Here is a 72,089-nt window from a genome sequence, read left to right on the forward strand (position 1 = left end):
GAGCTCCAAATTAAATGTGGAAAATGCAGCCTGGTTTTTCCTCATGACTTATAGTGAAATGCGACAGGAGAGAGACAAGCTGAGAACTGAATTCTTGCATACAAAGAAACCAGAAGTTGATGTTCTGGAAAATCCCAGGATGGGAGACCCCAGAGAATAGTGCCCCACATGAGGTCTTGGCCAAATATGAAACCAGTCAGCCATTTCAGAGAAAGCCAGGATTGGACATGGAGTTATCCAGGAAGGATTTGTGGAAATTCCTTATTTGTGATGGACATGATCCAAGGCTACGTAGAAAGCCAACAAGAGTGCCGTGGGACCCGTATAAACAGAGACATTGCCATTCTGGACTGGGGGGTTCAGAGAATAGACATGTTGCAGGAAAAATAAATTTAGAGGCAAAACCACGGAGACTGAGGTCTGAAGTCAGGAAGCCTCAGGCCAGGAGGGCAAACCCACCCAAGCCCGTGGAGAGAGTGAGTTTGCCCCAAAGGCAGAGGATGGACCTTCCACCTCTTTGCAGTGGAAAAGTCATGCCGCCTCAGGCCTTGGAGAGAGTGAAGCACATTCCTTGGGGTTTGGGGAGAGCCTGGCTGCCACTACATGGAGGGGTTGAGTGTGTGCTCTGGAGAATGCAAACAACCTGAGTGTGGTCCCAATGCTTGGAGAGGGTAGAGTCGATATAAGGGTGGTCTCCCCAATGTCCCCCAAGGTTGCATTTAGAGAGGCAGGCCTCTGCATAGGACCTTGGAAAGGGTGGGACTGCTGCTTTCCGAAGCCCCAAAGATAAATGACTCTCAGACTTTGAAATCTTATGAAATTTGCCCTGTGAATTTTCCAAACTGTATGGGTCTGGTGACCCCTGTGCTCCTTTCTCCCTATGGAAATGTGTATATGTGTCCTATGACTTCCTTTTTTCTATGCTGGCAACAAATAACTTGTTCTGAGTTTCACAAGTCCAGAAGCAAGGGATAATTTTGCCTTATAACAGACCATGCTGTAACTAACTTTGATAGGAGTCTGTGCTGTTTGAAACCTTGTATTGCTACTAAAATGGTTTAAGGTTTTCTGATATTGTGATAGAATTAATTTATTTTGTGTATGGAAAAAATATGCCTTTTTTAGGGTCTAGAGGGTGGAATGTGCCAGTTTGAAAAGATGTATGCACCCTAGAAAAGCCATGTTTTAATCCTAATCCCATTTTATAAATCCAGCTACTTCTTCTAATCCCTATTCAGTACTGTATGTTTGAATCTGTAATTTGATCATCTCCCTGGAGATGTGACTCCATCTAGAGTGGTTATTAAACTGGGTTAGGTGGAGACATGTCTCCACTCATTTGGGTGGGTCTTGTTTAGTTTACTGGAATCCTATAAAAGAGGAAACATTTTGGAGAATGTGAGAGATTCAGAGAGAGCAGAGAATGCTGCGGCACATGAAGCAAAGAGTCCACCAGCCAGCGACCTCTGGAGATGAAAAAAGAAAATGTCTCCTGGGGAGCTTCATGAAACCAGAAGCCAGGAGGGAAAGTTAGCAGATGACGCTGTGTTCTACATGTGCCCTTCCAGCTGAGAGAGAAACCCTGACTGTGTTCGTCATGTGCCTTCTCACTTGAGAGAGAAACCCTGAACTTCATCAACCTTCTTGAACCAAGGTATCTTTTCCTGGATGCCTTAGATTGGACATTTCTGAAGGCTTGTTTTCATTGGGACATTTTCTCAGCCTTAGAACTGTAAACTAGCAATTTATTAAATTCTCCTTTTAAAAAGTCATTCTGTTTCTGGTATATTGCATTCCAGCAGTTAGCAAATGTTCATAAGGCAAGAAAAAGAAATAAAAACCAGAGAATCTAAAGAGAAAAAATAAAGCTGTTCAAATGGCGTGGATTTTCTAAGTAAAAATCTGAAGGAACCTAGAAAAAGAAAAGGACCATCTTCAACTCCCAGAATTAATAAGAGTTTTAAGCAAGTTTGTAGAATACAAGATCAATGCAAACATTCATTCACTTTTCTGCATACTAACAATGAACATGTAGAAGATAAAAACACAATATACTTTACAATCATTCCAAAGAAAGTGAATACCTAGGTTTATACATAACAAGTTACATGATTTATATGCTGAACATTCCAAAATGAAAATGAAATAAATCAAGAAAAAACCTAAGTACATGGAGAGAAATACAAATTTCTTGGGTTGTAAGACTCAACATGTTAAAGATTTCTGTTCTACCCAAACTTTAATGCAATTCCTATCAAAACTTTAACAGTTTTGGAGAAATAGACAAAGATTTAAAAATTTATATGGAAAGTCATAGGCCCTTAAATAGCTTTAAAGTATTTTGAGAAAGAATGAAAGTTGGGAGGAAGCGTCCTTCCCATTATTAAGGTTAATAGATATAGCAATCAATAAAATTTGGCATTGGTAGAAAGATAGACAAATAGATCACTAGAACAGAATGGAAAACCTAAAAGTAGATCCCACAATTGTGTCCAACCGATTTTCTACAAAGTTGCAAAAACAATTCAATGAAAGAAATAGTCTTTTCCTAAATGGTCCTGGAACAGTTGCACATCCATAGGAAAAAAAAAGTGAAGCTTGAAATAACCCTCACGTCTTACACAAAAATTGATTTAAAATTGATCATGGACTTTGATAAAAACATAAAAATATAAACTTTTATAAAAATTCATAAGAGAAAACGTTTAGAATATAGGGCTTGGGAAAGGCAATAAGCCTTGATATCAAAAAACACAATCCATAAAAGGAAAGATTAATAAATTGTACCTCATCAAAATTAAAGGTTTTGCTCATAAAAAGATCCTGCTAAAATTATGACAAGACAAGCTACAAACTGGGAGAAAATATCTGCAAGCCATTATTTACAAATTGCTATTATGTAGAATATATAAAAATTTTCTAAATTTAACAGTTAAGAAACAATCCACTTAGAAAGTGGACAAATGATATGAACAGACTATCACTGAAGAAGGTATAAGCATGGCAAAAAAAAGCATATGAAAAGTTGTTCAACATCATTAGTCATTAAAGAAAGAAAATTAAAATCTTAATGAGCTATTACCACACACCTTTCAGTTGGCTAAAATAAAAAAGACAGGCCAGAATACAGAGAAACTGGGTGATACATTACTGGTAGAAATGTAGAATGTTACAGCTAGTCTGGAAAACAGTTTGGCAATTTCTTATAACATGAGATATGTAATTGCCATAGTACCCAATAATTTCACCATTTGGTGAAAACTGAAAACTATGGTCATATAAACTTTATATCAGAAAAATGAAAACTTGTGATCATGTAAAATCCTGTACATGAATATTCATAGGAGCTTTATTAGTAATAGCCAGAAATTGGAAAAATCCACATGTCCTTCAACCATCATATGGTTAAACAAACTGAGGTGCATCCATACCAAAGAATACCAGTCAGCAATAAAAAGGAAGAACCGCCAGACAATTATGCTGAGTGAAAATGGCCAATTCCAAAAGATTCCATACTGTGTGATTCTATGTATATAGCATTCTTGAAATGACAATATTGTAGAAACGGGGTACATAATAACAGTTACCAGGAGTCAGGGACAAGAGATTAGAGAGTATGGTAGGTGTGACTATTAAAGGGATGAGGGATCCTTGTGGTGGTGAAATGTTCAGCATCTTGACCGTATCAATGGCAAATCTTGGTTTTGCAATTTTGCTATAGTTTTGCAAGATGATACCATTTCTGGAAACTAGGTACAGGGGGCATGGACCTTTTTGCATCATTTCTTAGAATTGCATGTGACGCTACAATTATCTCAAAATTAAAATTTTAATTAAAAAAACCATGAAGCATTGAAAGTTATATGAACACAAAAAAATGCTAGTGATTACCATGCAACTCTTTCCCAGTTCCCTTTAAACAACTAAAAAGAAATGCAGATTCAGTGATAAACAAAAATCCCAGAAAAACAAACCTTCTTGGTTTGTATTGGAGGCATCTAGTGTTTTACTTCCAGAACCTAGCACAGTTTATCTTTCAGCTCTTGAGACTGTTGAAGTGTGTGTGTTAATGCACTTTACCTCACACTCCTCATCTTACACTGTCGCATTTATTTGGTCTCTTCCCACTAAGCAGTTGCTCAAGTGTTTGTTGTCAGCCTTCCTTCCTACACATCTTCTTATAGATGACCAGGCAGCTGTGGAGGTCATCACAAGTCTATTGATGATTGCTTGCAGTTGAGAATACTGTCAGGGACCACCATCAATGGAATAAGGATGACTCACACAAATTTCCTTCTCATTACCAGTGTCTCATCTCCTTGGGTGATGTTTGCTAAGGGGTTCTATTCCTCTTTATGTCAAGTTCATAAGTAGGCGACTCATATCTCTTTGCCCTCTCTTTGGCACTTTTATGTTTCCTAATTTCTCTGTAATTATCTCCCCCTACCTTGACATGCTAGTTTCAGATCAGTATTTACAAAGTAGACTGTGTTTCTTAAACATATTTCTCTGGATTGGAGCCTATGTGCCTTCTTGTCACTTCAAATTTATTCAGGGACTGGGGTACATTTTGATTCCTCTATTGTCCTCTCAAGGAGAGCATCTCCTTGTGTATATAAAAGTATAACAAACTCCTTCTGATAATCCAGGTAGATCACCCGTCTCCCCTTACATTGATAATGCTTTTTGCCTAACAGGGTTGGATTATGAAGGATTTGTCTAAACCATCATGGAGGAAATAAGACTGTAAAATCAATTTCTTCTACAGTGACTGCCTCCTCTTATCTGTACTCTGATAAGTGGACTCCAATAGAATTCCCAGATATGTGCTTTCCCAGATCTGAAGAAGATACTCACGTTTATTTCTCCTTTTGGAGATAGAGTTCCTCATCTAAGACTAGCAAGGTTTTATTTTTTTAACCATATAAAAATGTTTATTTTTATTCGTTTAGGGAATCACCATGATTTTGACAGTTGTTGGTGACTCATAGACTTTGCCACAGATGATTCAATACTATGTATAGACTTCATCCACCTCCCCTATTGTAGCAATTAGAAGACCATTACTTCAGTGATGGGCCTGCTTATTGGGGGCTAAGTTTGCTTCCATTAAGTTTTGGTGAATGACCCTGTGAAAATGCTATAACTTTTTTTGTAATATTATAAAGGTGTGAAAGGTGATGTCCAGTTTCTCAGAACAAGTCATTTACTATAAACATTAATTTGGAATCTGGACGATATGCTAATTTCACGATCATATAGCCAACCACTGGATAACATTATCTAATTCACAATGAGCATTCTAATGCACTATCTTGCCATTAAAAATAATGGTAAATGTGAAATTGAAAATATCTGTCATGATGTTGATGGAGGCTATGAGTTCTTTGACTCTGGTAGTAAATATTGACAAGGGTCAACCCTAAAGAAGAGTGAGGGCAAATCTGGGCACTTTCAGGGACCCATGTAACAAACATGGGGCTGACCTGTATACTTATGTGGTGAACTGATACTATGCCTTCATTTCCTAGACAGACATTCTAGTAATACCTTCTTAATGGGCTACTAGTAACTTTAACAACTGGTCTTGGGGTTGTACCTTGACTTTTGCACATTTTCTTAAAATAGGCTGTGACCTATATTCCTTTCAAATAAGGAATTAATTTCAAATGGAACAAAGTCACCTAGAAAGGCAGTCACCCGACTTTCTTTCCCCAGAATGCCAGGAATCTCTCCTAAACCTTGGTTTACTTTCATGATATCCTGACTTGCTACTTACTGCCTAGTAGTACTGCCATACAACCATCCAGTTCTGGGGACACTGGCTCCAGCCTTAGTGGAGTTCATTCCGCTTATTCCAGAGCATATGCCTCTTCAATTCTTGTGCAAATCTGTGTCATCATAGGTTAGTTTACGTATATATTTGTGGCTTTCCTTTTTTTTGTTTTCAAATTCCTTCAGTGTTTTTCCACTCTGTCTCATTAGACCATAAGTGCTTTTGTAATTCTCTACAGCTCCATGTATAGTCAACTCTTGATTATCTGAGCTAATGGAGGGAAGCATTAGCATGGTTGATATCAGAGGACAAATAAATTTCCCAGGGGTTGGCATCAATTCTATGAGAGCATCTGAGTCCCGGAGGCAGGCAAACCAAAATTGAAGCGAAACAGAAAGCTGAGAAGCATTTTGAATGAAAGAGTGAGATGTCACATTCTCACAGGGCCGTGAACTACTGCTGCAGCTGCCACTGAAATTTCATTCTACCCTGGCCAGGATGCTGAGAGATTCTCAAGAGAAGGGCTCCAAGTATCTGTGAGCATGGATCCTCTTCCACTGGCCCTATCCCTTTTGGCATCAGTGCTTGGCTTCACACAACATCAGACCAGGACAATGGAAATGCAGTATTTGGACAAAAGAGGGAGAAACAGGGATTTTTTTGGCAGGGAAATCAGCAAAATAGAGGCATTCTGAAGCAGGAGAAGAGAAACAGTGTTAGTGAAGGGCCTTGCGTTATGGTAGGGTATGTTAAGGAGATAAAAGTTTCTCAGGTCCCTTCAACCTCAGCTTCCAGCTCATGCCTTAAACATAGCAGGTGCTTAATCAGTATGAGAGGAAGGTGCATAGGCAAGGAAGCAGAGAGAGGAAAAAAAAGGTTCATAAGTGAGAGAAATTTCCCAAATTGTCAGGAAGATACTGTTCACAAAATCTAATTTCTGTGTAATTGAACATTCTGATGGCATGCCATGGATATTTTACAAATAATTATAAGAAAACTATCTTGGAATCCTGTTATAGATGCTTTCAATTTTTTTTAATTATTATTATTGAGGAACAAACTAAGCAAATTAAATCCAGTTGCATGGCAGTGGGACCAAGAGAATTAACATCTTTTGAGCACCTACTAAGTAAGCACTTTACCTATTTTATCTTGTTTACTACTAGAAAAGTCCTAGGAAGTGATTGTTAATATCTCCATGTGGCACATGAGACAGCAGAGAGTCATATAGCTAAGTATCTTTTCCAAAGTTATTCATCGAGCAAAAATCAAAATGGGCTTCAAATCAGTTATTTTCTCTTAAAATCCCTGTTCTTTATTCTACGTTGTGCTACTTCCCAATAATAATAGTAGCTAAAAATGCATTGAATGCTTACCATATGAAGACACTAAATTGATATAACTGCTAGTCTTCCCACTAACCTGGACAGGGGGTATTGATTGTTACTCCATTTCATAGATGAGGTCAGAACTAGAGAAGCTTAGAATACTAGCTAGGGGCATTGGTAGAGATGAGATTTGAACTGTCTGTTTTTGACCTAAGCCCAGCATCTTTCCATTATATTCTGCTTTCTTTTTCAAATTATCATATTCTTAGATTGAGGTTACATGTTCTCTAATACAATCATCCCTAAAATTTTGCATATGTGTGTTCTCCTATCATAATTTTTAGGAGCAATGTATTTCAATGCAAAATCCACTCTGTATTTCTGTACATACATGTGCACACATGCATACACATATACATGCCCACACATATTTGTCATTTCACAAGGTATCGCAATCCTATTCCCAGAAAGTTAACTGGGTTCAGATAATGCTCATAAAACAAGGCAAAGCTCAGGAAAATATCAGCCATGACTAGTACTAACAAACCATTTCTTTGCATTAAAGAGTGCTAAATAGAAGTCTGTTTTAGAATTTGCTTGTGGTTCTTTCCCCAGTGTGTCTGCCTTAGTTTTAAGGTAAAACAGCATAGTCCTTAATGTCTGAAAAGACACAAGGGACTTTTGTCCCATTGATCTAATATTTTGTGAAAAAGTAGGAGAATTTGATTTTTTTATCATATCAAAAGTCTATTTTGTATTTACTTCTAGACACTATTGCATTTCCTTCTTATTCTTATCCTCACCAGCAGAAGAAAGGGCAAAGCAGGGGAGATGTTGCCATCCCAACAAGCCAGGGGGTCTCTAATGTCTCCTGGGGCAGCAGAAGGAAGGAGACTGCCCCCTCCAGGAAGGAAATAGCTACAGCCCTAGGGTCATATGGAAGCTTGTGAGTTCAGAGCCCTTTTTTTCCAGGCTGGGGTATCCAGCTACATTCCACATTTCACCTGGTTCCTCCTATCTCATCCTTCCCAACTGTCCTTGGGATTATAAAACTGAGAGCTCCTAGGAAAGACTTAGCTGCGAATCCAGTGATAGGAGGGGGAGTTGGAAGGATATTTTCTTGTAGCAGGTAGAGATAAGAGCTTCTTGCAGGAACTCTTTCCCCCCTGGGTTCTCTTGGCACAGCCAATTGAGGGACCTGGGGGAGAGACTGGGAATCCTTAGTCTTCCCTCAGGGTCTGGGTTGCAGTCCATGATGCTGACTAAGATGCCTTCTCACCATTGCTCCTTAGAGAATAGGAGGCACCTTGTGTAAGGAATAACCCATAGGGGCCATTGTGACCGGTAAAGATACACCAAGGAAAATCTCCAACAAAAGCTCAGACTCTGCCCGATGGGCCATGCAACAACGATCCTACCATAGCTCCATCCTTCTATGGACTTCAGGATTACTATTACCTAAGTCAACTTAATTATGCCTTGATTTGATTATCTGTCAAATACTTAAGAAATGTGTGTAAGTACTCAATCTTTTGGAAATATATTGGTTTCATATTTTGGTAATGATCAAACTGCCAGGAGTCCCCTAAGTTTCCAGGTCTGAATCCTCTTGACTGTCTCTGAATATAGAGGCTGGTTTTCTGACCTTCATTCAAGGTCATCAGGTTTTCTTTGTGCTTTTATATCCTTTTAAAATTTTCTGCTTTCTTTTTGATTTTACTCCTTTTCAATTTATTTATGTGACAACCTCAATCATCCAGTTATCAATTCAGTAAAATCTGTCTTGCAGAATGTCCATTTTATCATTCAAGCCTGAAATCTGTTCTGCAATCCTTTTATTTCCCTCCTGAATTGCTTTCAAAGCCCTCTAGGGAGCTGGCCTGCAAAAATAGAGAATTCTCACATTGTTTCGATGAAAGGTGCTATATAACCACACAGCAGGATTATTGTTCCCTTTTCTCTTTCATTTTGGTTGCCCTGACTGATCTGCTCTGCATTGCAAGCCCAGTGGCCTTTTTTCATCTTAATTTTATTCACTGCTGCAGTTACATTCTTCCAGGGACATCAGATAGGTGTTAAGTAAAAGGCAGGCATGGGTGTCACCAGGAAAGCCTAGGCACCTCCCTTCCCTTGTTACAGATTTCCAACATTTTGTTGGACCACTCAGCTGAGCGCAGCTGCCACTGTCATGATCCCTTCCTGACTAGGCTCAATTTCCCATGGTGTTTTTGCTTTGTGTATAGAACTGACCTAACTCAATCAAGGGAAACTGCAAGATTAAATTAATTTAACTTGTTCATCTAGGTGTTTAATGTAATATTTTGACAGATCTGCATAAACTGAACTTCCTAAATTGTGCATAAGGGAATAGAATTGATGGATTCAAATTCATTTCTGTTGGTGAAATGCGGAGATTTGTAATCCATCAGCTATTCTCCCTAATGCACCATCTAGACAGCTCACGCTGCCTCTGGTCGGCATTAAGTGCAAAAACCTCTGTTTAAATAATAATAGCAGCATAAAAAAAATTAGCCAAACACAGTTTTAAATGAAGGTTTGAAATGAAGTCAATATATTTAAAAACAAAATGAAACAAGGAATAAAAGAAGACATTGAAAATTGCACCATTTTTAACTGTGAATGGGGAATTTAATGTGGCTTACAGAAAAACATTCACTATTAAAACACAAAGCAACAAAAATCCCAATGAGGAAAGTCTGTGGTTGTGGGGGTGACATAGAATGATATGAACAGATGTTGACTCTGTACATATAATTCTGCGTCTGGGTGAATGTGTGCATGTAGCATTTTTTTTTTCTAGAGGATTTCCTAGAGTTATTAACTGATATTGTATGCAGAATGTTGAAACTTGAAATAGTTAATAAGAAATGATAGACCAATGGAATGCCTGCAAAATACTTCCAAGGTAGTAATGGGAGGGGGGTCCTCATAAGTAGAACGTTTGTTTGTCAAGGTATAGCATAATGTTGAATAAATATATGATGACTGATTCATAAAAAATAAGTATCTAGCAACATGCAAAAGTATATGAAACATGGCAAAAATATTTGTTTCTAGGTTTCAAATCATGCATTTTGTTCATGCTGCAGAGGGGAATGAAGCTGCTTATTTAGAGAATTCTGGGTTGAGAAACTTTATATCTATTTCTCAACTATTTCATTAACTGGAAAAGGATGTCTTCAGGTGACCATGTATGCTTTAATGGCATTTGAGTTAGCCGTTTATGAAAACATATCGTAAATATTTCTATGTCAGTTATGAGCCTCAGCATCAAGGCTATTTTGACCTACAAAATGATTAACAGATGTCAAATCAGTGATCCACACAAAGAGACAGTATTCTATAAATACTTATCTTTTAATTTAATGTGATTTAAAATGCTATAAAATGTGTAGTACAAGAAATAACAGAATCACAGAAATTTATGGCTTAAAAATCCCTGTATATCAGGGACTTTAAAATGCTTTGATGTTGGTGTTTACTTGATCCTCACAGAAGGTATCAAGGGAAAATTTTTATTTTTTTATGTCACTCACAAATATATTTGATAGGGATATTAAATGCCCTTGATTGTAAGATGCATCTCAATTTCACGGAGGTTAAACTGTGGGGGGAAATGCATTTTGGAACTGATAAAATTGGGTCTAGTAGAGCTCAAATCCAGCTAAGTCATTTTACAAAGAATGAACTTAAGGTCCTGAGTGGCTGAGGGTCATGCGACTGCTTAATAATGAGGTATAGCCACATTCCTTGGCCATCTGCTCAGCTCCTCTCGTGATGCCCTGTACCTTGCCCTATGACATTTTCCTCTCTTACTCGATACTTACTTATAAGTTAACAAACTTTTTCAGTAAAAATAAGCAGCCAAATAATTTAAACAAGTTTATATATACACAATCCATTCATTCATTTCCAGAATTTTCCAATGCTACCACTAGGATTGTCATCTTAAGTAGAAAAGTTGGGCATTAGTTGATGTCAACAATCTTTTCTAGTTCTATGTTTTCCCAATCCAAGTACTTGATAACCACATTTATTCATTTATTTCATTTATAACTCAGTGCTTTTAAACAGCTGTTTTGTGTCAGTGCTATATATTGGGGATGAAGTAAAAGTCTGTGCTTCATGGATAATTACTAAAATAGTTAGAATTTGCAATCATGGGTTGCTATGAAGGAAGGTAAGGGCTATGAGAGTGTATAACAGGGAGATCAGCATAATTTAGACCTCTGTGAAGTTATTATGATACCTGAAGGATAAACTTAGATGAGGAGAGAGGGGTTGAGTTTTCCAGGAAAAATGAACTACAAGTATAGTTGCCTGGAGATGGGGAAGAGCATAAGTTTGTTAGCTTTTGGTGTGAATATAGAGATCCATGAAAAGGGTTTAGACCATAACAATCCTACAGTGAAAGGGGAAGGGGGAAGAAAACTAGGTATTGATTTTTCAACATGTGGCCCAAACAACTATCTGGAATAATGAGGAAAAATATTACCTTTGTGACCAGAGAAAGAAGGATGAAAATTGACTCCAGATATTTTGGGAAGTGTGTGTGTGTGTGTGTGTGTGTGTTTTCTTGGTTGTGCATGACCTTTGTTTCAGTAGTCTTGAATGTTTTCCACTCTGCGTTAAAGAGTTAAGATCCATGATACCATGGGAACTACAGAAATAGTAAAGCATTCAAGAACGTTGAGATAGAGTTGGGGAAACAAGCACTAAAACCTACAGGGACAATGTGATAAAACAGTGAAAAATGTAATAAGACATGGATTAAACTGATAAAGCTATAAAGCCAGTACTTTTAGTGCTGGCTTCAAGACTTTCCTTCCATTTTTTTTGGCCTACTAATGTTAAGACTGCATGAGTTAAAATAATAATGACTGACATTTATTATAAACTAACAATGAGTTATATCTGTGCCATACAAAATGGTAGCCACTAACTATACATGCTATTGAACACTTACATGTAATGTAAAATACATGCTGGATTTCAAAGACTTAGTTTATTAAAAAAAGAATGTGAAATAAATTATCTATCTTAATACTTGTTAAAATTTATTACATGTTAAAATGATAATATTTTGGATTTAGTGATCTTATGGTTGGAAGCTGTTTTGTACCCCAGAAGATCATGTTCTCTTAATTCATTCCTGTGGTTGTAGAACGATTATGTGTCTGGCCTTTTGACTAGGTTATTTCAATGGAAGTGTGACACATCTCAGTCAAGTTGGGTCTTAATCCTCTTACTAGAGTGCCTTCATGTAAGGCACTCTAGTAAGGATGAAGGATAGAAAAAGCCCCCAAAAGCTGCGAGAGACAGAAGCTAAGAAAGAGAAACACAAAGAGAACCTAAGAAGTTAAAGACAATGAAACCCAGGACAGAGGCCCGGAAGATGCTGCATGTGCCTTCCCAAGTCACAGAGGAGTCCCTGATCACCAGGATCACCCTTGCATCAGGAAGAATGTATCATCCTGTTGCAGACTTGATCTGAAAATTTTCACAGCTTAAGAGCTATACATTGAAATTTAATAAATCCCCATTGTAAAACCAACTCATTTCTGGTATATTGCATTTCATCAGATTTAGCAAACCAAAACAATTGGTTAAATAAAAAATATTAAAATTAGTTTCACCTGCTTCTTTTTGCCTTTTTAAATGTGGCTACTGGAAAATTTAGAATTATGCATGTGCGTGGCATTGTATTTTTACTGGCCAGTGCTGGTCTACAACAGAGGGGATGAAGCAGTAAAAGAAACAAACAATGACTACAGGAATCATACTGACATTCCTCTAGTGAAGACAGATAATAAACTAAAAGTAAATAAATTACAGATGCTATGAAGAATGATAATGCAAATTTCCAAGCTTAGGCCTTGCATGCATCTACTCTCTTAGAAACCTGCAACTGCCCTGGGAACAAGTCAAGGCTAGCCTACTGAAGGACAAAAGATCACATAGACCAGAGATTGGTCCATATAAAGCATTGCTCAGATCAACAGAACTTCTTCCAAGTTGCTTGTCAATTTTTTTTTTGTATACTGTAAGGTGGGAGTCACATTTCATTCTTTTTCCATGTGACTATCCTGTTATTGCAGCACCATTTGTTGAAAATAATTTTTTGGAAAGGGAAATGTAAGGGCCAGGAATTGAACCCTGGGCTCCTACAGGGCAGATGAGTATTCTACCACTGGACTACCTTTGCGCCCTGATTTGTCAATTTTTTAAGTAATAATAAATGATTGTTATTCTAAGACACTAAGTTTTACAGTAATTTTTCATGACGGTATTGCTAACTAAGGCAGACAAAAAATTTTTAATTTTATGAAATGAGTTATATATTTAGTGGAGTAATGATGGAAGTGGTGTAAAGCACTTTTGGCATATTTTGAGGCTAGGGCTCAAAGCATTTTCCACTGGAATGAATATGAGGCATAAAAGAAATAAATTAGACAAAATGACTAACATATAACATAATTAATGAAAGATTGGAAGGGAAAACTAGGGAATGGCTTCTTGGATAGGAAAAATCAAGAATCCTGTTATAGATACATTAAATTAAGGATGTTTATTGTACATCCAAGTTCAGATGTCAAATAGACAATGGGATATGGAGTTCAGGAGCAAAATCTGGGCAGAATATATAAATGTGGGTGTAAATAGCATATACTGGTGTTTAAAGTCATGGGACTGGATGAGATTGCTTAGGAAGCAAAGATGAGTAGACCAAGGATTGAATCTGGGGCATCCAAGATTTGGAGTATGAGGATGAAAAAAAGATACAACAAAGGAAGCTTGTGAATGAAAGTTCCATAAAGGATGAGGAAAACCAAGATACAAGGCAAAGCAAACACTGAGAGTTTCAAGAGAGAGTAGTTAGCTATATCAAATATTCTAAGAAATTAAGTAAACTGAGAAATAAATAGAATGCATTAGATTTAGAAATACAGAGAATTTTGTTGATTTTGATAAGAACAGTTTCTTGGAAAGTTGAACCAAAGTTTAGTGGACTCAAGAGAAAAACAAATGAGACTAAGGGGGAAGAAGAGACAAATGACAAGACATTCCAGAAAATGTGATGTAAATAGTAACAAAAAAGTGGGACCTGAATGAGGAGATGTGGAATTAGGGAATGTGGGATAAAGTGATGTGGGATTAGAGAATTCTGTTTTCTTTTTGAAATAAGATTCATTACAGTTCACTAAAATAGTGACAAAAATAATTCTATCTAGAAGTAAAAGTTGATATACATGAGGCCGTATGAACACAAAGAGACAAAGTTATTGATAAGTCTCAGTGGTGGCTGGAGGGACTGCAGGAGGACACACATGTAGGCAGGTAGGGGGATCCCTGTTAGAGCAATGTGGGATTCTCTCCTGAGTGCTTCCCTGCTATCAATTATGTAGTATTTGGTGATATAAGTAAAGACAGTAGTGGTGTAGAAGATAAAAACAACAAAACAAGTGAATAGATTAGGAAAATTTATAAGAGCTACCAAGCAGTCCAAGGGTCTCCCTTGAGATTCATGAACAAACATTTAAGTGGAGACCATATGGCCAGGCTGTGTGCTTTATGGATTGAAGAAATAGAGGAAATGCGGAGCTAGCTTTAAACAGGGTTGTAGTTTAACCAAGGTTGTATGACAACAGAATTGAAGGTTTTACTGGACTGTAGAACCCAAGGTAAGGGGACAGGGAGATAGGGCCTGTGAGGGATGATAAAAAGAGTAAAAATGATAGGGTCAGGGGATTTGAGATCCCAATTTGAGGCTTTTTTTTTTTTTTTCAAATTCTGAATACCAGAGGAATGACCTAGAAATATAATAAGTGATATTTGATAGTAACGTATTTCAAAACTAGATAACTACAGGAATAATACCCCTCCTTGGGGAATTCGATTGTCACAATGATTGTGAGTGACGCAGTAACTCGGTGGCAGTACCAGGAAGCCAGATGCTTTTCAAAGCTTAGAACAATACCTCATATCTATTGTTTTAGTTTTCTAAAATGTTTAAGAAAATACCATGAAATGGGTTGGGTTAGAAACAGAAATTTATTCAGTTAGTGTTTTGAGGCAAAAAGAAAGTGCAAATCAAGGCGCCCTCAAGACAATGCTTTTTTCCTGAAATCTGTCTTTCTGGGGCTGGTGGCTGGGATCCCTGGCTCCTCTGTTATGACAAAGCACATGGTGGCATCCCTGGTCTTTCCCTTCTCTTGTGGGTTCCGTAGAGTTCAAATTTCTTGCTTCCTTAGCTGAATTTCATTCTTCTTACAAAAGAGCTCCAGTAATAGGATTAACACCCATTGTGGATTGAGGTAGATCACAACTTAACTGAAGTACTTCATGAAAAGGTCGTACTTACGATGGGTTCACACACAAAAGAATGGATTAAATTTAAGAATATGTTTTTCTGGGATACACCTTCAAACCACTACACATATATATATACATCGACATGTAGTTATTATCTTCAACTAATTATAAATATATATTTATACTTTATTTAGCTCATTATAAAATGTTAAATATCAGATAATTTTTTTTTGAAATTGGGTTTTTAGATTGGTGCACAAATGAACACTCACCAAAGTAAATATTCTGCCCAGAGAATATTTCCTAATGAAGCAATAAACAGTTAAATATTTTACAAGGAAGGATGCTAAAAAAGTTAGCAGGCATATATCATATTTCTAAGATTAAAAAAAATTGAAAAATTTTATATTGTTTCTAGAATGCTTTAAAAATCTTCTAATAAAAGGAAAAGTTCTGCTTGTTTCTTACATGTGCACATATGATCAAAAAATGGTAAACCAAGTATTTGGGAAAATAAATCTTATAAGGTATAAAAAGTGTTACTGGTACATCAATCAAAGAAATCCAAGTGAAATATTTTTTTTTCCTACATTGAATAAAGATCCTGTTTCAAGAATAATGGATGAGATAGGAAAAGTTGTCAAAAATTAGCTGTGAAATGAACTGTAGTCAAAATGATTTTTCATTATAAGTAGATGAATCTTCTTTTGGATAATGAAGCTTTACTGCATGCCTTTTGAAAAGTTTATACGGAATTAAAAGCTTGTAGAAGAAATGTTATTTTAAAAGAAGTATTTCTAATATTCGAAGTCCCGCAAATATCATTTTATAGAAAAAGATACCTTCTCTTTCAGGGTCTCTGCTTCTGCTACAGAAAGGAATGTCAGTTCTGACTGGTTGGCACTGTGGGTTTACAGATGGCTTAAAAAATTGTACTAGGTGTTTTACCAATTAATTGCATTGCTCATTAAATATACTGAGTCTCAAAAAGGAAAAAAATATGTACTAAATCTCTAAGGCTTTTTCTGAAAGGCTCCACAAATCAATGAATAGTATTGCTATGGATTGAATCCTGTCTCCTGCAAAGACATGTTCCAGTTCTAATTCCATTTGTGAATGTGAATTCACTTGCAATTAGGACCTTTGAAGATATTATTTGTGACAGTAAGGCCAACTGAATTAAAGTGGGCCTTACTTCACTATGACTGGGGTCCTTAGAAGCAGAAGGAATTTGGACACAATAGGAGGAAATAGATGAGGACAGAGATGCCTTGTGATAGGCAGAGACTGAGCCATGGCTTGCTGGCAAAGCCACCACCAGACCATTTCAGACTCCAGAGAAAGCATGATTCTGCTGATGCCTTGAATTTGGACTTCTAGGGACTCAGTTTGAAAGATAATAAATTCCTCTTGTTTAAACCAACCAGTCTCTGGTGTTTTGTACAAAAGCCCTAGCAAACTAAGACACTTGTTAACAGGGCTAACAATGCAATTAAGAAGAACTATATAATTGATTACTTCATACACAATATGTGAGAATAAGAGTTTGAGCATCTTATCCCAGACATGGAAGTAAGATGGTTCTCAAAAATGTTTTTTAACACATATTCTGTTCACCAGTTATCTCAATTTAAAAATAAACATCAAATGAAATATCGTGAGTGGTTGCAATGTATTTTTCAGATATACTTGAAAAAATAAATGAGGTATCTTAAGCCACAAAGCCAGATCTGTTTCATTGAAATGAACAGATAACGATGGCATTTTACAAATAGTACACATACATTATTTCAAAAGGAATTTACCACTAAATATTTTCAGAATTTCTGTATTTGTAACAGTTTAGATAACAAAGATGCTGATTTGGGAATAGATTCCTCCCATTTTATTCTACTAAATAAGTTTTGATGCTTAAATTTAAAGTTATGTATGAACTACAGTACTAGACTAGGTGATTAATTCATTTGAAATTGTTGTGGAATATGTAAGCCAGGACATTAAAAAATAAGTATTTGAGCTAAAAAGAATCTTTTAGAACAAAGCACATTTTAATTAGTGTAATTGTGAAAGGATTTGGATCCATCTAAGAGTTTCATACTCACTTCTTTGAAAATAAGTTAAATTGCCTCTAGATTTTTCTTCTTTTTAACAACACACGAATTTGAGAGAGACTTCAGATTAGCAGTGCAGTTTTAGCAAAAGTAGCAAAACTCTTTGCTAAAGTGTAAGACATGGGATGTGAGGGTCCTTTTAAATATTTAGAACCAAATATTATGAAATTAGTGGAGCTGTATTATGGAGAGACATTTTAAGACTACTTAGTATTATTGTCATTCTTATATTTCGATTTTTTTTTGTAATGCAGGTTAAGAGACTATGTCATGAAAATAATAAATTGAATTTATTTAGATTATTTATAAGATCATTTTCAATCATACTCTAAAAATATCCTAAAGGTCTATCTTACGATTGTTCTACAGGCTTTTTTATTAATATTTATTTTTCCAGTCCATCTTCTATTACCTTTTACCTAAGGAAGGGTACCATCTCCAAGGTATTTTAAGCAGCAGAGACTGCATGTAGCCTTGGACATGTGATTGAACTCCCAGATAAGATATTTTTTTCCTGTGGCACCTCACATCCCATGCCAAAATGTAGAGAGTTATTTAATAATACGCTTATAAATAGTGGTTAGCATATTCATGGTGATATTATACTTCCTCATTTTATAATTTGACTTGGCATGTCACATATACTTCAATTAAGATTTCCCCTCTGTTTCTGTTGTCTTATAAAAATTATACTCATCTGTTATTAAAGTCCATGTCTACTTTTGCGCTTTCATTTTTCCTGACCTTCTTGTATGGAATGACTTCTGCTCTTACTTTTCAGTGCATCCCATTCTATTCATTATAATTTTATAGATTGTATAAATAGTGATACTGTGCAGTCATGCATGCACATTTACATACTTATTCCTTCATTATAAATTTATTTCCTTTTACTGCTTATTTAAAATTATTATTGCAGATAGATTGTGCTAGTTATGATTTTCATTTCAGGGAAGGAAGGATGCCTGTGGAATATTTGCTTTTAAAAAGAGCTATTTTGCCTGATATGGCCATAAATTAGCAACAGGTGGTAGGAACAGATTAATGTTAACTTTGCACATTCTCACCTGTCTTACTTGGAAATCTTGGCCTGTACCCATTGTGGACTCTATGTGTTAGCTGCCAAATTGACCAAATTTCTTGTGCCGTACTATAAATACATGATTTCCAATAACCCACACTTATAAGTAAAAAGATAAAAGACCCTTGGATGAGATAATTCCTAGTGGGTTGTTCTGTACCCTCTGTTCCTACAACTATTTTGGTTAGAAATAGGCTATACCAGAAATTTCTTAAATGAGTAGTTGAGAAAAGAAACTTGATGCTTAATCATTACCATTGATAAGGCTCATCATCTCTGTCATGTCTCAGCTACTGCCAAAGAGAAGTCCCTTGAACCCTGGGGCCTGAGACTGGACGGGGCCAGCTCATGGGATTTTCTGTTATTTTTTCCTTTGCATGGACAGGCTTCAGGAAACAAACCCGAGTCTCTGGCATGGCAGGTGAGAACTCTGCCAGTGAGCCACCGTTGCTCATCCAGGATTATTTTTAATTGTTATGTTTTGTGGTACTTTGGGGGTGGGATGGGAGCTATTATTAACCATTATTACTATTCCCAGATTTCTTTTATAATCTCTTGTTTTGATGACCTTTTTGCACTTCAGTCTTTTGCGTAATTTTATTAAAAGTTAGAAGATAGAACTTGATAGTTCTGCAAGTGAAAGGGAAGTTTAAAAAAAAAGGCTGATAAAAAAAAAATGAGTCAGTTTGATTCCAAAGCAAGTATTAACATATTTTAATGCAGAGGAAAGAACAAGGTGCATCTTCAGGTTATAAAGGGTCTATCAAATTGACCTACATGAGACCACAGAAGTTACTTGTTTCCTAAGGCCGAGGAACTGTTTCATGACCTTGAAGGGTATATTAGTATTTGTATTTAAGTCATTACATTTTCAAACATTGGAACTGCTCAGATTTGGTTCACTGCACAAACCAATCACTTAGAATGTTAAAGAGCATGACTCTGGTCTCCTGGAGACAGCTCTTCTGTAATTGAGCTCTCGTTTGCATGGCCTGTCTACCTTCCCTGTTAATTTTTTTTTTTCTCTTGGTGCTTTTCCCCCCTTGTCAGCCTACATTATGAATGCAATTGATAGAACAAACACCAACACCTTACATTGGAAATTCTTTCCCCAGAGCTCATTTGAAACACATGCTGAGGTTCTCACAGTGCACGTTTTATAAAATGTCAGAGGATTTTAGAGTTGGAAGTGATTGTTAGATGTATATTGCAATCACATGGAGAGCTTATGAAAATACTAATGCCTCAAGTTCCACCTTCAGAAATTCTAATTTGACTGGTCTGGAGAAGGTTGACAGAATCTATATTTTTGAAAAGATTTCCAGGTAATTTTAATGCCTAGCCAGGTTTAAGAACCACTGGTTTGTTCAATTTAATCAGATGAAAGAGAAATTCTGAAGGAATTTAACTTATCAAAGTTCACATATCTAGACAGTATTCGAGTGGGACTAAAAGTAAAATTTCCTGTCATTTAGCGCAGGGTCTTTACACAGACACAAGTCTTTTTTTGAGGTGTTGTCCCACAAAAATTTCAGACATAACTCTGGCATGCATTTGGATGGAGGAGGTATATACAGCTAGATGCCTCCTCTATAAGGTACCAACTTTATCTGTTGTAATGCATTGAAAGTCTGTCTCATTTACAAAATGTTAGTACTGTATTCCCCCATAAAAGAATGGGTTATGTTTCATGTTGATTTTTAAAAGCATAAATATTGTGATGCTCTAAAAGACTCCACTTTTAAAGAGTTTTCAGAAAAGCAGCATAATCTGCCTTATATTTCACTCCCTGTGAAGCAGTGACATAGGAAAAATGTCTTACTAGGAATTTACAGCAAATCAATTTTCAACTGTATCATTTACAACATATCATTACTGTTGATTCAGATGAAAATGGACTCACAATTGCAATAAATCATCTGATTTTATAGTGACAGAATTTACAACTGCAGCAGGAAGACATAAAAAAAGAAATGGCGTAATGGTTGACATTTAGCCTTTGTTTACAGTATTCTCTCCATGTTGCTGTTGATCTCTCAGCATCCAGGGTTCAGATGGACGACCTCCGCAATGGCAGTTGAAAATTATGCTTGTCTTTAAATTTTGTTCTCTTGTTTGTTTCATATCATTGTAAGTACTGGGGTTGACAGTATTTTGCATGTTTTATTATTTACTTTAATGATGTTTTGGCAAAAGAAAGGGCGCATTACACTGTGCATGCACATGTCTAATGTAGAATTATGCATGGAATTATTGGCGTTGAAGGGTCCTTCTGTTATCTTTCAAATAAAATGTTTTACTAGAGCATGATTTCACCTGATCATATGAAAACAATGCGTCATTTAAACTTTCTTGAAATTGCTTACCTTTGCTGAACCACAAACGTAAGCTCAGCTTGAATGCTTCGTGCATTCTTTGTAGACTCTGGCAAGTCTGTGGCTATAGGAAGAGCAAATCGGAAGAAAAACAAAACAAGACACTTATATTGTTTTATCTCCAGGTGATAAAACTTTACTAATAGTTGAAAGAAGTAGGGCATAAGAATGAAAAGGGTGGAACATCCCAGAAAATTGAAAACAATGATCAGATGATACGTAAATGACTATGCAGACTCTCTAAAGATTGAGAAATTTTTTTAAGTGTAACTAGTAAAAGGGATCTATTGAAAGTTCAAATACACATAAAACACTGATAGTGAGAAATTGAAAATTAATGAGAAATTATATATCATGAAACTTTAAACTGATTTCTTTGAGATGCTAGAGGATAGAAGGGAAAGAGATGCTTATTTTTTTAAGGCAGAGTTTGAAACTACTAATCCAGTAACCTGAAAGAAGTGTTTATGAAGAAAGGAACTAAAGATTGAAATGCAAAACATAAATTGGCAGTGGCCATTTGTTATGGATTATTTGATTCAAAATAATAGCATAGGGAAAATGTATAGTTTTCATTCAAAAAAGAAAGAAAAGATTTCAGTTTTTGGTGTTGAGCTGAGTGTCTTTTTCATAGGGGACTTGACTAGCTAAGTGTTTATTTGACATTTAGCCTTTGTTTACAAAGTTTGTAAACTTTGTTTGTTACAACATTTGTTTACAAAATGTTAAGTAGCTTGACATTGCTGCTCCTTAAACTGTAAATTCTGTCCTGCACACTGAATAAATTATCTTGACACAGTTTAGATTTTATGTTTAGAAATAATATAGACAAAATTAGCTGAAACCTAAGTTTTCTTGTGGTCTTTCTGTTAACAGAGTCTTCAGAGTCTCTTATCTTTCAAATTTCAAGTGATTGTCTCTCTTCTGGACTGTAACTTCCTCAAGGGTCAGTACCGGGTCTTATTCCTTTCTATAATCTCCATTGCTATAAACGAATTAGCACAAGGTAAATTCTCCATACTCCTCATTAACATTTAAATGCACCATGGCCATAATTAGTGACCACTCCAATATAGGCACATCCCTTTTTTTTTTTTTTTGGAGAACTGACAATTTAGTTTAATTGATCCTACTTTCAACATCTCGTATAACCCAATTCTTTCTTCTCCATCTCTGAAGTAACTCTTTTTTTGGTTTTAGTTTTTAATTGTACAGTTGGTAAGTGTTTTAAAGGAGAAGTATAAGAGTGCAGTGACAAGGTGTACTTGGCAAGTTGACTTCATTTTTCTGGTGAACTAAATACAATTTTATTGGTCAGGGGCAGAGAGCGCAGATTTAGAGAAGAAGAAGGAGCTTGTGTACTCTACACGTCAAGTACTGAGTATACATATTTGTGATCAAAATATAAGAATGAAGCCTAGATTCTAGACTCTTGAAGTCAGGAAGTATAATGAATAATGCAAATGTCTGGTGTCTTATTCTGCATGAATTATGTGCCTGGTAAACATGATTTCAATGAATGGTGGCCTTTGATTCCAGAGTGAGGACTTCGATGGGTTGCATATGCATGTGCATATGCATTCAGCATAAGAACATCTTCATTTACTGAGTATGGCAAAATCTAAAAGGAGATTCAAATAATAATAAAATAATGAATTAATATTATGTTAGTTTCTGTTTTTAATCTTGTGTATTACCATCTGGAATCATCCTTTTGTATCTTAAATGATCAGATTCTCTACTAAATAATAAGAGAATCTTAGGGTGTCTTATAAATTTGGCATCTTTCAAGTGTTTTTGTAACTGATCCAATCATTTTCCTCAAACAATTTACCCAAAGAATGAGAATCATTGTGGGAGATAGTGGGGGTATTTAGTGACATTTAATAGTCTATAAAACATTTTCACATGAACTGTCATATTTACTTTGCCATGGCACTTTGAGATAAGCAAGGCAAATACTGTTATTTTTAATGTGCACTTGAATGTAAGTTTCATAGGGGCAGGATTTCTTATCCCTCTTGTTCACCGAATCTCCAGTGCCTAGAAGAATATCTAGCATGTAGCAAACGGGTCTCAATAAATATTTGTTGAATGAATGAAGGATTTGATGTCCTAAATTTTTAGAAATGGTTCAAGGATATACAGCTAATAAATGAAAAGCTAGAGTTGTAGCATAGTCAACTGGGTTTTAGTCCATCATGTCCCAAGAGTATTCATTGTAGTAAAAATATTCTGCTTCACATAATATATATGAATATTATCAAATATATTAGGTGAACTAATATATTTTCTCTTTCTTGATTCAGAACTTGATCTTTTTCTTCAGTTGGTATATATATATAAGCATATATATATATATAGTGTTAAATTGTAAATTAGCAAGTACATTCAGAGATCAAAACCAAAAAGCAGCTATTCTATGAGAAATTGACAAGACTGATCCTGTATTCTTACTTCTGTTCTGAGGAACATTTTAAAGAACAAAAAGTAATTAAGATATTTCTGAATGCTACATGAGTTATGTTAGGCAACATCTAGTTGTGATTAAATCCTATAAGAAAAATCGTAATTCGGGGGAAGATTCCTTGAAGTAATTAATGCTAGTTTAAAGAAAATGAAATTTGAATTTCAAAGGAAAAAGAGCATGATGAACATATTTGAATGGAGTGTGTAAAAAGAACATGGCAAAAAATGTTTCCTCTACTTCTGATTGTTTACCATAAAACAATGCCAAAGAGACAACACACACCCACACCGCAAAAAGTCATTTAGAAAGGAGCACACCCATGGGACACGCCTTCCAGCCTCCAAATCCAACAGGCTTGATTGTACTGTCCTTTTAGAGTAATACGTGATGACTGGATTACTCTATACATTTGATCACGTAGTCTGCGCAGCCAACTACCCATCAGTCCAGAAAATCAATTCAAACAAACAAACCCTTTTAATTACAGCCAAGAGGTTTCTCTCTTTTCCTGTTTAAGTTGCTTCTGTTAGCAGTTCATTTAGCAGAAAATGTTAAACCATAGGGCTCTGTACCTGTTTTATTATCAAGCATTGGTGCAGCATTTTACAGCCTGCAAAGCATTTTACAGTCCTGATACCATTTTTTTCTAACCAGTCCCTTTGGGCAATAACCGCAATGTTGTCATTCCCATTTTTATACACTTCAGAGAAGGAGGCTCTAGACAGTTAAGTGACTGGCCGAAGGTCAGATGGCAAATCAATAATCAAAAAGGTATTAGAGATCATGATCCTTGAATTGCTGGTTAGTTCCCTAGCTTGCAGTGCTACACTGATTCTTTTCTGGCCTTTTGTTGATTTACCTATGAAGGATTTCTGAAGTTCAAAGAAGAATAAGCTTATTAAGTGTTAGAGCATGATATATATGTATGAAAGCAACAATAATGTCAAAATTTATGTAGACAACTGTCATTGAACTTTCAAAATATGTGGTTGGTGCAGAAAAAAATTATTATAACCAAAAATATTGAAACTGCCTACACATTTTAAAATTTGAACACCCAAGATGAAGTTGGAATGGTTTTAATTTGAAACATCTAAGAGGCTTGCATTGTTGAAGCTAGTTAGATTGGTCTCCTGGTCAGATTCAAAACATTCATTTTGTGAAAAAAAAAAGTTTGAAGGTGGAGTAAAATCCTACGATCCCAAGTTACAAAATCAGGAAAAAGAAGAAAAATTTTGATAGGAGGCAAAATATATAGAAGAATTGACAAAAACTTAAATGTGAATTTAGTATTACTCGAATAGTGGTATTAAGCTAGACACTAGAAAATTCACTGGAATTAAGATTATAAGGGAATATTTGAAACCCTCTTTGTTAGTTAATGTCTTAAAACAGTCTGGTTAAAATCATAGTCTCTTAAATGCTTTCATGCTTCAGATGTGTTCTAAAAGCATTTGCTCACAAAAACAGAGCTCACACTTTTATGATCAACTTGCTATTAAGTTAGATGCTCTGTATTTGCATAAAGTTCTTTCTCAGGAAAATGTCAATAGGAACGAGAATGTAAATAAATGGAGGGAGGCAAGCCAGATTTTTTTCTATGGTTCTCCTTGATAGGAAAATCTTATGTACCTATTCAGTGGCTGAGCTTCACTTGCTCCTGGGCTCAATATTCAACTAATTAACGTCGTTCAAGCATTATGTGTCTTTGATTGGCATTTGATCGAATTGCAAATCCCCTATCTGAATGAATGGCACCTTGAAAAGAATTCATTTTCTTATTTTATTTAGCCTAGGGTGTGTCTATATTTAATCCCCATCCAATTTAATTAAATTTTTATTCTCCTCTTTTGGAACAAGGCAAAGCCATGGTTACTGTGGAAAATCTATTCCTTTTTTGCCTCTTACATCATATATGTTGTATGTTGCTTCAACCCAGATTGAAGGGCTCAGATCAAAGCAGCCCTAAGGCAACATAATACATTAAGCACAGAGTCAGACATGAGTTTTATGAGGACTTAAGAAGAGGAGAAAGTCTCCAGTCATGGCTATCCAGAAAAGAAAGGTAGTGCCCTGCAGAGGTGGCAGTACAAGAAGCACCTTTTAAGGGTTTGGGACAAAGACATTGCATAAGGTATGAGAACAGAGAGTCAGCAGGGAATCACAGCCAGGGCATCTGGAGATCTGTTATCAACAGTGATCAGGGGAGAGGAGTTTTAATGTTTTACAAGGTAATTGGTTTATGATACTATCTGTATATTCTGTCCTCCCTGAGAGGTCTGTCAACCTTTAACTTCTGTCTTGGTCGTGTAGGAAGCTACATGCAGCAACCGTATTGAGAACCCGGACCCTGGGTCTCCACATATGTTTACATTATATATGTTGCATGTGTATTTACTTGGGGGGATCATTATTAGTTAATATGTGTACAGGGGTTGATTGCAAAAAAAAATACTTTATTAGCCAAATGACTCTGAAACCTGTAAAGAAGATAATAATACATTAGCATTCTTCAGGTTCAGGTCATGCTAATTTAGTAATAGAGTCATAACCCATTATTCTGGGTGGTGTCCTTCCTAGTGATTTTTAGTTTTTTTTCTTTTTGCTGTATTTTCTAAATTTCCAAAATTAAGGGAGAACGATAATAAGAACTAAAATGTCATTGAAAATGTGCTATACAGCAATATAAGGGTGTGTCTATATTTAATCCCCATGCAATTTAATTAACACTTTCAAAACACGGTTAACATTTCCAAAAACTCTATTCATTATTGTCACCAATTAACAGATAAGGAAACTGAGATTCAGAGAAAAGAGAATACCTATCTAAGGTCAAATAGGTAAGAAATGATCCAGAAATGATTTATGCCATTGACCGTGCTGAGAGCCTATGATTTCAATCTCCATCCCGTATTAAATATAAATTATTTTCTAAAACAGAAAAAGTAAAACATTTTATTTAAAAATTGCATAACCATGGAGTATTTGGTGAAGAAAAAATTACCCATAGCAATCACCTTTTAATAGATCCTCCATTTCTTCTGTGACTCTCCATTATACAACCTTGGGACAAAATATAATTTTTATAGACGACCACAGCAATAGCTCTCATCCTGCACACGCTTCACATAATGAATGTTACCTTTCCCCTGTCAAGAAGTGGTATTTAGGAGAATAAAACTCTTATCAAGTATCCTGATCACAGCTTGGATCATGTCTTTCCTGGACTATTGCAATAATCCTAAACTGGTCTTGGTTCCACTGCTGCTCTCTTATGGTCTTCTCTCCACCCAGCAGCTAGAATGATGCTTTAAAATATAGGCTAGTTGACAACACACTCATCTTTCCAAACCTTTCATTGACATTTGAATTTTTCACAGAATGAAAGGTAAAGTGCCCAAAGACCTTACATAATCTGTTTCCCATGCCTCCCTCCCTCATCGGCTACCACCCTTACCCTCATCCCTCCTGTTTTAGCCACAATAGTCCCTGTGCTCTTCTTCAAGCATACCCCCTTTCAGGCATTTGACCTTGTTGCCCTGTGCCTAAAGTGGACTTTCCACAGAAAGCCACATTGCTCATTCTTTTGCTTCTTTCAGACTTTGCTCAAATATCACCTTGTAGAAAAGCTTTCCCTGAAACCATATGTAACACTCTACTACATCGATCTTATCCCATTTCATTTCTTCCATGGCACGTGCCACCACCTGTAATGTTTTATATTTTTGTTTAACTGGTTATGATCTGTCACCTTCCCAGGGGGAGGTTCTTCTGGAGCTTCATGAGGAAATTGGTTTTACTCTGAGCAGCAACCACTATGCCTAAAATTCGCCTGTGTCATAGCAGGTACTCAATAAATATTTGTTGACTGAATGAATCTGGACAGCAAGAGTTATTTTAACGGGTCATTTCCCATATGCCCTGAGATACACTTTGTCTTTAGACATTATAGCAATAGATCAATTTTTATTTGATTCATTATCTAATTGTACTTTCAAACAGACTTGGACACACTGGAGATGCACTACATTTTTAATATAATTTTATTGAAATATATTCACTCACCATAAAATCCATCCAAAGTGTACAATCAGTGGTTCATAGTATCATCACATAGTTGTACATTCATCACCATGATCATTTTCAGGACACTACTCCAGAGAAAGAATTAAAAAAAGAAACCCAAATGTCCCATACTCCTTACCCCTCCCTCTTACCGACCACTAGTACTGTACTCTACCCAATTTTAAGACTTACAGTAGAGATAGGTTAACTAAGACAGTGCAGCATTTTCATATATATATATGTAATATAATCAGTGGAACAGATCAAAAGAAGATGCAATACATTTGATGATATTTTAATTTGTATTTTATGTCCTTTTCATATAGAAAATTATGAAAGAGGTTTCATCAGGCTATTAGGAGGAATGCTGATCAAGTTTTATAGATGAATGTACTGTTCAAAGATTGTGAGGTATAGATTTCTGGAAATGGAAGAGGAATGAGAGTTCAGTCAAGGTGTTGACATCAAGTGGGAATTTTGCCCTGGGCAAGTTATTCAATTCCTCTGAACCCCAGTTTTCTGGGATTAATAACATAAATTACAAGCACAAAAGGGAACAATTTTTTGTCAGAAATTTATTTTACCTTTCCAATCATGTTTTATTTTGGCTTCTCAGCATTTACCAGGAATGACTCCCTGAGCGAAACAATAGACTTGAGAGCCAGGTTTTGTGGAGAGATGGAATTTGCTCTACCCCTTTAGCCATCCTCTTTCCTTTCTCACTTCTAGCTTGTTAATAACCATGCATGGAGGAATCTTAGGTCAAAATGGTTTGCTAAAGGGTAGAGAAAAATCCTTTTTTGCTTTAATAACAAAGCCTTGGCGTTTGTGTTCTGTGGCATAAAGAATATTATGATGTAGAAAAAGTAAAATAGAAGCTTAGTGTTGAAAGATTATGGAAGAGAGGGGGGTGATAATAAGAGAATACGACAGCCCAATGTAGCCTGAATTTCCTTTCGCTGTGCTTAGAGATGACATGTAGTAGAAAAAGTGAGGGGATATAGCTATAATGGGAAATGCTCTCTCATTATTCCCACTTTGGAATGCTAGAAGAACCTGCAACACATCATGGGCAACCCAATCTAGTTAAAATTGTAGAATATTGTGATCAGGTTGGGAGATGATCTGGTTGATATTCTTTAGCCTCTCTCAGGTCATGTGTGGAGTGCATGCACGTTGGAAAGCCAGTGGGTTTGACAGGTGTTTGCAGTTGATCCCACAGTAAAGGCTGGGATGGACCACTGGACAACAGGGAAGATGGGAAACCAAGGCCTTCCATTAGGAGAACTGAAGGGGGCTCAGCTCACTCCAAGAACATTGTTTCCATCATCAGTAAATGGCCACAAACACACTAGCCATAGAGTGAAGCCTCAATAATCATCAGGTGAACTGAGAACCTTGTGCCATATTCCAGTGGGCAACAATTAATGAAGACTTAGTGATTAGCATGAGGCCAGGGCATCCTTCCACCTTCCAAACTGTAGAATCAGTTCATCCACTTGTTCCTTTTGTTGCACCCCTTTTAGAGAAGAAGCAGGAGAATGGGGAGGCCCTCTGAAAAATTGAGCACTTTCCCCAAGCGAAAGTCCAGACCCAAGACAGCTATTTACATGATCAGTGTAAAGTAAATTTAAATTGGTTGGACATTTAATTTTTTTTTCATGCTGACCAGGTAGTAGAAGTTCTATTAGCTAATAACTAAAAGTAAATTACATTTTCTCTTTATATCTGACTTATTAAGATTCTTCTTCATCATTACAGAAGACTGTTGAGGGAATTCAAAATAGTATATAAAAACACTTGCCATGGTGCTTGGCATTTAAAACTTACTAACAAAATACTAACTACTATTTTTTTTAAGTAGGTGCATAGGTTTGCAAGCTTCTCTGATGTGATATATCAGAAATGGAGTGGCTTTTCAAAAGGGAATTTACTAAGTTAAAGTTTGCAGTTCAAAGGCTATGAAAATGTCCAAACTAAGGCATCCAGGGAAAGGTAGCTTAATACAAGAACGATTGATGGTTTGGAACACCTCTGAAAGCTGGGCAATCACATGATTGACATGTTCTGGTCACTTGCTCGTGAGCTCTTTTGCTTTCAGCCTAGGTTCCTGTGGGGGTTCCTAATTTTGCTTCTCTGGGGCTGGTTTTTATCTCTTGGCATCCCTTGACTCTCTCCAGGTTCTGGCTTGCTTAACACCTCATGGTGACATCTGCTGGGCTCCAGGCATCTCCAAGCATGCCTGGAGTATCTCTGTTCTCCACAAGTCAGTACCTGTGTCAGCTGTGCTCTGAAGTTTCTGTTGGCTCTGTCATTTCTGACTCTGTCCAAAATGTTTCCTCTTTTAAAGGACTCCAATGAACTAATCAAGGCCCACCTGGAATGGGTGGAGTCACATCTCCATTTAATCAAAATGTCACACCCACAATTGGTCATGTCTCCATAGAGACAATCTAATCAAAAGTTTCTAACTTACAGTATTAGATCAATATTAAAAGACATTACAGCTGCTTCTACAAGATGGAATCAGGATAAAAACAAGGCTTTTCTTGGGTACATAATACCTTCAAACTGGCACAGTAGGGCACAATTTTTGTAGGGGGTAGTGTGGTAGTTAGATTCAGTTGTGAACTTGGCCAGGTGAAGGCACCTAGTTCTGTTGCTGTGGACATGAGCCAATGGTATGTGGACCTCACCTGTTGCTGATTACATCTGCAGTCAGCTAGGAGGTGTGCCTGCTGCAATGAATGATGTTTGAATTCATTGGCTGGTGCTTAAATGAGAGAGCGCAATGTAACACAGCCCAAGCAGCTCAGCATACCTCATCTCAGCACTTGCAGCTCAGCCCAGGCCTTTGGAGATGCAGAAAGAAATCATTCTGGAGAAAGTTGTTGAACCCAGGGGCCTGGAGAGAAGGCCAGCAGAGACCATCCTGTGCCTTCCCACATAAGAAAGAACCTCTTGAAAGTTAGCTGCCTTTCTTCTGAAGAACTAACAAAATAAATCCCCTTTTATTAAAAGCCAATTTGTCTCTGGTGTGTTACATTCCCACAGCTAGCAAACTAGAATAGATTTGGCACCGGAGAGTGGGGTGTTGCTGTGGTTTGCAAATACCAGATATGTTGGAATGGTTTTTTGGATGGCTAAGGGGAAGATTTTGAAGGTACTGTGAAGGGAATGATGGAGAAGGCCTGGAGTGCTTGAAGAGACTGTTGGTGTAAATGGAACCACTGCTGATCTGGACAAAGGGGGACACAAAAGGGAAAAATTGGAGTTTGCAGAGTCAGAACCATGGCAGCTCAGTTCTGAAGCCAAGAGACCTCGGCCAGGAGAGTGGACCCACCCATATACATGGAGAGGGTGAGTTTGCCCTGAAGGGTGAGGATGAGTCTCCCACGTTGTTGCAGTGGAAGAGTCCTATCGCCGCAGGCCCTGGAAAAGGTACAACATACTCCTTCGGAACTGGGGAGAGCAGGGCTGCCACCACATGGAGGGGTTGAGCGTCTGCCCCGGAAATGGCAGAGAGCCCAGGGGTGGATCCAATGCCTGGAGAGAGTGGAGCTGAGAAAAAGGTGGTCTCCTCAATATTCCTCAAGGTTGATTTGAAAGGAGGTGGGCCACTGCATAGGCCCTTGGCAAGGGTGGGACTGCCACTTTCTAAAGCTGAAGGATAAATGACTTTCAGACTTTGAAATTCAATGGTGTTTGCCCTGCAGATTTTCCTTCCAATTTCTCCCTATGTATCTTGTGACTGTCCCTCCTTTGCATATTGGCACCAGGCAACTTTTTTGAGATTCACAGGTCCACAGCCAGAAGAGAATTTTTTGGACCTTAATATTGTTTAAGGTGATGCGTGTAGTTGCTAAGTTGACAAGGGGCGGACACATGGTAATTAGATCCAGTTGTCAACTTGTCCGGGTGAAGGCACCTAGTTCTGTTGCTGTGGACATAAGCCAATGGTATGTGGACCTCATCTGTTGCTGATTACGTCTGCAGTCAGCTAGGAGGCACGCCTGCTGCAGTGAATGATGTTTGAGTTCATTGGCTGGTGCTTAAATGAGAGAGCTCAAAGTAGCATAGCCCAAGCAGCTCAGCATACCTCACCTCAGCACTTGCAGCTCAGCCCAGGCCTTTGGAGATGCAGAAAGGAATTACCCTGGGGAAAGTTGCTGGAACCCAGAGGCCTGGAGAGAAGGCCAGCAGAGATTACCCTGAGCCTTCCCACGTAGGAAAGAAACTCAGTTGAAAGTTAGCTGCCTTTCCTCTGAAGAACTAACAAAATAAATCCGTTTTTATTAAAAGCCAAGCTGTCTCTGGTGTGTTGCCTTCCCTCAGCTAGCACACTATAACAGGTAGTAACCGAATACTGGCCGTGTTTATAGTAATGATGTCTGCTTGATAGAACAGTGGTCTTGGCTTTCAGGAAACCAACACTCTCACAAATTCTATTGTGTAAATATAAATATGTTCCCACTTGACAGTTGGGGAAACTGAGGTACAGAACCTATATATAATTTCCTTAAGGTCATACAGGTAGTATGCATCAATATTGGGATTTGAGCACGGGCAGTGTGATTTCCCCATTGTTCTTAATCATCCGGCTGTAGAAATTAAGAACTTTTTTGAGTATAATATGCATTGTGCCTCACATCTTGCAATGCAATAGTTGCCTGGTAACTTTTTGCCAAAAGCCATCTCTGCTTTCAAAAAGTATAGAAAGTATTTTTAAAAATACTAAACAGATGAAGTCTCAACAGAGAATCATTGTAATACATCATTTCACAGATTATATATCACACAAAATGCTTTTGTATGAGCATTTGAAACAGGATTTTGATAAAATTTTTACAAAGTTGCACCAGCAGGGGTTTTTTTTTGCTTTAGAAAAATCCACTCATTGGGAAATATTTTAGATATTGTCCCATTACTGTGAGTGGACATTATGTTCAAGAGACCAACTTCTTCATAAAGAGAACGTAGAGGTGCTTTTTCTCCCATGGTGTCAACATATATGATCCTATTTCGTTATTAAAGGTTATTTGACAATGAGCAAAATTCAAAGCTGTTAGAGCCTTAGAGTCTAGCTGACACATTTTAAAAATGAAAACACATTTGTGAATGTTTAAAGAACTTTGTGTGGAAATTTATTGCTCCATGGGAATACGACACTAGGAAGTCCTTCTGCAATAAGAATGTAATTTTCACATACGAAAATAAAATTTTTTCCTAAAGGAATTCTGAAAGTGAATTTAATGAAAAGCTATTAATGCAAACAGTCCATTTTATTTTTATAATCTTCCAAATTTCTTTTCAACATTGAAAAAGTTGGCTGTGAGAAAGAAAAATGAAAATTACTGCAAATGCAAAATTTACTGAATTCTTTTTTTATTTCAACACTGTACATGAAATTTTACAAACATTTAATTATTTAATCCTCACATCACCTGAGAAGATCCCTTTGGGCAGCAAAACTGAAGCACAGAGAAGTTAAGTACCAAAAAAAAAAACAAACAAGTACTAATAAATTTCAGAGACATTGTACAAGCCTGTGCTGTCTGGTTCTAGCATTGTTTCACTTGACTATTATGCTATTTATAAATATTCTGTTTCTGATATATTTTAAAATATCCACAAAGTCTCCATTTATTGAATATTATGATGCTAAGAATGAAGCCTATTGCGGCATGAGTTTTGTTGAAAATATAAAACACAGCCATCTCAGATACTTTGCCTATTTCTCAAGAATACTCTCTGTCTGAAATCATAACTTTCCCCTACAGAGAGGTAATTTGCTTTAATTAGGTCATCTAAATGTCAATTATTTATGTTGACTACAGCAATTCCTAATTTTGGAATTTTACAGGACTTCATTCTTGCCTGGCACTCTGGGAATCTTCTCTGTTTTGCATAATCTTAATTATATTACTTTGTTGAAGAGATGCAAGAAAAATGACATTCTTCTAGAGTGACTACTCAATTAAATCAAAGAGATTTGATAAGATTAAAGAAATTGCTGGCAAAGCAGTGAGTGGTAAGAAAGAGAGACTATCCATGTTAAATGAGTTACCAGGAATAAAATACAGAATTATATCACGAAACTGTTCACTTAGCATAATTAGTAGTTTTTGTTACTAACATGCTAAATGATTTATTAGCTGCCAGTGATAATTTGATGTGGTATAACAATTATTCCAAAATACCATATCTTGATTCATGCAACAACTTTATTTCCAAAACACTTCAGCTCATTTAACTTTTACCATATTTTGGTTTAAAAAGTGTAAGGACAGTCATTACAATTTTTAGTTTAAAGATAAAGACTGAATCACATAGACGCTAAGTAACCTGAGGAAAATCTCAGGCTAAAAATAGGGAGGCAAATTTTTCTTTTCTAAATTCCCCACGATCCTCCTATGCTTGAAACTATATTTTCTGCATACAAACGGGCTCATGTTGAGGTGAAAAAAAGAGAGGGGGAAAGTCAAAGAGAACAAGAGAGAAACTAGAAAATCATTATCATTTTATCCAACACTGGGAAATATAGCATTTTCTGCAAAAAACACACAGGTGGTTATGGATAAAGGAATTTAAATTATCTTTCTTAGCTATCTTGAAATACACTTTAAATGCAGTTTCCTTTAAGGAATTTTGTCATATGAACAAATGATAATAAATCACAAAATGTGTGAGTTCCTGCTTATGAATGTGTGTGACTATTATAACATTAAAATGACACGACTGTAAAAAAAGGACTCTTCTAGTTTCTCCAGGTGAAGTTTGGCATGTTAGGAGTACAAAAGCAATGGAGTACAGAAGAGCTGATCAGATTTATGGGCTAATATCTGAGATGCTGCTTGGTAGGTAAAAGCATTTTGTTAAGTATTACATCTACTTGTAGGAAGTCATCTGTGAATACTTTAAAAAATTTTTAATGCTCTGGTGTTTGTGTTGAATGAATCGCGCTTGAGTGATCTGTACTCACTAACCCAGCTATTTTGTATTTTGGGTTAGCTCTTTTATCAGCCAACTGTCTGCTCTGGGGCTAAAAAGTCCACACCCACTAACTTTATATGTTTCCAAAACACATGGAAGGGATTGTGGAGAATTAGAATTAGATTTGGAGTTTCTGAAAATCAGTAAAATCTGAGTAAATGTAACATGAATCTAGAACCCAGATAATAACTGATTTTCAACTCTTAGCTGTATGTATGGTTATAATTTCAACTGAATGAAAAAGTGTCCCCCAAAAGAATCTTATAAATCTCTTAATCTGTCTTGTAAAACTAAACCTAAATTCTGAGAAATTAGGAAAGTAATTAATGAAAATCTCTCCCCATTGCTTGCTTCCAAGGAAAAGATAAAATGAAATGTGTTTATTTATTATTTTCTAAGATTATCTACGTATTAAGTTTGAATCCTGTATGGAATTTGAGTGGAGTCTTGTATAATATGTATGATGATTCTTTCCTAGGATATTGAGTATTTTTACTTAGACTTGGCTACAGGAAAATACTGCTTTCTAGATTTCTCGACAGCTATTCTATTCTTGATTATTCTTAAGAATTTGATAACTTCTCTAAGGATATTGGCTAGACAATGTCTAAATTCCAGTCATTCAAGAAGGAGAACACTATTCTAGGCTCATAAGAAATTTGGCCTGACAAAATTGGTCTTAGGGCAATATTTCCACTCACCACTTAATATATATTTTATTATAATTTTCTTCACAGTCCCAAAGAAAATAATAAGAATAGATTATTGAACTTATACTAAGTCCAATGTTATTTAATTTCCACTTCATACTTGAGAAAAAAACATGGGACTATGAGGTTGAAAATAGAATGTATATTTGAACAATTTCACAACAGTTTTACTTTATAGGATTTTTTTTAATGCTGTATGGTGAGGTCACATTTAATTATTATTATTATTATTATTTTTATATATATGTAGTGTTTTTTTTTGTTTGTTTGTTTTTTGTTTTTGCATGGGCAGGAACCAGGAATCAAACCCGGATCTCTGGCATGGCACGCGAGAACTCTACCTGCTGAGCCACCGAGGCTTGCTCATCATTGCTTTTTGTGAGTATTGCAGCACCATTTGTTGAATTTTTGTTTGTTTTTTGTTTATTTGCTTTGCTTGTTTGTTTGTTTTGGGGGAAGTACAGGGACCGGGAATCGAACCTGGGTCTCCTACATGGCAGACGAGAATTCTACCACTGAACTACCGTTGCACCCCCTTCATAAGATTTCAAACACTATTAAATCCTAGCATATAAATTTATTTTAAATGAGTGGAGTGTCTTTGGTGCATATAAAATAAATGAATGCATTTAAAAATGGATAAATTTGTAGATTCAGGTTTATCTATGAGCTTATTACAGGGCCTACTGAATCTTGTAGCTCAGGAAAACCCTATTCCCTGTCAATGATTTCCCTGACACATCCAGAGCAGCTAGCTGTAAGCGAGCTCTTGTGCCTAGGATAGACCACTGCCAGTGATCCACTGGAGAACACAGATGTGGAGGAACAAGTTAACAAGGTAAGAAGAGCAAGGATAAACTATTCCATCAAAAAGTATCTTAAAGTTATGGATTGTGAATAGCAAAGCATAGTTCATAGATCATCTGGTGGGAGCTGAGCACCTAGTGCATGAGATGATGATCAGGAGCTCTAAGCAGATGACAACCAGGAATGGTCTTTCCTATTGTTTTTATTGATTAATTGATTGATTGATTGATTGATCAGAGCATGAAGTACATAGTGCAAAGTGCATAAATGATATTGGAAAAGATTTATGATTGTCTACAAAGTTAACGTACCTGTTTATCCAATGTCCAGATCAGGTCATAGAATATTATCAGCACCCCAGAAGCTTTTGTTAAGCTCTCCTAGTTTTCATTTATTTTCAACAGTAAACCCTTAAATCCCCTGAGATTACTTTGGCCTTTTTACAACTTTTATTTACAATGATATGTACCTACTTTCTTTATGATTTTTCAGAGCTTTGCCTTGACTATGCATAGTTTAGGAATCATCAAATGCCACAAGTGAAAGATATTTGGTAAATTTGTATTCACTTCTTTGTGATTAAGTTTGGCATTTTGCATATCTAAGTCCTGGATGTTTTGATACCACTAGATTTGCCTCCCAACCCAGTGATATTCTCACAAGCTCTAAACTGAAGCTTTGTATTTTTCTACATGGCCCACATTTCAAATGCCAAATGTCCTGAAGCAAATTTCAGTTTAGGCTTTGCCTCAGCACATGTACATTTTCTCCAGAATCCTGGCCCTTTGTATATTGGCTGCCTTAAGCATTCTCTAAAGTCTTCAAATAGCTATGTCTTTTTCTTTTACTATTTCTCTCCCTCTATTTCTAGAGTTATCATAGTTGTGGAAAGATTTTTCTGATATCAGATAGTCCATCATAAAAAGAAGTTAAAGTTCCTTCAGGGTTTTTAAGGCCCACTTAATTACAGAAATGAGAACTCAAGACATTGCAAAGTATAATGGTAGAATGTCTTTCCTCTGTCAGAGTCCATGGCAGAATCAAAGAATGTTTGAGAAAATATAAAATCCTTTTCCTGCCATGCTTAGGTTGTAATAAATTTCTGTGAGAAATCTGTTCTCAAATTTATATCTTTCCTGTACTTTTCATGACGGTGTTATTTCACTAGGTAATATGGCAAACTGAAGCTAAGAAATTGCTATAAAATTGGGCTTAAGTTAGTAATATCTCTGTGATGGCACAAAAGGAATGCAAAACTGTTACAGAAAAGCTTCAGCAATATAGACCTCATGAAATTCTCATATGAGAGAAATAATCCTAGCCTAAAAGGAATTTTCAAATTACTTCTATAAAACAGAAAATGAAACAATTCATCATGAGTGAGAGTGAAAAGATACAATTATTTGGAATGTTAGTCCTAAGGACTTGAAAGAGTTGAACAAAAATCTACTAGAAATTATAAAATATATACTTGAAATATATATTTAAAGAAGATGGTGAAGCTCTTATATACATATGCAAAAAAAATACCAAAGAAAAAGCAAACAAAAAACCCACAAAATGTTGGCAGATTAGAAACAAAAATAAATTAAGAAACAAGTATTATAAACGAATGAGTGTAGTTACTGAATATGAAAAACCAACTGTCAATTTATGAAGTAAATTGAGCAAAGCTAAAGAGAGAATTAGTGGATAGATGTGTAGATCTGATACATTTACTCAGTATGTATCAGAGAGAAAAAAAAAAGATAGAAACCCTGAAAGAGAGGTTAAGAAATATAGAGAGCTGAATAGAAAGTATACTATGTTCATGAGAAGTTTAAGATATAAAACAATAGAATGTCTTTTAATTTTCCAGCATTACAGAAAATTTTGAAAGAAATATGAAATGAACAGAAATTAATCCGCATCTAGTTATATTGTAGTTGTAGTGCAACTAAAGTATTTTTTATAAAAAGCAAATAATCAGAGAGAGAAGGCAAAATTGACTCCAAAAGACCAGCCTTCTGAGGGTGTTTAATTTCTGAATTCCAATAATAAAGGGAATAAGATAATGGAATAATATCATTAAAGTATGGAGGAAAAATATCTGTGAACTTAGGATTCTATACCTAACTAAACTATCAATGAAAAATAACAACAAAATAAATTTCCAGCAAATGAGGAATGAGTTATTGTTCCACTTAATGGGCCTTCCAATGATTCATTGAGTACTAAAGCATGTACTCCAAAAAGAAAGAATTGAACCAAAATAATGAGGAAAGGATGGAATGCAAGAAGCAGTGGAAACTGGAAAACTTGCAAGCAAATGACCCTGATTACATGGTCATCATAATTTGGAGCATTTAAAAACAAGTTAGAAATAAAATAGAAAATAAAAATCATGTAAGATTTTTCTATGATTGAGTTTAAAGTGTTTTAGGGTCTTCATATTAAAATGGGTGGAGGATAGATATTTTTTAAAAGTTTTAAAATTTAAGTCAAGAACATATTTTAAATTTAAGAGGGTGGGTGCAGTGGCAGAGTTCTTACTTGCCATGCCAGAGACCTGGGTTCGATTCCCAGTGCTTTACAATGCAAAAAAAAAAGTAAAAAGCCAAAAAACGGGGCCACGGTGGATCAGTAGGCAAAGTTCTCGCCTGCCATGCCCGGAAACCCAGGTTCAATTCCTGGTGCCTACCCATGCAAAAGAAAGAATAAATTAAGGATAGCCACTAAAATATGGTAAATTTTTCATTTTGCCTACCAGTGTGTGTGGGAGGAGAGAGTACGTTATGTGCTTTTAAAAATTATTATCAATCCAACAGAAAGGCAAAAAGATGAGGATAAAAAGGAATATGTGGGGAAAACTTTAAGGAGACAAGTAAGGCTAAAAGATTCATTAGGAATGAAAAGTCAACATGTAAAAATTAACAGAAACAATGGACCAGGTCACTGTATCAATTCTGCATGTGTGTTAATTAACATCTTAACATCAAAGTATCTGAAACAAAATTAGCAGAATGGTAAGAAAATTACAACTCCATCAAAATGGTGTTTCTTAATAATATTTTGTGATAATATTTTAGACATACAAAAATAAGTAAGATAATAGAAAATTTGAACACAAGTTAATACACTTATTCTAATTAATATTAGAATCCTGCCTCAAAAGTTAAAAGATAAGCATTTTTATCAGTACATACAAAAAATTAATAAAAATAGACAAGGCACTACACCAATAAAGCAAATATCACAAATTCTAAAGAATTAATATCATAAAGGCAATGGAAAAGTGCATAGATTTAGAATTGAAAAAGAATTTAAAATAAGCTATGGGTTATTTATTTTATTTATTTATTTATTTTTATTTACATGGGCAGGCACCGGGAATCGAACCCGGGTCCTCTGGCATGGCAGGCAAGTGTCCTTGCCTGCTGAGCCACTGTGGCCCACCCTATTTTTAAGTATTAAAAGTATTTAAATTGAATAACAAAGAAACTACCATTAGTTCTGTGCTGGTTTGAAAGAATTTATGTACTCTAGAAAAGTCATGTTTTAATCCTAATCCCACTTTGTAAAGGCAGCCATTCCTTCTAATTCTTATTCAGTACTGTATGTTGGAAACTTTAATTAAATTATCTCCATGGAGATGTGACTCAATCAAGTGTGGGTATTAAACATGATTAGGTGGAGATGTGTCTCCAACCATTCCAGGTGGGTCTTGATTAGTTGATGTGAATCCTATAAAAGAAATATTTTGAAGAAAGCTTCAGAATACCACAGAACCACAAAACAGAGAGTACACCAGCCAATGACTTTTGGATGTGAAGAAGAAAAACGCCTCCCAGGGAGCTTCATGAAACAAGAAGCCAGAAGAGAAAGCTAGTAGACTTCATCATGTGCCCTTCCAGCTGAGAGTGAAACCCTGAAATCATTGGCCTTCTTGAACCTAGATATCTTTCCCTGGATGCCTTAGGTTGAACATCTCTATAGATTTGTTTAAACTGGGACATTTTCTTGGCCTTAGAACTGTAAACTAACAACTTATTAAATTTCCCTTTTAAAAAGACATTCTGTTTCTGGTATATCACATTCTGGCAGCTAGCAAACTAGAACAGCTTCCAATTACATTTAACAATAAAACTACAACTAAAGCACTATTTATTTTTAAATGAGTAAACTAGATAATGGAAACAAAGTAAGAATTAATGACCTTATTCAACTTATGAATATAGTAAAAAATACTATTGAACCATCAAAAAGAAGCATAAAATGAGGTAATAAAGGTAAGATCATGAATAAAATAAATAATAAAAAAAATTAAAATGAGTAACAAAGACAAAAACTGTTTTCAGAGCATTGTATGAAACAGGCAATCTTTTGGAAAATCTTATCAAGAAATTAAAATTAAAATATAATATGTATTAATCATAAAGAACACAAAAGAACTTTATATGACTAAATATGAAACCAAATTAGAGAATTTTATAGACCATACAACTTTTAAAATCAGCCCCACCAAAACGCAGAACTTTTGAATATAATAATTACCATTAAAGAAATTGGGAAAATTTCTTTCTTAAGAAAAGATGATTTTATGGGCCAGATTTAATATACTTTAAAAATCTTTAAAAATTTCTCATATAAATAATTAGAAAATATTGAAATACAGGAAAATATTCTGCTTGTTTTATCAGGCTATATATCTCTGAAACTAATCTTAGATTAAAATAAATAAGACAAAAATTATAGTTAAAACACCCTTTATAAACACAGAAAAATTCTAAGTACATCAAAAACAATTGACTCTGACAATGTACAACCACAATCAAAGGCAAAACAAAGCAAAAAAAAAAAAAAACAAAAAAAAAAAACACAGCCATGAAAGATTTTCCAGGTATGCCGGTTTGAAACTATAATATACCCCAGAAAAGCCATGCTCTTTAATCTTCCTTCTATATTGCTAGGTGGGACCTTTCTGACTGCTTCCATGGAGCTGTGACCCAACCAATTGTGAGTGGTAACTTTTGATTAGATGGTTTCCATGGAGATGTGTCTCCACCTCATTCAAGGAGGGATTGCTTACTGTAGTCCTTCAAGAGGAAACCACTTTCGGAAAAAGCTTTAGCGTCACCATAACCAACGGAGCCTACACAGCCAAAGACCTTTGGAGCAGAAGGAAAATGCCTCTGGGGAAGCCTTATGAAACTAGAAGAGAAAACCAGCAGATGTCATCATGTGCCCTCTCATGTGGGAGAAAGCCATGAACTTCATAGGCCTTTCTTGAATGAAGGTAACCTGTTGTCAGTGCCCTAATTTGGACACCTTCACTTCCTTAGAGCTGTAAACTTGCAATGTGATAAATTCCCCTTTTAAAAAGCCATTCTGGTATATTGCATTCTGGAAGCTTACAAACTAATACACTGGGAATGCAAGGACAGTTCAATATTGCAAATCTCTTAACTCACCATAGTAACATGCATTCCAACAATATGTATCCAAGGAGATACACGCAAAATTTATTAAATTCACCAGGGATCTCTGATTTTACAAAAAGCCTAACATGAAGCTTGGAATAAAGGGGAATTTCTATAATGTGATAAATATTTGTCTTCAATATCATGTAACATTAAAAATATTTCCTTTAAATGTAGATATTACTCAGAGTTTAACCCTGGTTGGTTTAAACAGACAAGAAGTTTGAAAAAAGGTGTTAGGAAGCTAACAAAATCATTGAATAATCTTGAGACCAGGCTCTGGGCCAATCTATAAATAACAGTGCCCACAACTGCATTGAGTGTCAGATTCTGCTGGTTTCATATCAGCACTTGTGCTCCAGGAACTCAGTGTTACACCAGAGCTCATGCTGATGCTCAGCTGTCATTTTGCACTATAAATTTGATTTTGCAGGTGCTATGACCACTGATTGACCCTAAAAAGAATGCTCCCTGTTCCTGCTGTGTACATGTTATTAGCTGACATCAAATTAGGCCAAGGTACCTTTGATTGGAGGAACCTAGCCTACATGATTCTGCTCTAGTTACAGGGGAGTTGAAAAAGTCATCATCCCACAATTTTTAGCTTTCATATGTAAGGGTGATTTTGCTTCTGCTAGAGAGTTCAGGTATTAGTTGGCCAAATATGACAAATCTCTATCACATACAGGAAAAAGAGAAACTGACCATTGCCACTGGTTCTACTCTACACTTACCTGATGGATGAAATAAGATAAGGAGAAAAAATTGATTAAGAAAGAAGATGTTTTAAAGATGTTATGATTATCTACACAGAAAACATAAGAGAATCTATAGATAAATCCTTTGAATTAAAAAATGTTTAGAAACTTTGAAAGAAACAAATCAGTATACAAAACAATGGCTCTTTTTTTTTTTTTTTACTTGTTAACTTGTATAATATAACATATATACAGAGCAAAGAAACAAAAAAGCAATACTTTTCAAAGCACTCTTCAACAAGTAGTTACAGAGATCCCGGAGTTTTCATGTGCTACCATTTCATCATCTCAGAATTTGGGATGATGTGACACTGGCACAAAGATAGAAACATTGACCAGCACAACTGAATCAAAAGCACAGAAATAGACCACCAAATCTACGGACAACTGATCTTCAACAAGATCCCCAAATCCACTGAACTGGGACAAATCAGTCTTTTCAATAAAATGAAAAGACTTCTTTTTCTTTTTTTGTGAAAAATTACACATATACAAAAAACAATAAATTTCAAAGTGTATCACAATTAGTTGTAGAACAGATTTCAGAGCTACATACATAAACATCACAAGAGCAAGTCTCAAGATCAAGGGCTTGGCCTATTGATTTGGGTGTCCCTAATGTTTGACACGGTAACAGATTACCTGATGGTAAAGTTTAATGGTTTCATATTTTTTCTCCTATCCCTCAGGGGTTTTGACATTATTTTTTGTTTATCTGCTTAGTATACTCTGGGATTACTTAGGTATTACATTAATTTATACAAGATTAAAGGCCCTCATTCTTATTCTGGGCTCCCTGTATTTGGATTGTTTAAAGGATCTATCCAGTTTTGAGTTAGATTATGTCCTACAGAAAATCTGGGTCCTGAACAAAATAAGTCTTTCTTCCTTTGGTCTCAAAGAGTAGATGAGGTTCTGTGATATAGACAATGTCTTCCTAACCCCTGTATTCGGAATTACCTCAATCCAGACCTGATTGACTTTGTTCTTATCTCTAATACCAGGTTATACATCTATAAAACAGTCTCTCAAAATCCAGAAATAATTACCACTCTGGACTAACTGTGACTACTACAAAAGATTGCACTCTAGGCCCCTGTTTTTCTATAAGCATTTTCTAAATGCGACCATAAGTAATTGCTCTTTTGTTTCTACCTTATTTTGCCTCACTAAATGTCCCACAGGTTTATTCACAATGTTGCATGCCTCACAACTTTGTTTCCTTTTTGTAACAGTACAGTATTCTATTATAGGTACACACCATCCTCTGTCAATCTATTTCTCAGTCAGCGCATCTTCATCCATCTCCATTCATTAGGCAGCATGTATAATGTCCAAAGTCAGCAATCCATCAACACTCTCAATTCTACATAATTTCATTGTTCTCAAGAGAAAGACAACCAATAAACATACCCTCACCAAATAGAAAGTCTAAATCTCCCTTTAACTGTTGTACCTCCCCCCCCCCTTTATTTTTTCCTGGTGTTGCTGTGGCACTGTTGATGTTTTTCTTTTAAACATGTCTCATAGCATGCAATAGCAGTTTCCCCCCATACCCTGCATTTATACACTCTTTGTATAAGGTTCATAACTTTGAAGTAGTTCAGGAAAGAACTTATTTATATTTCTAGTGTTCATTAGTGGGACACATTGCCTGTGGTCTATACCATCCCTTTCAATCATGTTCACCTTCAATATGGTAGTGTTATTTATAGGCTCACTAGAGAACCACCTTCACTCTTATCTATTACCTTACATTGGAGTTCAACCTCATTAGCTAGTTCACCCATCTCTAGCTTCCCTGTGTCTCTAGATCCCCTATATTTTGCATTATGAATCTCTGATTTTATCTTTATCATGATAATAAAAGTGGAATCCTACAGTATCTATCCTTTTGTGTCTGGCTTATTTTCACTCAGCATTATGTCCTCATGGCTCATTCATCTTGTCATGTGCTTCAGGATGCCACTTCATCTTACTGCTGCATAATATTCCCTTGTATATATATATACCACATTTTGTTGATGGTCACTTGGATTGTTTCCATCTTTTGGCAATTGTGAATAGTGCAGCTATGAGTATCTGTGTGAAAGGTTTGTGACACTGCTTTCAGTTCTTCTGGTTCTATACCGAGTAGTGGTATTGCTTTTCCATAGCAGCTGTACTATTATACATTTCCACCAGCAGTGCATAAGTATCCCAATTTCTCCACATCCTCTCCAACATTTGTAGTTTCTTGTTTGTTTAATAGCAGCCATTCTTATAGTTGAGAGGTGGTCTCTTGTAGTCTTGATCTGCATTTCTCTTATAGCTAATGAAAATGAGCATCTTTTCATTTGCTTTTGAGCCTCTGTATTTGCTCTTCAGAAAAATGCCTATTCATATCTTTAGCTCATTTTGTAATTAGGTTGTTTGTTTCTTTGTTATTGAAGTGTATGACTATTTATGTATACAGGATATCAAACCTTTGTCCAATTGTGACTTCCAAATATTTTCTCCCATTGAGTTGGCTGCCTCTTCATCTTTTTGACAGTCTTTTGAGGCTCAAAAGCATTTGATTTTGAGGAGTTCCCATTTATTTTTTCTCTTGTTGCTTGTGCTTTAGATGTAAAGTTTAGGATCCTCCCCCTATTACTAGGTGTTGAAGATGTTTCCCTACATTTTCTTCTAGGAGCTTTGTGGTACTAGTTCTTATATTTAGGTGTTTGATCCATTTTGAGTTAATTTTTGTATAAGATATAAGATAAGGGTCCTCTTTCATTCTTCTGGTTATTTATATCCAATTCTCCCATGCCCATTTTATTGAAAAGACTGTTTTGTCCCAGTTCGGTGGATTTGGGGATCTTGTTGAAGATCAGTTGTCCATAGATTTGGTGGTGTATTTCTGTGCTTTTGATTCAATTGCACTGGTCAATATTTCTATCTTTGTGCCAGTATCATGCTGTTTTGACCACTGTGGCTTTATAATAAGTTTTAAAATCAGGAAGTGTTTATCCTCCCACTCTTTTCTTCTGTTTTAGTATGCTTTTAGCTCTTCAGGGTCTCTTTGCCTTCCAAATGAATTTGGTAACTAGCTTTTCCAAGTCTTCAAAGTATGTTGTTGGAATTTCGATTGGTAATGCATTGAATCTGTAGATAAATTTGCATAGAATTGACATCTTAACTATATTTAACCTTCCTATCCATGAACAGGGAATGTCTTTCCATCTATTAGACATTTAAAATTTATTTTAACAATGTTATGTAGTTTTCTGGTACAAGTCCTTTACTTCCCTAGTTAAGTTCATTCCTAAGTGCTTGATTCTTTTAGTTGATATTTTGAATGGAATTTTTCCTTAATTGATTCCTCAGTTAGGCCATTACTTGGGTATAGAAACATTATTGGGTTTTGCACATTAATTTATATCATGCCAGCTTGCTGAATTTATTAGCTCAAGTAACTTTGTTGTAGATTTCTCAGGATTTTCCAAGTATAAAATCATGTATCTGCAAATAATGAGAATTTTACTTCTTTCTTTTCAATTTGGATGTCTTTTATTTCTTTTTCCTGCTTGATTGCTCTAGCTAGAACTTCTAGGACAATGTTGAATAATAGTGGTGACCGAGGACATCCTTGTCTTGTTCCAGATCTTAGGGGGAATGCATTCAGCCGCTCTCCATTGAGTGTGATGCTGGTTATCAGTTTTCATATATGCCCTTTGTCATTACTGAGGAAGTTACTTTTGATTCCTACTTTTTGAAGTGTTTTTATTACAAAAAAGAATGTTAAATTTTGTCAAATGCTTTTCTCAGCATTAATCGAGATGATCAGGTTATTTTTCCCTTTCAATTTATCAATGTGCTGTATTACATTAATTAATTTTTTTTTGTTGAACCATCCTTTCATTCCTAGGAGAAACTCCACTTCATCTTGGTTTATAATTCTTTTAATGTGTTGTTGCATTCGATTTGCTTGCCTTTTGTTGAGAAATTTTGCATCTATGTTCATTATGGAGATTGGCCTGTAGTTTTCCTTTGTTATAGAACCTTTACCCGATTTTGGTATTAAAGTAATGTTAGCTTCATAAAATGAGTTAGGTAATGTTCCTTTTTCCTCAGTTTTTTGAAAGGTTTGAGCAGGATTGGTGTTGATTCTTTTTGGAGTGTTTGATAAAATTCTCCTGTGAAGCCATTTGGCCCTGGGCCTCCTTTTAGGAAGTTTTTTGATGGCTGACTGAATCTCTTTACTTATTATTGATTTGTTGATATCTTATCTTTCTTCTTGAGTCAGTGTAACTTGTTCATGTGTTTTTAGGAATTCAAGAATTCATTTCATTAAGTTGTCTAGTTTGTTGCCATATAGTTGTTCATAGTATACGATTTATGATTTTTTAAAAAATTTCTTCAGGGTCTGTGATAATGAGCTCTCTCTGTTTCTGATTTTGTTTATTTGCATCTTCTATCTTTTTTTCTTTGTTAGTCTTGCTAGTGGTCCATTGATTTTATTGATTTTCTCAAAGAACCAACTTTTGGCTATATTGATTCTTTCTATTGTACTTTTTCTCCTATTCATTTAATTCTGCTTTAATCTTTTTTATTTCTCTTATTCTCTTTGCTTCTCTTTAATTTGTTGTCCTTTCTCAAATTCCTCTGGGAAGGCAATTAACTCCTCTATTTTTCTCTTTCTTCTTTTTTTAATGTAGGCATTTAGGGCAATAAATTTCCCTCTCAGCACAGCCTTTGCTGCATCCCATAAGTTCTAATACATTGTATTCTCATTTTCGTTCATCTCCAGATAGCTACTAATTTGTGTAGCAATTTGTTCTTTGACTGGCTGTTTGTGGGGTGGGGGTGGAGGCAGTGCACCTGAGGGTAGCGTGCTCAAGGAACATGGTTTGGCTTACTTCCTAGTCCCTGTCTCCCTGTCCGTGCACTCCTGAGGGCTCCGGGCCTCTGTTTGGAAAGGTGTGTGGTAGGCTGTTTGCACTAGCTGTACAGTCTGCAGTTCTCTGCATCTCAAGTCTTCAGGTCTTGCATCTAGGGCCTCCCTATGTGGTGTAGAAAGACCCTCCTAGGTCACTTATACCCTAGAATGGCCATCCCAGCTGCCTTCCTGTCCCTTCTTCAGCTGTTCTTTTGAGCAGGGGTGAACTCGACTTATCCTATTCTGCCATCTTTTGGGAACGTCCTTTCTCAAAACAATGGCTTTTTTTTAATACCCAACAATAGCAAATTGAAAATGATTTTTAAGATATGTGTCATTTACAATACTAAAATTGTTCAGTGCAGTAATAGATCTAATTAATGTTTAAAAAACTTGGATATGCAGTGTTATTGCAGGATATAAAAGAAGTTCTTAAAAAATGAACTAGTTCTTATATATGTTTAGGTAGATTAAATATGATAATGATACTATTCTCAAATAAATCTATATATTCAATGCAATTTCATTTAAAATCCCTAATGAATTTGTATTAAAAATCCAAGTGCAATAAATTGAGTCTAAAACGCACATGAAACAGTAAGGGCAAAGAGATGATAGCAAAATAAAATTAAATTGTTTGGTGATTGCCTCCAAAGAGTTACATTTAATCCTTATATTTGTTATGCTTTTAATGATGTGTCATTAAGAATAAAAGCTGCTGTAGGCTTTGGACAGATTACCTTTTCTGGGTTCAAAAAGTTCTATTCTTAGTTTACTATGCTTCTAAATCATAAAAAGCAATGAATTTTATGAAAATATTGGACGTCTATTGAAATATAATAAGCTTTTATTTTTCCTTATTTGTTAACATTTTGAATAGGTTTCATACTATTAATTTCTTCATACAGTCCTTTGATAATTTCTAATTATTGATAGATACAATTTATTAATTTTATTATAGTATATTCACATCTAGTTTGAGAAGTGAGATTGGCTTACATTTTCCTTTCTAGTATCATACTCACCTAGAGTTTAGCAGTTCTTCTTTTCTGCTCTTTAGACTGGTATTTATCAATTAGGGATTACTTAGTCCTTGAAGAATTGGCAGAACTTACCTGTAAAACCTTGTGGATCTGATTTGTTGTTAGCATTTTGAGCTACAGATTCTATTGTTTAAAAAAATGGTTTTAGATTTATTCAATACCACCCAGACTGTAATTCCAACATGACATTCTGCAGCCCCTTAATACCATCTCCACCCATCCAGCTCCTGAAACTACCTTGCTGTACCCTTGGAAAATTTGTCAATACTTAGTGAAATCCCCTAAATCTTCAACGTTTTCTTTGAATGTTCCCTTCACATTCTTGTCCTAACTGAGTCCTGGCCAGACCCTGGAAATGCTACCTTCTTTGCAGCTATCTCAAGCTTTTCTAATATCATCTTCACACTCAACAAGACTAAAATAACCCCATTGAGCTTTCTGGAAGACACAGCCAGTAAAAACCAAATCCCCTATATCTTTGACTCTGTCTTCTGTTACAACGCCTGTTTGGCTCCTAGAATACTGCTTTTTATACAGCCCTCTCCCATGGTTTCTCCACACCTTTCATAAACCTTTACTAGGAGTGATATAGGGGTCTTTCTAGGCCTTTGTGATTGCTTCTAGGAAATTCTCTCTACTTTCAGTGTCCCTAATTTTTTAAATCCCACATTATCAATATACAGTACATACTTTCTGAGATGTAACAAGGTGAGTGGTGGAAGTGGTTCTACCCAGGCACAGGCAATTAGGGTATTCATTGTCTGTAAAGAATTAAAAAACAATAATAAAGCCAATTAAGAAGCTTGTCTGTTTTTTATTACCACCATGCTTCCACATTCTAAACAATGTTACTTCCTTTGTTATATCATTGCACACTACTCTTTCTTGTTGTAGACATCTATCATCCTTTAGGTTACTCTTTATTTTGAAGATGTTGGCTCTTGGGTCTCTGGCATGACCCCTGCATGAAGTTTTATAATCTCTTCATTCAAGTGGAGAATTTTTTAATAAACTGGCTTTTCATTTGATCTCTTCTTCTCCAATGATCTTGTCTTCCATCTTACTTTAGCCACCCAATTCCATAGTCCTACACTAGTCCTTTTCATTATGACAATATTCATTTAAAACATCCCACTTTCTCATGCATGTATCCTATCCTATATTTTCAATTCTTTATAACAATTCTATACAAGCCTATGATATTTTAACTGCCCCTAATATCTCTTCATTTCCTCTTCTTTAGCTTAAATTTCCTAGTCAATTATTGCAAAGATTACCTTCAATAAGGATTAATACAGCTTTCTTTTCCCTCAGTGGGACAATTCTAATGCCCGTATTCCAAGGGTCCTCAGAGCGACCCTTGTGGAAGTGAGTTTCAATTGTCCAAATAGCTTAATAATCCACACTGTTTTGGTTTGCTAATGCTGCTGGAATGCAGTATACCAGAAATGGGTTGGCTTTTAACAATGGGATTTATTAACTTAGAATTTACAGTTCTTAGGCTGTGAAACTATCTCAATTAAAGTATCAGTAGGATGATATCTGGATTCTGAAGAAAGGCTGCTGGCATCTGGGACACCTCTGTCACATGCACATGGCTGGCATCTATTGTTCCTTCTTTTCTGGTTTTCATTGCTCTCAGCTTCTGTTTCAAGAATCTTTCTCTCTGAGAGTCTGTGGGTCTTCTCGTAGTATTTCTGGGGCTTTTCTCCCTCTGTGAACTCTCTCTCTGGGAGTTTCTCTCCGAGCTCTCTTGGCTTTTTTCTGTCTTTTAATTCTCCTAAAGGACTCCAGTAAAGGATGAAGACCCCACCTTGAATTCTGTGGGTCACCTACCAACTGAAACAACCTAATCAAAAGATCCTACCCACAATAGGTCTGCACCCAGGGAATGGATTTAAAGAACATGGCCTTTTCTGGGGATACATAGCAGCTTCAAACCAGTACACACACTTTACTGAATTTTTAAAAAACTTTCTCTAACTTGCTGTCAGTTTTTCCTCTCTTCTACTTCCTGGAATCCCCTTAAAAATCCTCTTAGGGTCACATGCAGAGAGAGAGTTATTTATGATTAGTGTCATCAATTCCTCTTCTATTTTTTCTTAAAAATAACTGAATCAAAATTTGCTGCTGCTCCTCCCTTCTCCCACCCCCACCCCACAAAACAACAGCTTTTGTTAAGGTCTGTTGTTAGATACACTGACCGATCTTCTGTCTTTGTCTTATTTGATTTACTCAGAGGGCTGCTATTCAATCAATACACATTTTCACTAAATCCTCACTTTTGCAGGATTTGAGGGCCACTCAGATTTCATCCTTCTGAGCCAGGAACTTGGGCTATTACCCCTGATCTCCATGAAGAGCCCTGTGAGTTTGTCTCACTGGAATGTGGGGAGCTGCAAAGGCTGAACATGAACACTTTTCTCCAACCCATATTCTCACTGCTCCTTCTAGAAACCCATGGCTTTAACTTTCAGACCTCCTCACCAACAACCTCCCTTGTCCTTACCTGTCCATTGGTTTACAGCAGAATTCAGATTCCGTAGAGACTTTTTAGAGCTTTTGTTGGTGTTGCTGATCTGTTGCTGTGAATTTTTCTGATCAATGTTTCTCTCTGATTTCTGTAAATCCTTCAGGGTTGATTTCTGCAGAAGCGTTAACAGCTCAAATAATTTTTCAGCTTATTGTGAACCACTCTTCGCATATAACAAGGGCACAAAAGGATTGGACTTTTAGAAACTAGAGGAAAGAATTTGAGGAGGATTTCTTTGACAAGGGCTGTGCGATGACTTCCGCTGACTTGTAGAATGGTGAGAAGATTCCGAAGAAAATATAATATGTGTCTCCGATAATGTGGCCATTATAGTGGACTGGGTTTTGACTCCCATTTGGAAGACATGACTGGTTTATTACCTTTGAGGTAGGAGCAAATGTTCCTCTTCAGAGCTTGGCCAACAATCACAGAATTCGCTTAAAGTAACAGCACTTTTCAGTTTTTCTGCTTGGAATATGTGCACCATGCCAGAGAGGCTGAGAGAGAGAGAAGCACATAAGCAGCTTTAGGTTTTCTTAGTTCTATCCAGGAGGCCTACCCATGGGAATAAACAGACCTCATCAAAAAGAAAATTTTAGAGTCCTGAAGTGAAGAACCTGCCTTAACTGTATCAAAGGAACTTCAGGTAACAGATAGCTACACACACACACACACACACACACACACACCACAAAGGCACACACCAAACACATAGTCAGCTTTTAATCTTTGAACACATGTCAGACTTGGAGATTATAAAGTAATAATGAAATAACCAGCAAGTAAGAAGTTTTCTGCCTTGCTGCCCCTCCTTCTCTATTTGTACCTGCTGAGATGGGATAAGACTACTCTGGCTGGTAAGATGAGTAGAGAAAATGAAGCATACAGTAGGAAAAAAGAGAAAGACCACAATCATCTTCTTTACCTACTGCTGGGAACAGGCCTTGGCTAAGAGAGTGGAAGAGATTTAATATTGACACAAGCTTACAGTTTTGGTGAATTTTAGGACTAGATATTTTTGATAACTGAATTGAATTTGAATTGTGATAAAGTAATAGTACTTTGTGTTAAGATTGGTCAAAAAAGTTATGGCACCATGGGAGCGTTCATACAGGGACGGGAAAGGATTTTTCCCTGCTATTTTCATCATAAAGAGATGTTGAGGTTAGAATGCATTGCTTTACTCTTTTACCTAGGAATTGTGCTTCTTTAACATATCTGTGACATATACAGTGTGCATGTTTGGAAGCATTTGGTTCAGGTATTAACTTCCAATTTTTCCTCTCCTTAAGATTGGTAAAAATTTAACAGGAGTGACTAAGAAAGAAAATGTTTTTTTCTTTTCTGGATAAGATTCTTTTTTTTTTGGCCTTTATTTACCAATTCATTGTTCCAGTTAATAAAGCAGTTTCTATGTCAAAAAATGATCCAATATGAACAATTTGTACCACATCCCTTTCAAAATGGTCATGTTGTCTCATTGATATATCTGCCTTGTGTTATGTATTTTATGCCAATGTCATGTTCTGAGCACCAAGTTTGCAAAAGAACTTCGGTCCCTTTCAGATGAGAAATAGTTATGAAAGACACTTTAGGGATGTGCTTCCTTGAAGCTTGCATTCTTGGTGAACAAAGCAAGCACTCAGAGCTGGAGAATTGAATGACAGTGTTCCGCAATGAAATAAAGAGGAAAATGATGCTGAAGAGAGGAATATGATAGTATGGTACCACACTGAATCACAATTACTGGATTTTTTAATGGGTCTTTGCAGAGTTAAGAAATATTTTGAAAGATATGAACTGTGAAGTGTTTTAACTCTAGGAGTAAGCTATTAAATTAGTTTAGTTCTTATCCTGTAGGAGAGGTGGACCTGGTCTCTTATGTTTAACTGAATGAATTCCATGAATCCTGCCAAGGCAGTAGGAAGCAGTTGGAAGAGAAAGAGATGCAACAGCAAAGAAGCTGCTACTAATCCTAAATTTCCAGCATGGGACAAATTGATCCTAATAATCTGGCCAGTACAGACTACGAGGTTTTTACACCTTGATTTTTATCTAAGTAGGGGTAGGCTGAGTAGAGTTGAAAGCATAAGGTCTCTATTTGTGACCTCTAATCAAATATCAATTTTCCGACTTGATTTTACAGTGGCAGGTGGGTCCACACAAACAAATCTGCTTTTAATTTTAATTTTATCAACAGAGCTACAAATACCATGTTTATATATTCAAGGCTGATAGTTGATGGATTTTTCCTATATTAACCATTTGAGTGAGATAATTGTTTGCCATTCTGTGACATTTAATTATAATGCTATGACTGATCTACATAGTTTAAAGGGGAAAATTGCTTTATATGTCATTTAAGATTTGTATGAAAACATTTAAACTGGAAAACAGATTGCTTGGAAAAATGCAGAGGTGGCTCCCAGGAGCTCTTGATTACCTTCTCTATCAAGAACATTTAAAAAAATCAGATGTACTATCACAGCAGAATTTCAAGGTGACCAGCTGTCAAAGAGCTTCTGGGAAAAAAAAAAAGCAAAACGCCTCCCTGTCTTACTTGTGCATTTAGTTTTTATAAGTATTTCTAATTTTCCAGAGGGCATTGTAGGCTAAAATTTTTAATGGGATTGTAATAGTTAGCAATGAGTAAATAATATGAATTCTCAGTTGATGTAAATTTCATGCCAGATTTTGAATGATGAAGGTAAAAGCTATCATGGAGTCTGGAAGCACATTTATTAGCAGATGTTCTGTTGTGCAGGAGTAAACTACATGAATAACAAAGCTTGCCTTATTTGTATTAAGAGCTCTCAATTTCCTCTTTTCCCAGGAAGTATATTGTACTTTGGACAGAGTTGAGTTATAATTAAGCTGTACCAAGAAAACATTCAAGTGACAATGATTTACAAATGATCAAATTACTGTGGGCTTAGCTTAGGGCTTTACCAGCTGGACTGATTTCTCTATTATAACCATATGTCTGTTAATAAATTTGATTCAAATGTAAAATAATTACAGATATTTCAAAGATTGGGAAGAACAATTAAAAACAGATAACGCGTTCTTATGACTTGGTCTTCAATGAAGAGACTAAAATGATTAAGCTAAAGGCTACTTGACTAATTATCAAAAGATATGATAAAACAGTTAGCATGTTTTGAATCTAATTGTCTCAGATGTAGCATTTCGAACCATCAATGCAGGATGACTTACTAGAATGGCAGTTGAAACACTGAAGGGATCGTATAGACCTCAGTGGAAATCACCTGATGAGTTTGCTTCATCAATGTCCCAATAAACGTGGGAAGGAATGACCATTAGCAAAGTGGAATTACAGAGCACATCATCTGGGGCAAAATAATGTACCAGATTTTTTTAAAGGAGTGACATTCTTGATAAAGGTAAAGGTGAACAAAGAGAAAGTTTCTAGGGCTACTCTTCCAATATGGACTAGCAATTTGAAGAAAAAGCTTCATCTTTTCAGGAATTTATTAATTTTTCCTTCTCCCTAAATTTGTTCTTTGTGCTCTCTAGGATCCATTAATCCATGATACCACATTGTTTCCTATCATATATCCCCATTTAAATTATCTGGGAGCATTGGCTTCATTTCTGTACCATTTTAATAAATTCCGGATCTTACTAAAAAGGGTGCTAGTGAAACTGCTGACCTCTCCCATCCTCACATCTTACAATCACATTCTCCTGACAGCTGTATTAGCAAAACTGTAAATCCAGTGAAGAAGATATTAATACAGAAAGGTCAGTGCATGTCAGAAATGGTAAAGTGTAGATAACTGATGTAAAATTACAAATTGGAAATGGCTTTGAAGAAGGAGAAAATCACTTTGACTGGCTCAATATGTTTGAACTTCTGAAAATGTGTTTAATGACTTCAAATATTGTGAAATGTTTTGGAAATTGATCAAATCATTTATTCTTCTGCAAGAGTACTTCTACCATTTTATCTCTTCTTTCTCACAAACTTTGCTCTTTTCCCAGATCTCTCCTTACAGTATAACTCATATCTCCCCTTTATAGCAAAACAACATAGTTTCTGGAAGGGAAAGTCATTCTTTACCCAAATACTGGAATTTATGAAGAATGAAACAACATGTGAGGGAAGGAATAGCCTGTGAATATTAAAAATCACCTTGAGGTCTATTTTAAAAATCAGCAATATGTACACATATAAAATGATGTAAGACTTACTTGTCATCAGTAGAGCAGCCTGTGGTTGTATTAGGTATTTAATTGTTTTTAAACAAATTATCTGAGATTTTAGAAATAAAAGGCAAGCGTCTAAGGTATTTCCCTAAGTGAGATATATTAACAATCTGCTGTTCCAAGAATAAATACTATGTCTGCTTTTACTTAATGTTCTTAATGATCTGAAAGAGAGATGGCTTACTGAGAACACCAAATTTTAGATGATGATAATCTCTTTCAAATAGTCAGTAGCTAGCCTCTGGGGAAGTGCTTCGGGAAGAATACTTCAGATTCTATAAAGTTATTAGCCTGCTACTATTACATTTGGTTTGTTGCATTTTCCCATTAATTTTCTCACTTGTCCTCTAGAGAAACAGAAGTTTGATTCTATAACCAGGACAGTTATTGTTGCGTTTTCACAGATAAATGAGCCAAGATCATAAGAAATAAGCAGATTTCCCAGGTTCATTCATCCAGTCTGGGGGAAGGTTTGGGACTGAAACAAAGGAAGTTGGACTCCTCGTCCAAGACTGCTTAACTCAACAGAGGCATCAGGGACCAAATATATGTAAAGGTCCATAAAGGATTCAGATTAATCCTTAGATGTCAAATCCATAACTGATATTAAAGGTCGTCAGGTATTCTTAATGTATATTTCCTGCTTCTTCAGGCTAATGTCATGGAGTGTAACCATGCAATCCCTTATAAAACCCTTTGCTGTCACTGTCAGAGATGGAATCCCGGACGCTGGGCCCATCGGCCTGCCCCTGTGAGCCATTTCTCAAGTTCTTATCTTTTGGGTACAGAAGCATATTACTAAGGAGTGTGAAGGGGAAATTGACTTTAATCTTAATTGCCTGCATAACAGTATTTTTAAAAATGATCTCACTCTATAAAATTTAAACTCCTACCATTGCCATAGAAGTCAGGAATCCTAGAGCAGAGCAAAAGTTATTTGAAAAGAGATGCCAAGCTTGCAGTAACTATACCTTCCATCCCTCTAAATTTATTGTCAATATATAGATGCGGTTCCAAAGCAGACCATGGTCAGGGTAAAGATTGACTATTCTACCCCTGCTCAATTTTCAAGCTAGGGATAGACAGGATATTTATTCAAATGTGATTTGATTATTTTTCTTTCCTTAATGTTAGAAAGCTGCTCTAAAGTCTTTGTTCAAATAACTTGTTTGTGAAAATAGTCTAATGCAAATTATGAGTGCAATGTATGTAGCTTATTGTATGACAGATGTTTTGTTAATCAACATTTTAATTTTGCGATGATTATGCCATGATTAAACCAGTTACTTGACCTTGTTAGGGAGTTATCCAATTCTACTGAAAGAACTATGGCATCCGAATGCCAGAGTAGCTAATGTTTTTTTTTTTTTTTTTACATGGGCAGGCACTGGGAATCGAATCCGGGTCCTCGGTCATGGCAGGCAAGCACTCTTACCTGCTGAGCCACCATGGCCCACCCAGCAGCTAATGTCTTTATTAGCCAATAGAAAATAACTACAGTCCAGCTTCATTAGAGAGTACTTATATATTCTGATATTTTTATACTAATATATTTATTCTAAGCCTACACTAATACCATGCTATGGTTTCACTTGCCTATTTACGCAGTGATTTGTGATCAGCCATAATATGAGAAACAATGTACATAAAAATATATTTAATTCCTAACCATTTTGTGCAGATTGCATGGGTAGTGGGGGTGAGGAAAGATGACACATGATTCTACTTTGGCTTCACAGGCAGATAGTTAATCTGATTCAGAACGTTACAGCTTCCAGCCGTGAACAGAAAGTTCATTTCTAAAGTCTGTACAGCAGAAACCAAAATTTCCAGGACCCAATGTCATTGCTGAGTTTTAAACATTTCCCACACTATTTCAGTGGGTATAGCTATTTTCCAGGCTTATAATTATTTCCAATACATTTCATGCTAACTCAGAAAGGTGATCAAGTGTTTAAATTCCATAGAGCCAACATGTCACATTTCTCTTTCCATGTATATTCCAGAGAACTCCTGCTTTGGAGCCAGAAGATTTGGATTTGAGCCTTGGCTCATCCTGCTGCTTACTGGACTGAGTTATTTTAGGCTTCAGTTCCTTAGTTTCTTCATCTGAAAAATGTGAAAATAAAATCTGCTTTAAGTTATATTTTCCCAACTGTCTAGGAAAATTCTTGACAATAAAAATAGTAATTATAAATAGTATTTTTATTGGCATTCAATATGGCAATGCTTGTGCAAATACCCTGAAAACCTTAAATATGTGCAGTCAGTTACTATTTTAATAATTATTTCAAACCATGTTGACATCAATGTGTACTGAGCATATATACAGATAAGAATTATAAACCTTAAAAGACATTATATACTATTTACATGCACACACACATATATATGTATATATTTACATGCACTACACTTTAAAACTACATTTACAAATATGAAGTAATGGTATTTGCATGTGTATACATGCACATTTAGCACATGGCTATCAAAATTACTGATCTACAAATTTTGATGTGTGATCTTGGGCTAGGTACTGTCCTTTGCTGGTCTGAACAATTTTGGTTTTTTCTTTTTCTATTTAGTCTGTTAAATGGAATTTTTTTTAATGAAAAAGTCTGTTTCATGGATTTATGGGGAAGATTAAATGAAGCAAGAGTACTTTGTGATAGACCCTCAATACTTATTAGTTGACTGTGGATCTGACAAAATTGAACTACAGCTAAATTAAATTTTTAAACATCCCTTACAGCTCTAATATTATGCCACCCTCCTCACATTTTTTGACATGTAAAATATAATATGCTATCAGAAACAGTAATTGGATGTGGCTTAGAAGGTGGGGAAGCATGTTTTATTATGCAATCTTTAATCGATGTCCATCGAGCATACATTGTGACTGTTTGAATTTTGTAACCCTGCTGCCTTTCCCCACTGTTTGGCACATGGGAGTGTTTCAATACATATTATTTGTATGGATTAATGGAAAATTTGAATTCTGAGAATAACATTATTATAGATAGGAACAGATGATGGAAATCATCTGAGGACATCCATAACTCTCAGGCAAGTATTTTGCTACACAGTTATTGGGTCCTGGTTGCTATCAGTGCTATCAGGGGGAAGCTCACAGATGCAGTCACCTTTCCCACATCTTCCTAACTGCACCCAATTGGTCTAATGAGCTGTGATTACATGGGAATGTAGAGCGCCGCTATGATACTATCTGCATTCTCAGGGCATAAGGAACAGTACATTTACCTGTATGACCCAAACTCCCTAGAGTTAAGGAGTGCTGACTTGAGCCTACTGTTCATATAGCTTTTCCAAATGCAAGTCCCTCATTGATTCAAAGAACCCAAGTCAGGATGTGAAGATTCACTTAATCCTTAAATGTTTTATTTTTCCTTAAATCTGAGCAACATTATAGGTCTCCCACCCCTCCCCCTGCCAAAAAAAAACAAAAAACAAAAAAACAAAAACTGCTTAACACATGCCATTGCATGTAAATTGTAAGCTAAAGAAGAACCATGTGCTCTAGCAATGAAACTGCTGCCTTAGGTCTTGAGTGAATTTACTCAGTTATTTGGTCCCACAGATAGTTGCCTAGTCACTCACCTTTGATGTGGGAATGAAAATGATTGCATTTGAAGGTTGCATGAATAGTTGATAATTATGCCTAAATTTTAGCATTTCTTTGAATGCTTAAAATATATGCTGGAACAGAATGATTTTTTTAAAGACTTGTAACTTTAGTTCATAATTAGCTTTCCATTGGAAAAAATAGTGAAATGTGGATTATTTGAAACAGATTTTAATTCTCTCACAGGGAAATTCAACTCAGGACTAAAAATGGAAGGGCATGATTTAGGTGGAGGTAAAGCTCAAGAAATATACATAGTGGACAATTTTTGACCTGGGATGCCGAAAATAGTTGACAACATAACTGCTGTTTGTTGTGTTGGGATTTTTATGAGGATGGTAATTAATGGCATGAGATCATTCTAGATGGAGGCCTCCAATAGACTTGATAAGCATATAAAAGAGTTGAACCAACAATTTAAGTCATTTTAATCACATTTGTGGAAAATCATAAAGGCTACCAGTATTAACTGCTTATATGCATTGAACAATTTTATTCTAAGTTCTCTCAATTATTTTCAGAGCCACATGATGAAGTAAACATCATTTCCTCATTTGACAGTTGCATTATTGGGGAATTAATTGATTTGCCTATGGTCCCTCATCTTAAAAGTGGTATAGTTAGTTCTCGAACCTATGTCTGACTGACTCAGTGCCTCTGATCCAGCCACTGCTTTACAATGCCTCTTCAATGATCTGCTCAAGAGTTTTAAAACTAATAAGAATAAATAATAGTTGGGTGAATGATGAACAACAATAAAACTGGATTAAATTAGAATACATACGAAGCCTCCACCTGGATTAAAAAATTCAGCTGCAAAATTTGTAAGGTAAAGAGATTTGACTTGGTGAAATTTCATGTGACAAAGAGATAGGATAAGGAGGTTACCCTAAGTTAATATTACACTAATCTTGTTAGGCTGCGTTCTGGACTATGTTAATAGTGTTTCTCCAAGGGCTTGGTATTGTCATTTGGGGCAGGATAATTTCTTGCCAAACAGTCTGTGTTTGGCAAGAAATTTAGAAGCCATAGTCTCTACCCATTAGGTACCATGGCTAACACATCTCTGTCTTGGTTAAGAACTGCTGCATTGGTGCTCAGAAAAAGGCAGGTAATAGAAAAACTTTACCCAGCACTGATCAGAAATTACTAAAACTATTTTCATCTCTGGGTGCCACATTTTAAAAAGAATTTTAACAAGTGAAATAATTTCTAGAGGACAACTGATTCAAACTTGTTGGATTTTGTGAAACATAACACCATATGTATAATAAAGTTCCTCTTTTGCCTAATTAGTTCCCATTGACTTCCACTCATTGACAACCAAGCCATCCTTACTAATATGCTAGCACAGAGCTTCTAAGACTTGAAACCATACAGAAACACCAAAAGAACTGGGATTATTTATCCTTAACCAAAGATGAAGAGGGCATGGTGTTTTCTAAAATTTGATGCATAACTGTGGATGAGGAATTTGATTGTAATATGGGCCCCAGTTAGAAGAATTGAGAGCAGTGACTAGATGACATAATAAATAAGAATGCCCCCAAATAAAAGAGCCACCTTGGGATGTAGGACTTCCTTAACCACTATGTGTTTAAGGAGAGGCTTCTTGCTGGGATGCTATTTGTTTATGAATGTTATGGGAGGTTGGGCTCTTGAGGTTTCATTCAATGGTTTTAGACTCTATGATTCTATGTCTTTTGGGCTTAAGGTCATTTCAAATTCATTTACTTTAAACTTTCAAAATAAATGTATTCCTTTTCTTTCTGCTATCTGAATGCATATCAAGTATATTCTCTTGAAGACCTATTTTTAGATGCACAAAACTGCTTAGATTTAAACAGAGATCAAAATATTCGAGGAGCACATCAGGGTCTCCAGAGCTTTCTGCACCTGAAAAGAAGAAAAGAAAAATCAAAACACTTTATTAGCAACTATACACTCTGCCTAGAACACATAGGTTTGGCCTGCTGTGTTCCCAACACTTAATCTTCCTTCCTCTGGAGAGACACTCAAAGCTAAGTTCATCAGGCTGCAAAACATTCTGCAAAGGAACAAAGCAGTCTTGGTTAATGAATGGATCCAGCAAGACTAGCCTGCTAATGGGAAAACTGGTCCTTTCTCACACTCAGGTGAAAGATTCTCCCAGTCCTCTCAGCCTCTTCCTTTTTCTTTTTTTTTTTTTTAACAGAAGGAAACTTCTTTGATTGCTATTAAGTTATTATGGTTGTGAAAATCTCCTACTGGAATCACTATAATTCTGTGAGGCATAGAATCATCCCAATTGTTCTGCAATCAACAAGGATTATACAACATACTGACATTTTTTCTTCCCATCTCCTTTGGCTCAGGGTGCATTTATCCCTTAAAACTGTGTATACCTGAAAAAGAAGATAGAAGAAGACATCATGAGAGATTTGATTTAGTAAAATTCTTAGTATTTCACTTCTAAAATAAGTGCCTGGATGGAAGAGCTTGGATTTCAGGCTTCACTAAGAATAATCATAAAAAAAAAAAAATACCAGTAATAATTATGTAGAAAAAGACTGGGCCTGCTTGCCTCTGAATAATAGAGGGAGGGGCATCCTGTTAATCTGCTGTGTAGTTAATCTGCCCCTGCTTTCATATTGTCAGCTCTCATTTTGGGTTCCCTTTGACAAATTTTTCTAATGGAAGTCTATAGACCCCACTATAGACCCTCTGCTCCTCCTTATATTACATTATCTCTTATGATATTTGCACTTTTATATTATTTCATTATAATTCTTAACTTTATGCTGAATATCTCAATATTATTTTCCCATTGTTGATTTTTATAAAGCTTGATATTTCTTGCTTTATTGTTGATACTTGCCCTTGTATTTCCTTCTACTGCCTAATAAAATGTACTATGCCAAAGGCATCACTTTCTTTCTAGAATAAACTCAGCTGCTTCTTTGCCAACATTGGGATCTCAGGTTCTGGTGTCTTTAGAATTGGACGTGCCATGCTAATGTACTGTTCTAGTTTGCTAGCTGCCAGAATGCAACATACCAGAAACTGAACGGCTTTTAAAAAGGGGAATTTAATAAGTTGCAAGTTTACAGTTCTAAGACTGAGAAAATTTCCCAGCCAAAGAAAGTCTATAGAAATGTCCAGTCTAAGGCATCCAGGGAAAGATACCTTGGTTCAAGAAGGCCAATGAAGTTCAGTGTTTCTCTCTCAAGTGAGAAGGCACATGGTGAACACAGTCAGAGTTTCTCTCTCATCTGGAAAGGCATGTGGCAAACATGGTGTCATCTGCTAGCTTTCTCTCCTTACATCCTTTCTTGAAGTTCCCTGGGAGGCATTTTCCTTCTTCATTTCCAAAAAGATTGCTGGTTGGTGGACTCTCTGCTTCTCATGGCTATGTCATTCTCTGCTCTCTCAGAACCTCCTGCTTTCTCCAAAATGTTTCCTCTTTCATAGAATTCCAGTAAAGTAATCAAGACCCACCTAGAATGGATGGAGACGTCTCCACCTAATCCAGCTTATCAACCACTCTTGATTGAGTCACATCTCCAGGAAAATGATCTAATTAAAGTTTCAAACATGCAGTATTGAATAAGGATTAGAAGAAATGGCTGGCTTTACAAAATGGGATTAAGATTAAAACATGTCTTTTCTAGGATACATGCATCCTTTCAATCCAGCACATGTACATAGCACAAATATTCTTCCACCACAATAGCTTTCAACTAAGGATTTCACTGTCCATTACCTTGGACATGGGCCTAATCCTGGATTAATCTTCACTGCTTCATACATGGACGTCTACTCTACTACCATTGCCACATTGAACATTCATAATGCTTTAATATGTATCTTAATCACTGGAATTTTAAGCATTAAGTTTTGTTAGAAAACAGTCATTTGTCCTATGAAACTGAAGAAAACAAGTATTTCTACATCTTTAGATATAAACGATGAAATGTCCCATCCAAGCTCATTCGTCCTGCCCTAATTTTTCAGTAGTAATCCTATTCCTTGCATTCAATGTTCCTTAGTCCTTGCAGCAACCTCACACTTAGTCAGGATTAATTCTCCAAGCCTCACTCCTTTTCTGATGAATACATGAGGCTTAAAGATTTAGAACTTAATAAGAGTCACAGCTGAATCTGAATCTTGATACAATGATTATTTATTGATAGAGTAACTATTAGATAATTACTGTTCAATGCCAAGGGTATGTTATTGGTGCTGGAATCACCATTCGGATTTTACTTTCAATATATTTCTTCTTTAACCTAATTTATTTGGAATCTTACTTGTACTTTTTTATATCAGAATCCTTTCCCATTGCTAGTTGGCCTATTGGTCAAAGTTGAAAATTGAGATGTCGGGCACATAGACATTTCATTTGATGCTGAATAGCTTAGAAATGTAGGTTGAACATTAATTATTACATTCAATTACTACTATGTGACCAAGCACTAAATATAAAAAAATCTAAAAGGTGCGTTAAATGTATGTAAAATGTAAAAGGTTCAAATAATGTACATCTATCCATTTCAAGGTTTATAAATAAGATAAAGAGAAATAAGAAGACTCAATGAAGAAAACTGTGGTAAACGATGTGAACATATTAATATTTTATATATATTATTTAGAACAACATTAGATATGAATAAAAATGGCATTGGGCTGTATCAGATATAATATAAAATCCTAATATGAGCAAGGTTCTTGAAGAACTGTTCCTCAGCATTTGGAGTTGAGGGAAAACACTCAGCTTTTGGAAGGAAACAGAATCTTTATGAAAGCTCTGTTTCTTTATAAATAAAATCCCTCACAGATATCTCTTACCCCTTGGAACTATCTACAATGCTTTATTTCAACAGTCCTCTTGGTTTTATAAATATGCTGCAGGACCTACCAGGAAAGCTTTGAATGTTACAAAACTCTCTAAATCGAGTGTGGCTGCTCCTATTCTGTCTATTGGATTTTCTTTGTCCAGAGCACTGAAGGTCAATCCAGAGAGGGTGCTGAGTTAGGATTCCTTGGACTGCCTTTGTTGTCAATTCATTTTTAGTAGGGAAGCTAGTGCCAGAACTTTGCCTTATTTTTTCATCAATTACTTTTTCTTCTTTGGTGAGCATGAAGTTTATCTTCAAGCCATAACTGCCAGTTCTGCAATTTCATTTTGGTATGTCTCCACTAGCAAATGTAATCATTGTCTTCACCCCTATAGTCAAGATTAGGCATTATCTGAGTGACTTCTGTTTTGGTTTGCTAATGCTGTCAGAATGCAATATACCAGAAATGGATTGGCCTTTATAAAAGGGAGTTAGTAAATTACAAGTTACAATTCTAAGCACATGAAAATGTCTAAGTTAAAATACCAAAAAGAAGATAACTTCTCTCAAGAAGGGCTGATTCTGGGATTTCTCTGTCACATGAGAAGCCACATGGCAGTGTCTGCTATCCTTCTCTCGCAGTTTTGGGATTCAGATGGCTCTCTCAGCATCTTCTGTATCTCCAGACATCTGTGTCTGAGCTTTCTCCAAAATGTTCTTCCCTTAAAGGACTCCAGTAAGCTACGTAAGACTCACCTTGAATGAGTGGAGTCATAACTCCATGGAAACAATCTAATAAAAAGGTCCCATCCTAACCAAGAGGTCTGCCCCCTACAAGACTGGATTAGGATTAGAAAGAACATGGCTTTCTTGGGGTAAAGTTTCAAACCAGCACAACTTTTAATTTTCAGAATCATGGCTATGAATTCTACACAACAAATTTACTCTCTGATAAATGGTTCCTACTTCAAATCATGGATAGGAAACCACATACTCATTTGGAGAGGCAAGGGGACACTTTTTTTTTCTCCAAATCTATCATTGTATGTCAGCCTTTACTTGTTTGGCGCTATCACATTTGAGGTACACTTTAAGTAATTTGGAGTGGAATCAGAATTTTAGGGATCATTTTGTTTTTCTTAAACTTTCTCATTCCTACAACCATACCTACCAATTGGTGTATTCATTTAAGGGTACTATAGAATTGGGGTTTCTGGGTTTCAGTCAGACTTTTAATTATGTAAACGTCACCAGCACTTAGATCATTGGTTATGACAGAACAGATTTCCCTTTTAAAAAGCATATACAGTTGCTCTGTGTAATAGATTGCATTGTGTCTCACAAAAAGATATGTTGAAATCCTACTCTCCAGTTCATCAGAATGTGACCTGATTTGGAAACAGGGTTTTACAGATGGGATTATACAATTTAAAAAAATGAGGTTGTCCTGGAGTAGTGTGAGCTCTTAATCTAATTTGACTGGTATTCTTATACGAAGAGGAAACCCTGACATGGGGACAGAGGAGAGAATGCCATGTGGAGACTGAGTGAAAATGCTAAGGATGGTTGGCAAACCAGTAGACTCTGGAAGAGGCATGTGACATGTTCTACCCTACAGACCTGCAAGGAAGCAAGAACCCACAACACTTTGATTTCAGAAGACTAGTCTCCAGAACGGTAAGAAAATTGTGTTGTTTTAAGCCACCCATTTTAAGTTACATTAGGGCAGCCCTAAGAATCTAAGACACTCTGGCAACCCATTTCAGTATTAAGAGGACTGGTTTTGGTTATAGTTTCTAAATAAAACATAAATACACTCCACTATTTTGCCATTTTTCTCCTAAGTCTCCAAAGGCATCTGGTTTAATTTCTAAGAAACTGAAGAGAGAGTTTAAAAAGTTCTGTCTCAGAAAAAAGGCCTGTGCTCAGTCTTGGAAGCTTCCTACGTAATCTTGCCTCAGCCAGGCTTTTATTTTAGGGCTTGTCAATGACACTCTCCACTCCTGGAACTGATTTCTTTATTAGTTAGTTTCAAAGAGCAGAACCCAATTTAAAATACTACAAGGGAAAGGGAAATTTATTTTAAGAATACAAAGTTGTTGCACAGAACCCAAGGACATGGATACTTAATTGCAGTTGTGGTTTTCAGGAATATGTAGAACACATGCTCAGAAAAAAATTCTCTCCCTCTCTCTTTCTCCCTTTCACCTTCTCTTTCCCTTTTTCTCTCTTATCAGACTCCTTCTGGCTAACAATAACACTTACGGTTGCTAAGCTTTAAAAATTGTACTTCAGTGATCTAAAAAGAGGCTGATTCTCATTCAAAGTACCAGTTAAATCCAATCCTTTGGCATTTGAATTGGCAACCCCTAAAGTTATGAACTTAGTTGCAGGTACAGGTGTCTGCTAGAGGCAGTAGCTATCCTAATCATTTTAGAAAAAAGAGGATGAGAAGAAGGAGAAATGGAAGCACAAGAAGATAAAATCAAATTCATTGGTTACTACATGTCAAACACTATTCTAAATATTAAAGGTCCTCATAATATATTAAAATACCATTTATAACATTACAGTATAATTTATAGTGAATTCAGAGCAGGCAGAAAACTTTCAAAAAACACTTTTTCTCCCATTCTAAGACATGGTGGCTATTAATAATTGCTCAAATGCAAATTTTTGTATCTTTCCTCCCATTTAAGTTGTGTTTGAATGCCTCTACTATTCAACAAAGCCTCTGGTGCTTGACTTCATTTGAGATATCTCTTAAAACAAAGCTACAGATAGAAATAGTAATGAACATGTGCTTCTTTTTGTCTATAATCTAAAATCTAAAATTTAGAATATTTGAGGTCTGGCATAAAAAATCCTGGATTCTTTTTGCTTTTAGTTATTAAAGACTTGGCACATCTTTTAGGAACTCATAGTGAAAGGTAGAATCAAGGATTTCCTAGATACAAATAGTTCAGTTCTCCACATAATCTTCCTTCCATCTACTCCTTTCAGTTATGCCGAAGTTTTGTGTGGAGATGAGGATCAAATGGGGGAAGGATAAATGAAAATTTATAATTTTGAAGGTTATATAATTTTTGAGAAAGCTAAATTTTTTGAGTCAAATTGGGAGGGGCCATCCTTCATTCCAGACATTAATGGTGCTATGACACCAACAAAATTTCCAAAGATTCGCCCAGCTGTAGGCATCTATCTTAGCTCATATTTTTCAAGTACCTTATAAATTAGGCTTATAGATGCTGGAGAGTAGAAACCAAATAGCCTTACGTGTTTGTTCATAAATGAGCTTACAACCCAAATCTTTGTTTTATTTCCAAGTGAGGATTGAGGTCAGATCTGTGTTAGTTCCTGTTATTTGGGTCTAGTCCCAGGAATTTTTCATTGGCATGATAGTTTTCATTGTTAAAACATTTGTATACCATTATATTTTGTACCATCAAATTAGTTCTTGCTTCTGAGAAGCATTCATGTTTCTTTTTTGTCTCTCTCTTAATTTGAACCCACTGCCTGTATTAGTGGGCTATTGCTGCAATAATGCAGCATAACAACAACAAAAACCGAAACTCAGTGATTTATAAAAATAAACATTCGTTTTTCCTGGTCTTGGGCCTGGGAGCTGGGATGCTTTGGGGCTTGTGAACTTGGGTTCATGCTGGAGTTGGATTTGGGTTTCCCCCATGTGGTTTCACAGTCTCCATGGATCTGCCATTACTTATCATGTTGAGTCACCAAAGTTCATGAAGTTAATATGTCCATGATAATGATCAGCAACATTGTAATTTTCTTTAGATTAAATTTTTGTTTTTTAACCTGGGGAGAAGTTGGTGTCAGTATTCTGGAAAATCACCTCAATTTAATTTATGCAATCTTTGTTCTCATAAACAGGATTTCTCTAGACAGCAGAGAGAAGAACATGAGAGTAGATTATAGATAGGTATGCATTTTATTCCTTGCAAAATAAATCTAGGGAAATAAAACAAAAAAGAAAGTGCTGTAGCAATAGCTAAGGCATATTGAGATGTAGATTTAGGACATGTTTGACTACTTTCAGCATTGAGATAAAATAGTGAATATTAAGGTGAGTATAATAAGACAACAACTATAGAATAAAGTTTAGTCAAAATCATGTCAAGTACAATCAATGGGGATTTAAGAGGTATTGTGTGCTTCTAGATAATTTTGTCCAGTTCAATCGAATTCAAAGATTTTTTTGAGCTCCTATTGTGTGCCAGTAATATGGAGAATGTAGAGAAGAAAAATACTTTGTCTAAGACCTTAAGAAACTTCCAGTGGTAGCACCAAGTTGACAAGGCACATAATTTTTATTTGACTGGAATAAATTTGATTTCTCACTATTTAATTAGGAACAAACAAACAAAGATACCAAATGGACATTATAGAGATGCTTTGTTAGATAAAATATTTCAGTGATGAGAAGGAAATGTCTCTTGGGAAAGCAAGTTTCACAGATGATAGCTTTTGAGAGAGAGTTTTAACTTTCACTTTCACTGTTCTATTTATTCCATGAGATAGAGAAACAGTATGTATTTGCAGAACTGTGACAATGAAGTAGAAGACAAAATATGTATAAAATATTGAGCCATCCAATTTTCCTCTTTCTTAAACTAAATTATATTGGCTTGATACCTTAAACTCTAATCGAAAATTTTAGGAAATGGAAGTTATGAAATGATTACTAAATTGCTGATGAAATGAACTCACTAGAATTCAAGTGATCATAGAGCCCAACAATAAAATTTAGAAAAGTAATTGAAATTGATTTTAGAAAAAAAGCTTAATTTTAGACTTTTAGCCCCAAACTAACTTCTAGCTAGTGTCTTGTTCTTATTCAGTGCAATTTCCTACATCTTCTATTTCTGTAGACAGTGAAAGGCAAATGAGAATGATTTTTCAGTGTAAGGACTCCAAAGCCCTGCAAACTTTTCAATCATCATGAAAGTTTCAATCATATTCAGTGTTCCCTCCTTACAAAGGCAGAAAACTGGATTCTTGCATTTTAGAAAGGTTATAGACTGCAGGGTTGTACTAGCTTCCATTAAATTAAATGTAAAAGAGCACTAATCTTTTATTATAGTTATAACATAACTAAATAAAATCACTATTATAATCAGTGATTATATGTATTTTTTTGTTTTTTTTTGTTTGTAAAACATTTTATTGATAGTTCATTTTCATAGCTCAAAAAGGCATTACAAGTTTATTCTCGAATATGTCATTGGTAACAGAGTCCAGCAGGAGCTAGAAACAGGGTAAGATAATGGGTAATTGGAGCTGAAGGGATACAGACTGTGCAACAGGACTAGATACAAAAACTCAAAAATGGACAACACAATAATACCTAATTGTAAAGTAATCATGTTAATTACTGAATGAAGCTGCATCTGAGCTATAGGTTTTTTTTTTTTTACTATTATTATTACTTTTATTTTTTCTCTGTATTAACATTCTATATCTTTTTCTGTTGTGTTGCTAGTTCTTCTAAACCAATGCAAATGTACTAAGAAACGATGATCATGCATCTATGTGATGATGTTAAGAATTACTGATTGCATATGTAGAATGGTATGATTTCTAAATGTTGGGTTAATTTCTTTTTTTCCGTTAAGTAATACAAAAATTTTTAAAAAAGGCATTACATATTATCAATGGAACTATGAAAAACAAAATTTCACCTCTACAAAGTTAGCCAGTGTATAGACTTTATTACATAGGCACATATTTTTTTTAAAAAAAGTAAACTGGTTTTACATCTGATTAATCATACTAGTGCAAAAGTTATATCAAATGAGGATGGGTGATGAAGGAAAATGCAAGCCTTGGATCAGCAGAACTGCTCACTAACTCTTGGGCACAACCATCCTAACATGTTGGAATTAGTATACAGATATCTATTTTTGATATAAAAATTTTATGTATAAATATTTATACTTTGAATTTCAGTGGTGTATATGGAAGGGGGTGTGGGAATGGGGTGAACTTACATCTAAATCGATAGTTGAGAGAGGGTTATAATTTTGATATCATTTTGGGATGCTCATGATCTTGAAAACCTCCTGAATGTTCAGATTTAATATTTACCATTGAGACAGTTTGCAAGATATACTGAAGGTTAATGGTAAAAAGTATGAGGCCCATGTTCAGAAGGAGTTACTTAACTTCAGGCTTGAGCATTTCCTGTTCCCTCTGCCAGCAAAACTCTTCTTGTAGGTCAGAAAGACTCACTCGCTCATTTCCCCAAATATCAACTTGCTAGAAAGGCTTTCCCTTACTATACCAAAGAAAATATCATTCTCTTCCCTGCCAGTATCTATCCTTCTTACCCGGCATCATTTGTCTTCATACCACATGCCAGCTGGCACATATGTTTGTTAATTTTGTCTTCCTCTACTAGGCTGAAGCTCCATTATTCACTTATATATCCACAGCACCTAGATCAGTGCATAATATAATTAAATGCCCAATAAAATTTTTTTCAATGAAAGAATAAACTTGGAGAGTAAATGAGACTAGTCAACTGCTTGGACACCAATCACAACTTATCCTTTATTGCAAACATGATAATGCTCATTAAGGGCTGGAAGAGGTAATTTAGATTTGTCAGTTCTACTTGACTGCATTTTATGAGAGAAAATATGTGTTGTGGTGGTGCCTGAGAATTCTTGGAGGTCACGAGTGTTTCAATATACATCCTCAAAATAAGGGTACATCTTAGAAACAGTGTGTTGATTCTTTATATGCATCAGCACAATGATACATACATACACACATGGCACATATATGGGCTTGTCACATAAATGTTACTTTAAAATTTGTATGTTGGTATTTTTATTGGCTAAATTCACAGTCATCCCTTTTTTTTTAACTTATCCAATATTCATTTCTGTTACCCTTTCATTCCTGCACAAATGGGACTTTTTACACTGTGTGTTAAATTGATCTAATATGAAATCCAGTTTAATTATTAAATTTAGTTCAATATTTAATTTAGTTTAATAAAAGTGATCTTGCATATAATGTATGCATTTAATTGATATATTTAGGACAGGATAATTTTGAATAGGTTAAATATTTAATGTAGAGTAATTTTTTAAATTATTCAGGATTAAAAATAGAATAGATCTATGCTATCAAAGTAGTGAGCAGATAAATGCCATGATTTAATAAATTTCTGTTCACATATATGAAATAACGCCATTGGTTAATTTCTGATCACCAATCTATCATTGTCCGTAGTCTGACTTTGTACTCTATTATATTAATAGGGAAAGAAACTACAGGTCTTCAATATCACACAATCTTTCTTCCTTCTCTTTGAGGCACCTGACACCAGTGTCATTTTACCTACTTCACTTTTCTTATTCATTCAGATTCTTATTAATGCATTGTGATTTTTATCATCTTATAAAATATATTATGTTCAGAATGAATTGGTGCTTCCCTCCCCTTTCTCTTTCCTAAGTTATGCTTTTCCCAAAACTATAGTGTCAGTTTCCTAGCCACAACTCCAACTCCATTTCTGCACTTTTTCGCGCATGTTCTTTCTTGTTCAAGTTCACAGATAAGTGGACTGGCTCAGTGTCCCCTTAGACTTCTTTCTCTTTACCATCCCTCGGATCCCTGCTTCCTTATCCCCAAGTTTTATCTTCTGCATTCCTGTTGGACAGGTCAGGCTTCATCATCACTCCTCCCTATGTCATCACAGATGTCTCCTAAGTGGTCTCCACTGTTCGTTTCTCCTCTTACTGTCACCATTTCACTGCCCTGCATACTTTACCCACCACCATCGCGCACACGATGAATTCAGATGCATGGGTTTGGCAGGAAAGACCCTTGAAAAGAGGGTCCTGGCCCACCTGTAGAGTTTCATGGCATAAGGTGTATTTTAACATTCCTTATGTGTTTATCTGCCTGTGGTAAATGCAAAGAAAGGTAAAGCAGACAATACTATGTTATTTAGGTCAATCAACCTGTGTTGAATATAAACCACTCCTCCTCCTTCTTTTTCTTCAGTCGAAACTGAGATTCACCAATGAACCTTACCTTGATGGTACTGGAGGGACAAATGACTGGGAAGTATATGGAAGTTTAGCACAAATTAGAGGATTTCACTGTCATCATGCTCATAATAGCAAACTATCCAATGCCATAATAACAAACTATGCAAATAACAACAGAGACCCAGTAAGCAACCCAGCTGTGATCTGGGAGGAATCATTAATAGTGTATCCATTTCAAACTCTTTATTCCTTTAAATTCAATGTCCTGATCCTGATCATTTTTCCTTTGGTCTGAAGTTTGGAGATCAGGAGTTAGGTATTTGATTGCCTTTATTGTCTTTTCCTTTACATTCAAATCTACAAATAAGTTGATTTTTTTTTTCTTTTTCCTTTTTAGAGCCTGAAATTAAAAAGGGTTTAATTGTGTGTGGATGGAGAGATCTAAAGTAGATGTTGTGCCACACAGACTCTGGGGGAGCCCCTATGATCCTGACCTCCTACTATTGTACCTGCCTGTAATATCTTCCTCTTGAGGGTGGGCAGGATCTGTAATTTGCTTCTAACCAATGGAATATGGCAAATGTGATGGGATTGTCAGCCCGGTGATTATGTTATGTTACATGGAT

Source organism: Tamandua tetradactyla, chromosome 5 (assembly GCF_023851605.1).
Source record: "Tamandua tetradactyla isolate mTamTet1 chromosome 5, mTamTet1.pri, whole genome shotgun sequence".
Lineage (NCBI taxonomy): Eukaryota > Metazoa > Chordata > Mammalia > Pilosa > Myrmecophagidae > Tamandua > Tamandua tetradactyla.